Source organism: Parasteatoda tepidariorum, chromosome 11, assembly GCF_982258835.1.
Source record: "Parasteatoda tepidariorum strain Cologne lab strain chromosome 11, Ptep-v5.0, whole genome shotgun sequence".
NCBI lineage: Eukaryota > Metazoa > Arthropoda > Arachnida > Araneae > Theridiidae > Parasteatoda > Parasteatoda tepidariorum.
The window spans coordinates 42,402,042-42,468,065 of record NC_141765.1 but is presented as its reverse complement, the minus strand read 5'-3'; the positions used below and the strand labels follow the sequence as shown (position 1 = coordinate 42,468,065).

At 26.9% G+C, this 66,024-nt stretch overlaps 2 protein-coding genes across 2 annotated transcripts in view; both read right to left on the bottom strand.

Moving 5' to 3' along the window:
• Positions 1-25,127: 25,127 nt before the first annotated feature.
• Positions 25,128-52,491, bottom strand: LOC107448579 (uncharacterized). The gene is made up of 11 exons (XM_016063838.4): positions 52,102-52,491; positions 47,963-48,251; positions 46,153-46,381; positions 42,201-42,435; positions 41,315-41,494; positions 41,060-41,230; positions 38,324-39,318; positions 38,142-38,226; positions 37,127-37,261; positions 30,689-30,869; positions 25,128-26,439 (listed from the first exon to the last, which is right to left on the bottom strand). Exons 3-11 carry the CDS (start codon positions 46,353-46,355, stop codon positions 26,042-26,044), a joined length of 2,583 nt encoding a protein of 860 aa, XP_015919324.1. The 5' UTR covers positions 46,356-46,381; positions 47,963-48,251; positions 52,102-52,491; the 3' UTR covers positions 25,128-26,041.
• A 9,465-nt stretch (positions 52,492-61,956) lies between these two features.
• The window catches only part of LOC107448559 (homeobox protein EMX1), a 21,847-nt gene continuing 17,779 nt past the window's right edge, over positions 61,957-66,024 (bottom strand). The window contains exon 3 of the mRNA XM_016063806.4: positions 61,957-62,464. Within this exon, the coding sequence (XP_015919292.1) occupies positions 62,231-62,464 (234 nt within the window). The 3' untranslated portion in view covers positions 61,957-62,230. The remainder of the gene's footprint in view (positions 62,465-66,024) is intronic.

Here is a 66,024-nt window from a genome sequence, read left to right as displayed (position 1 = left end):
TTATTCTCTTGTATGTGTACTCTATACATTTTAATAGTCAGCATCAAGGTTGTATCAAAATTTAGATCTGCAGCGATCTTATTATAAGTCATCATTAAGCAAAAAAATACACTAACAGACCCCACAAGTAGCACACCGGATAATTTGAAATGAATATTTTTTTACTACCACGTATGAACTTACGTATCGTAGTAATTTAAGTAAACAACTTGAGGGCACCTGATAAGTATTAAACGTTTATTTATTCATTTTTTTAATCGAATATAGACTTGCCCAGTCGGGCATGTAAAGGCAAAAAGAAAATTTACATTCATATATATATTCATATATATATATATATATATATATATATATATATATATATATATATATATATATATATATATATATATATATATACATATATATATTCATATATATATATATATATATATATATATATATATATATATATATAAAATCACATAGCCTATTGTGCAGCTCTAGTGCGACGTAAATGAACAACAACAACAATAAAATCACAGGCTTGTAAAAATATATATTAAAAGATAGAGAAATTTAGGCCCAAAAGAAGTCTTCCTTAATACTTAATTTTATATTATAACTGGCGTTGATCAGCCGACCCATTTTTGGGGTTTGCGGCTATCAATGTTCTACTTCATTGATTTGCAAATTTGAATCCAAACCAGAAGACAAGGGCACTTCAGGGTCAAGCATGTGAGTTAATTAACCTTTTGGGGAACTTTTGATGGAACTAACCCACTTTTGCTAAACAGGGCGAGGAAATCCTCCAACGGGGAACTCGATGACAAGAGTATTCTAATTTATAATCCGTCTACCATTGGTTATATTTAAGGTGGGCACTGTGGTCGGTGCGACCTGGGATCAGAATTAAAACCGATCAAACTATCGACAAGCCAAAATCCTGACATTGTCTGGTTCTATGTGAGTTGAGATTTTGGTTAAGACGGATTTCGGTATAATCGGTCTCGTTCTAAACTCGACTCGGATAATTTAGTTTGCGTTGTGTATTTTCCAATTCCTGTCCTTCTTCCAAGCTAAACAGCTGTGATATTTGAGGGAAAATGGATAACCAAATAATCGATAAGCCAAAATTTCAGTACTGTCGGTAGGTACTTTATTTAGGTGGCACTAGAGCTGGACTATGGGCTACTGACGACGGTCTGGGAAACATCCCTGAGGATGATCCGAAAGCATGCCATCGCAATTTTGATCCTCTCCTTTGGCTCCCCTGCTTTTGGTAGCCCGACGACCTGCACGCGAAGTCGAGCACTTTACGGTAGAACCGCTTAACGAGGACCGATACCAATTCCCTTCGGTCCTGACACAGGCTGATCAAAGTGGTCACCCACCTGCTTACTGACCACAGCCAGTGATGCTTAACTTCAGCGTCGGATATTCTAAATGTGTTGAAATTTTGGTTTAGAAGGATTTCAGCATTGTTAGGATTTTGTATGAGATGGGGTTTCGTCATGTTTCACACCTGACTTGGCAAATCTTGGTGAGCGATATCATTTTTCAGATTAATACCTTTTAAGAGCTACTCAGCTGTGATAATTCAAGACAAGATGATCAGCCAAATAACCGACAAGCCAAAATGGGGATAGCCAATCTCGTATTGTGACGTAAGTGACTACGTGATGCATGAAATTTGTGTGAAAATTATCTCGATACCTTCGAACATGGCGTGTAGGGGGTTCAGGAGGTATTCCGAGAGGGTTCCAATCATTGAAAAGCGGAGACGGTTTGAAAAGAATAGGAGAAGGATTGTTCAATTGACCTAAATAATGATTGGTCATAGTTTGAAAACGTTTTCGTTATTCCTCATTTAAATATTTATTTATAAGTCATAATATGCAGAGTTTCTTTTTTACCCAATTTTTTACAACGATTCTAAATTTATAAAATTATCATGGAACATCCTGCAGTTAAACGTCAAATTCAATATTCGCAATCACAACACTCGAATACGCCATCTGAGGAGAAGATCAGTTCCATGTCGTGACCCTCCCCTTTTCAGCAGTATAGGAATGTATTACAATATTTTCCCCTTTCTTAATATTTTTCCTATTTAATTATGAAATTTTTTTTTACGATTTCCACGATGTTTTCTTTTAGAACTATTTTCAATCTAGTTTTCAGTTCCATATAGTTTCTCAACGTAAGAATATTTAATCTATTTGAAAATCAATACAGAAACTAACGTACTTTCTTCTTCTATGACTCTCCACACGCTCTACCTATGGTAAACATGCGAAGTGTTACCATAGGTAGAGAGTTCTGCTCTACGCCACCTACAGCCCATTTCAATCGCCGATAAAACAAATTGAAATTTTTGAGCAATTTTTATCAACTGCATCAATAGTTCTGATCTTTCCAACTAAGTCACATTAAAAAGAAGAAAAAGAGTTTAATATACATACAAGCAATTGGTTTAAAAATTTATAATTAAGTACAAATTGTTAGCCAAATGCCCCCCCCCCCTGCTGTTTACCGTGTTGAGCGTATTTAAACATATCAAGACAGAGTGTTTGGTTAATTTGTTTCGAACCAATCTAATCAGGAAAATCAGAAACAAAGTAGGGCCGGTGGAGGGAAAAAAAAACGTTAAGTACAAAATGATTTAATTTTTGAAAGGAAAAAAAAAAAGATAATAGTTTTAGCGCAAAAAAACGCAATCTAAACATACTACTCTCAAAACCACTCTTACTAAATATTTTATTGATTTAAGTGAGAAAAATTATTTACTATGCTTTCTCGATTGTTATTCTTTGTAAGACAATAGAGAAATATTAAAGACAGAATAAAGGTAGTATGGTTTAGCTGCATTTAACTCTTTGACGCAGAATTTTTATTAAACATATTTTTCCTCATTTTGTATTAATTAAGGTCAAAATAAATGAAAAACATTATATTTAGCATTTTTATAACTTATTTATTTGAAATACAGCACGAAACTACGAAACTCCGTTGCATTTTTCTGTGATAGAGGAAAAATCTCCCAAACACAGCTCGCTTCCAAAAATTTTTTCAAATTTGCACTTCTTTTGATCTATAAGAAACAGCTACTCATAATTGAAATTTCTTTAATTTACAAAATCAATACTGATAAATTAATTAAAATGAAAAAAGAAATGTTTTTTTTACACAACTTTTTTTGAATTTTATATTTTAGTATAAATATAATTTTGGTAATTTAAGAGATTTTTTTTAGTAACTATTAAGACTTTTTTATCATTTAAAAACACCAAAATATATTTTTGCTTGTAAGTTTACTCAGAAAAAAATATATATAAAAGGGGCATCTGTGTCTCCTCTGCGTGAAAGGGTTAAGCCTCAACACTAAATATAATTTTGTTATTGAAAAATTTTTTAAGCGTTAATTTCTCTCATTGAAAAAAAAAAAGGTGAGAGATCAAAAGGGGGCAAGACTAAATAGGAAAGAGGCATAATGGATAAACTGCCTTCATAAGTTTACTCACATCATATCATCTCGAACATTTAAACATCGAAAATAAGGAACAGATTTAAATTTTTTGCAACATAGAAAAGAATAAAAATAAAGATAAGGCAATTATAAGCAATCTGCCCCTCCACACTAAACAGGTCCCTATGCTCCTACCTCCCTGCATCTAATTATCAATACATATGTAGATGTTCAAAACGAATTATCTTCGTGTGCATTTATATTTTTACTTTAATTTGAAGAAAAAAAATAACTAAAGACAAGATAAAGAAATGAAAATCACAACAAAATGTTCACTTCATAAAACATCAATTTATTAATAAAATTTTCAAATAGCTGAACAAGATAATCACAGCAGTAACACACAGAAGGTAGCAATAAATACTTTTAGAAGTGGGTTTCATTTCCACTTAGGTTTTTTTAAATTCTTTTATAATGGATTTACGAATTTTATGAAATAATATTCAAGATACAATTATTCAAAATTGATATTTTAGGTACATTTTTTTCCAGTTTTTCAGCAGCAAATATTTGCTGAGAAATGTTATTTAAAAATTAGTGCTCTAAAATTCAAAAACACGTTTTGCATGTGAAAATCTCATTGAAAAAGGTATTATTACAAGGCCACCAATGTTAACGTCAAAAACTACATATTCAACTCTGAGCACATTCTTTATGATAATCTATCATACATTTATTTAATGTAAAAACACTATGGTCTGTCACAGAGCATTCCTGATTTTAATGCAGATAAAGTATTTAGATGTTAGAGAATCAATTTTATGGAAGAAGCTTTTTATTTCACTCAAAGATAAAAGCATCTCATAATAGAGAAAAATAATTCAGTTAACTTAAAAAAATATAAATAAGTTTATATTTCAGCAGAAAAAATAAAATAAATTAATTGAAAGGATATACTTGGGTTAGATAATTACATTTTTAACTTAATACTTAGGGTCTCAATATAAGTATATTACACTAGTTAAAACCATTGACTAGTGCATTTTTTCAGTATTGTTTGAAAATAATGTGGCATTATGTTTAAAAATAATGTGGCAACTTACTATAGTTCCCAATGCAGGTCATACAAAGGGAAAAAAGAACAATCTGAAAACTAGCACTAGCCCCAATTTCCTATCTATTTTTGCCATAACTATAAAACTTACATATAAAAAATAATAAAATATTGACTGCAGAAAACTTTGTGCGTTTAACATTATCGCATTATAAATTATTTATTTAAAAATAAGTAAACTATTACTCAAAATATCCCGATTTAAAAAAATGTATATTCTAATGAAAACAAAAGGGCAAATATCTTTCTGATGAAGACACTAGCAACTTCTGGTACTTTTTGAACATATATCAGATTTATACTTAAGTTGAAACTACCTTTTCCTCCTGCAACCTTTCACTAAACTTTTTGTCACATCAAATATGGAGTAATTATGAGCTTTTTATTTGTTGCGTTTTATTATAAATCAAAAAAGGAAAATATTCGTTTAAATACATTACTTACATTCTTTTTCCAAATTTTTTTTTATAAATATGAATGATTTTTCATAAAAAGCTAATCTAAAGAGAGATTTTTATACTAGATAGTACCATATGTTTTGTAAAATTTCAAAGCAACTTCTTTCTACAAAAATGAGATATGAGCATTTTCATCAGCTAGAAGAGCTTTAAAATGGCGAATTTGTTGAAATCAAGTGCATTATGTTTTTTTACTACTTTTTATTTTTATTTCAATGATATTATAATATTTAGAAATAATTTTACACTTTCCGTTAATAATAATAACAAATCTTAGCAACAAAATAACGCATGTGGAATAGTTTAATTATTTTATAAATTTGCAAAATTAATGTAGAAAAATCATTTTTATACATTTACTATTTTTTTTAAATATTAATAATTTTAAGTAAAATTTCATATACTAGATATAAATATTTATAAAAATAAACTTTCATTATAATACTGTTTTTTAAATCTTTACAAGTATTGTCAGTTGGATTAATTCTATTTTTTTAAAAGTTTCAAAAGCAAAAAAACATTAAGAGCCATAAATTAATAAAAATTACATTAAAAAGAAAGCAATTTTCCTAAACATATGAGATCTTAAAGAAGTATTTTCATTGATGTGAAAATGCTTCCATATAATATTAATTAATGAAAAAGAAATGTATTTCAGCATGCGTTTTTAAATAAAAACTTGGCACTATTAAATTAAAAGACATTAATTAAATTTTAAAATAAGCAAAGTACTATGAAACAGTCGTTTTGTTAAGTCTAAAACCTTAAAAAAGCTTTTCCTTTAATATTAAGGATATTAAAGGAATATTAATATTTTTTTTATCTTAATATTATTAATATTTTTTAATATTTGAATAATAATTATTTAAAATTTTTGAACTAAATTTCATTTGTTAGGAAAATTTCACAATAAAAATAAGCAGGAAGTTCACGATGAATTCTATGATAAGAAAGTTTAATAAAATTGTGCTTTTAGTTTTAAGGTAAAAATACACTTCATTCTGAGTGCAAAGCATTAAACAATAGCCTTTTCTTAAGAATACCTCAAGAAATTTTAAACACAAAAAATTATAAAAAAGAAAAAAAACTGCAATACACGAAATTTAAAAACATTATTAAATCAGGAATGCTCTAGCATACTTGAGAAAATAGACACAAAATGCTAACAGTGATTTCTTAATAAAAGTCTAAGTTCTACATATACTGAAAATAGTATTTGCATCATATCAGAAAAATTAAATATATATAGTATTGCGTTTTTAGATAGATACTTTACGCTTTACAGCCTATGATACACATAATTATTTAACTAAGCCAAAATTACTTAAGTTGGGTAGTTTGTGTTCATGATATGTTTATATGCTTCGACTAGCTCACACGCTAGTAGTTAACTCTTTATGCAACACTCCAAATAGTTACATTGACAAAAAAAAATGCGTCAAAGAAATTGAAAATACATTCACATACAGTTAGCAATCTAATGATATAAATGCACATTAGATATTTTAATAACTTCAATAAAACAGGCACATAGCATCAAAATTTATGCTAATATGATAGCAATATTATATAATATTATAAAAATTCATAAAATATAAATCAAATACAATAAAAATGAAAGAAACTTCAAAATTTAAATTTGTAAAGTATGAAATTATTAGTTGGTTGTATCAAAATAATTTTTATCTTTATCTTTTAATGCCAATAAAAATTTATATATATATTATTCTTTAATTGAGCTTAATGTTAACCTTCTCTAATTTTATAATTTTGCTTGGCTCAACTTACCAAATAAAATAAATAATATCGCTCTTTATAAACTTTAAGATTAGATTTAAAAATTAATAATTTAATCTTTAAAGAATATTACACATTATATACCATAACAGATATTTAAAAAGATAATGTTTCCATAACACAGAAAAAGTCTAGAAGAATTACTGAAAAATTTTTTTAAAATAATTTATACATGCAATTGAAATGTTTAAATAACATAAAAAGCAGATTAAAAGATCAAACAGTAATATAATACTTCTGAAACAATTTAATGTTTTTCACAATAAAAACATTGTGCTCCAAAATTTGAAAATAAATTACTTCATAGAAATTATATAAAATACTATAATTTTACATTTATTCCGTTAAAAAATTAATAAAAATTCAATGCAGTTAAACAAAAAACTATTTGAAATTCGGGCACATTTATTAAGTTAAAAAGACTAGTAATATTCATAATGTTGTTCATTTAATTGAAATATTTAATATAATAGCATACTGAATGCAATTAATTTGGCTGAGAAAATTTAAATGAAAAATATCGAACTAGAAATGAATACTTAAAGACGCAAAAGTTTCAGCACCGATAATTCAAAGTAGTATAAAATTTTCAAAAATTCTGTATTTTTATAAATATCTTCAAAAGGAATACTTTTAAAAGTTGAGTCATGTGCTTTTTTTGACCATAGGAACAAAATATTATAATGTTATTTGCCAGATCTATAATGGAGAATAGTATGTTCAACCAATTTAATTGTATTAATACAAATACAACAAAACTAGCTCATATTTTAAAGAAAATTTATTTTAAAAAGTAATTTGTATTATGTATTTTTATATGTATGACAATATTGTAGTGAAATGGCGCTCCTGTAGCTCACTAATTGGTTTAAGAAATTTCTGAACAGATTTTTCTAAACTAAACAGATTTCAATCTGCTACCAAAATAAGCTTAAAGTGCATTTTAGTTTCTCCAAAAAGAATAATAAAAAGTTTCTTCATTTTAAAAGTTTATTTTAACAGCTTGTTTGTCACATTAGAAAATGTGTTAATCAATGTTTTTTATTATAAATGTGTAATTAAACCATTAACCAGGATGGATTATTGATTTAAAAAGCAAGACAACAATACAACATTTCATGATATGGACCCTTACTAAATAAAATTTGTATTTGTCCATTTAAATATAATTATATATTTTCCTGATAATTATAAAAAATAAATAAATAGTGACAAGCATAGTGATATCGATTTCTATGACTACATAAATTAAATAAGTTTTTTTTCAAATAACATTTTTAGATAGAAATTAGATTTTTAATTCATCAATGCATATTATGTACTTGTTCTGTTGCATTTCTATAAACATATTTTAATCTAGATGAGATGTTTTCAACAATGTAATCTATATCACTAATTTTATGTTCTCTAGTTCATAAAAACATTACTGATTTTCAGTGAATTTGTGCTAATGGATTGAAATGTATTGTTATTTATTTTACATTATTAGTGAATTATTTTGCTTCAAAAATATATTAACAAGTTCATATTTTATATTAAGTTTGAATTATTAGTATTTTTCCTCTAATATGGGCCACCTAAAAAATAAAATAAAAATTCTATTGTAGTTAGTACAGTTGAATTGTAATGAAATTTTACAGTTTATTTTGACCACCATGTAAAATCCCAAGATTATTTAATACATTCTTCCCCTTCAATTTCTTCTTTTTTTTTTCTTCTTGTTATTAAACTTTTTGAATAATTGGTAGAGTAATCATCGGTAAATTTTGTTAACATAAAAATACACAATTTAAAAGTAGCATAAAAAAGTTATTTAATAAATATCTTGTTTTGAATTTGAAAGATTAAATACATCCTGATACAAATAAATTGGCTGAACGTACTTTAAACGTAAATGAGTATGCTTACTAAATTATAAAGAATTGCTAATAAAATATAAAACTACACCCACTAAGTGAAACAGCAATAAGAAGTTTTGTGTATGGACACCATTTAATTGTTTGCCCAGTTGGAACGGTTTCACAAATTTAAAGTCGTTTCCTACAGTTTGTACAATAAATATTATGAATTATTATACAAGAGAAAAACCATTGAATAAACTTTAAATTAACATGACAATAAAACAACCAGCTAAGACAATAACACTATATTATATCGAATAGAAGCTTTTGCAGTTAATATTGAGCTGCTACACCTATGAGCATGTAAGACATTGTATATGAAATATATTAAAATCTACAAAAAATATGCTTATATTAGACTGATTAAAAACTAATTAATACTTAAATGTGCTTACTTCAATGAGACACAAATTTTTTTAAAAAAATATTTAAATATACTAAAAATACAATTATTAAGATGTTAATATAATTTTAATGAAATAATAAATTTATTAATAAATAATTTTATATAAAGCTAATTTTGAGTTTAATGCAGAATGTACTTTATAAATAAATTTTTATTTTTTAAAATACTTGAAGATTCATTTCTAAGGTATCACCCTTTCTTACTTATTCAAGTCAAAAGATAAAAAAATATAAGTATTCCCATATGTACTTAATATTAAAATAAACTCAATATATGATATTTGTAGAGCCAAAATTTATGTGGCATACACAGGGTGAATCTGAATTGTTTTTACAGATAAGAGTAGTGGTTCTGATCCAGAGAAATAATATTAGCCATGAAACATAGGATTATACTTGACTCTTAGAGATAATAAATAGTAAATTAGAAATTGATAGAATATGAATTGCCTCTAATGTACTAGTCCTCTCTTATACTAGTCTACAAGCTATCTTCAACTGGCCAGTGAGAATTGTGCAACTACATGTATGATTACCACTTTGAAAACCAGCAGTGAGTTTTTCTCTAATGAATAAATCAAATTGTGAAACATATGATATCATTTACTCGCTTTCTCAGTAATGTCATAAGTTTATGCTGAAATTCTAATCTTGCTCATTTCTGTTCAACAGAGTGGAATAGGACCCTATTTTACATGACAATTATTGCTAGTCTGAATGGGTACTATCACATCTCTAATTTTGTAAAAGCAATTTAGATTCATCCTATATTTTATCAGTCAAGAAGAAATATAAAGTTAAACAGTCAATAATAGTAGAATAGGTGCAAATGTACTTCAATCCATCTTAAGTCTTAAATGGCAGGTATCTTTGCACATTAAAAACTATGATATATGTAACAAAGTGGTAATTTTAATGATTAACTCAGTAAGAAGGATGCATTTAATCCACCTATAAAAATGATGGTTTAATTTTAAAAATCCAAATATATAAATAATATGATAACTGTATAAATTTTAATTTTTAAATGTATTCTTAAAAATAATAAATATTTTCATCTAATAACAAAATTAACAGTATTTTTAACTTCACAGTTATGAGTATAATAGTGATAAAAACTTATTTATCTAAATAAATATTAAGAAAACATTTTCTTTTAACAATGCTATAAAAAGGTTGAAATTACTTTTGACCATATATAGCAAGTTAATAACTAATCTAAGCTTTATTTAAAAAAAAAAAAAGTAAAGTATTTTAAAAACCAAATTTTCCTTCTCAAAAACCAGTAAATAAAATCTAGTCATTATATTGTTTCTATAAGCATTAAGTTATACTGATTTCTAAATGAACAATAAAAACTATCCTAATCAATAAAACATTAAAAAAAACTATATTTGAAAAATTAATTTATTATTAATTTAATATTCAGTTAGATGAGAAAGCATTCTAAGAAAATGTTTGAAATGACAAAAAGCTTTAAAATTTTATACATTAGAATATCCATTTTCAGAAATAAAAATTATATCTTAAGGTGTAGTTAACTGTAAAATATTATTATTCATTATTATAATTTTTGATAAAATTTAAGAATATATAAGCAATTGAATGATAAAATTTATAAAAACTAAGAATTTTGTCTAGATTGAGAAATAGAAATAAAATCTAGACGTACTACACAAATTTAGAAAATAAACAAATTTGTTACTTTGCTTTCAGTACTATTAAAATTTATTGCCAACCTACTGTTCATTTGACAATTACAGCATCTAGCTGATAACGGGGAAATCTTAATTATCTGCAAAAACTGTAGACCATTAATCATTTGAAATAACATTTCTAAAATGCTTAAATATGAATTGATTTAAAATTTAAATGTGTTGTACAATTGTTCTTTAATGTTTTTTTTATAGAATCAGATGATTCAATTTTATCTAAAAATAATGGAAAAAATTCCCCAAAAATATTTAAATTATTAATATATTATTGCATTAAGAAATTAACAAAATTTACTTATAAGATCACATTTATATATTATCGCTTGTATTCGTTGCTAAATTTACACCAATTACTATTTGCATCCAATTAGGTTTAAATTAATATAAAACTTCAAATAACTGCAATCCTAATCTAAATGCCACAGTATATTGATATTTATTCGTGTGAACACATAAGAACTTTTACACCTATAATCATGTACACATTCAAATATTTTCTTCATACATGCATATTAACTTACAAGGAAGACTAATAGAAGTGCAATATAACCTCTAGAAAACAGTTCTTCTTTAAAAACTCCTTTTTTTAATTTAATTTTTTTTTTATTAATTTAAATTAACAATAGTACATAGCAAAGAATTTTTATATATTTTTTAGTTTACTGTTGAGATTTTAAAGATTTTGCATCGTACATAATTGTTGATTAATATAGAGTGTAGCACAAAAAAGTTTATACTTAATGTTCTAAAAGCTAGAAAATAAATCTGGTATCAACACAGAAATAAACCATGCTTTTTCTAATCAAAATTTTGACAAGTCTCATCTTCATTACTTGGCACACAAAATCCAAATAAAAATTATTATCTCATTATTTAAGAGTAATATCAGCATTTTAATGTCCTTTATTAAATTCTTCACAAAATTTTAATTTATAATTAATAGAGTTTCTCATTAATCATGAGTAAATTCTTAATTTGAGCAGATTTATAATATAATTTTAGAAGAAATATAAATGTGAAAGGACTTAAAGTAATGTAATATCCTCCCTACCAGAATCCTTTTTTCAAGATCTTTAAAAATGAAACAAAATACTAGCACCGTCATGATTACTTGAATTGAATATTTCCTAAAATTTTCAATGCTTTATTACAAAATTTCCAGGTTTTTATTATCACTTCTTATATTGGATAGATTCTTCAATTTTTTTAAAAATGACTTCAAGTATCTATCCAATATTTCTATTAAATATATATTTCACGCAATTAAAGCGCCATTATTTATCATTTAAATAATGATATAAGTTTGTGACTATTCTATTTGACTAAGCAAAAATAGTATGTATTTTACTTTGTGCGTGAATTTGCATTCAAGAAATTTTAAGATAGTTGTTATGGTTTAAGTTTTATTTCATGTAAAGGCTAATAGTGAAGAGTTTTAGCAATTTATAAGAAAGCTTACTGTATAGATTTTGCACCCATTTTTACATATAAGTTTCATTTTTGCACCCATTTACTTATTAAATCAATTGTCAGTTAATTTCATAAATTATGTTAAGATTTCAAAATTGAAAGAGTAACATTAAAAAGTTATCTTAACAGTTCATGCTGCATAGAAAAAAAGAGAAACTCGAATTTTTTATTAAAACCAGTAAAAAATTCATGAATTAAAAATTGAGATTTCACGTTTTTTGTTGTTGTTGCATCCTGTATATTTGATTCTTAAGGAATCAACCAAATATCATTTTTTAATTAACTTATATTTACTATCAATAGTGTAATAAAAAGTTGTAAGATTAAAGTAAATAAAATGTTTCAATACATTTAATGTATAAAAGTTTTTTTGATAAATGATAGCTTGAATGTTATTTAGAGAAAGCATTAAAAATAATATGTTAAGTTAAGCACTAAAATTATGTTAATTATTAAAAATATTTTACCTTATATTCACTTAAGTAAAATAATAGTATTTAAAAGCAACTGTAAACCTCTATTTTAAACTTTTCATACAAAACATGTTAGAATATATGATCTACCTATGCCAAAATTGCTTTTTTTTTACTTGTTTACAATAGGAAACACTTTTATTTTTCTAATACACTTGGCATTTATATAATGAAGTCTAATTCTATATGTTCAATTTTAAGATAATGTAAAGTATAAAATTTGCAATTCATCCATTTTAATCAGTTTTTCAATGATGATAACTTTTTACAGGTAGTCAAAAAAATTTAACTTCATTGCTTTTTATACAAAATTAAGGTAATTTTTATGCAGAATATTATAGATGGATACCAAATTTCAATAAATGCTTTTTTATGAAGTCACAAGACATAAAAAGCTTGTTTATCAAATTTTTCAAAAAATTTACTTTTTTGTTGTAATGATAAAATATGTAATAGTTTTATTTAGATTAATGTTAGGGCAAGATTAATAAAGGCATCATGAAGATAAAGCTATATGAATATAAAAATATTTAAACCTTTCTTACTTTAATGACTTTCAAATGAAATATTTCCAAATATACCAAACAAGTTTGCAATAGATTAAATAGAAAGATAAACTAAATCTGGCAACTAATTAAAACAAAATAATACAGAAATAAATTATTATTGAACCAAGTTTGCTTTGTAATTTATTTTCCTAAGAAATTTTATGAATTTTGTAAGTTAATATAAGAATGTGATAAAGTAAGAAACTGATTTAGTAGAAATGAGATTCAACATAGTACAGAATTAGCAAATTTAATTCTATTTATAGAATAAAAAAGATCAAGAATAAAAAAAATATTTATAATATTTGATCTTTTTAGAATATGCATAAATTTGTGAAGGCAAACAATAGTTAACAAATTGCAAAAGGAATGAAGTTTGTAATAAGTAGTTCGCATTTTATATAAGGCATTACGTTTGAAAACCAGCTTGTTTGATTTTCAGAAATTTTACAAGCACATATCTTACTTGGATATTTGAAATAAGGCAGATGTACCTAGGAAGAATGTAAGTAAGTATTTAGCTGTTTTAATTGCGAAAACATTTAAGTTTTTAAAGCAAATATAAATTTTTAAATAAAGCAAATATTTTAGATCAAGCTGGTTTTAACACAAAAAACAATTCATCCTTATTCCTCAATTTGTAAATGAAAAAAAAAATTTGCACGTTTAATTTCATGGTTGTGGATTCAATAAATAAAGAAATATATAATTTTTTTTAAATATAGATTTAGTTTGTTTTTAAATCTTAGCTTTAAATTTTCAAGTAATTCAGAATAAAATTAAAAATGTAAATTTAGGTAAAAAAAAAATTAAAAAGTGAGTATTTTGTCGAATTAGAATTGTAGAAGGAGTTAAGATTTTAGAATAATGACAAAAATTAATTTAGCAAAAAAAAGAAGAAAAAACAAACAAACTGAAATTAAAGGCATCATATGTTTCTAAGAATAGAAATTAGTTATTAATAATAGTTAATATTTCTCTCTGCACTGTTTCCAGAAAACTGCATGGAAAGTTTTTATTTTATTTAGAAGCAATAAGGAATATTTCGTATTGAAACATTTAGTATTCGGCTTTTTTAATAAATCATATTTCTCATGAAACTAATAATAAATCATTTCTAGTTAATTTAAGGTTTAATTTGCACCAAAAGTTCATAAAGAACTTACGTAACAAGATATACATGTTAACACCCTACATTTTCACATACACATAAAATTGAACGCAGGTTAAATTCTAGCAATGTAATTCATAGATCATCTGCTAGACAATTATTTCATTAGTTATGTACCTATAGGACATATGATGCATTTAGATATCTTGCAGCTTTAAAAATATAACGCAGATATTAAGTTGGAAATACATTTCTACTTGGCATTCTTGTCAATACAAAAATCCTTCAACTGATTAATAATCATATAATTACAATAATTTAAAAAAAAGTTTTTGTGCTATGTTTGTTATGTTTACTTACTACGCTACAATTTTTTTAATTGTTGCTCATACACGCCTTTAACAAATACATACTTACTTTGTTAAAATAATAAAATTTAATTCAGTTCTCTTAGGTAGAATAAGACAGAAAAAACACATTAATGTGATAAGTTTAACTTTCTTAATACATGAAATATTGCACAATTTAAGTCATTAGTAGCTGAAACATAAGAAAGGAAAACTACATTAGGTAGTATTAAAGTCAAATGGAATTCATATATTGTGGCTTAATGAAACTAGTGCATAAAGAGAATATAGTTTCAATTATATAGAAATTGTAAAGTATTTCTAAGTACTTCACAAGAAAGTTCCATTTTAAGAAAGCAATTTTTGAAATCGTGTGTACAACTTTTTCAATAATATTAATAAGCCAATTATTTATAATGTATAAGAAGTACTTTACATGCATAAAACAAAACCAAGTTAGATTCTGCTCATTTACAATATATAAAATAGTTTAAATGCTAAGTTGTTTGATGAAAAATTATTTATAGATATTGTTTTAGATTTTAACCTGAAAATGGTTTGTTTATGCAGGCTAGATTGAATCTTTTAAAAACTAGGCTGTTTACATGTCGTTATTTTGAAACTCAATAAGCTTATAACAAAGATTCACATATATACATAACTATAATAGAAACACCCATGTACTAATAAAAGCATGCATTAACAAACAGTATATAAATTTAAGAGCAGGCAATTTACACTTCAAAAAATATATAAACTATGGGAAAACAATTAAGATATAATAGATAAAAAATGAATTCAAGAATATAATAAATTAAATATAAAATGCATAAAACTAAAACTTAACATTTCTAAATAAGCAGTAAACAGTAAATGATATTTTAATTCAACACCCAGTTAGTTAGATGAGAACAGACTAATTAACAAAATTTTCACAAATTATGCAATATTTGGAATGACATGGAATGATTTTATACAAGTTTTATAACAGTAAACTAATTTAATAATACAAAAGTAGTTTTTATTAACCACATAAACATAATAAGAAAATAATTTTTATTTAAAACTAAACCTAGAAATAAATAAAGAGCTCTATAAATAAAAAACTTTAATCGAAGATTGTGGCTAAGATCAATTAAACCTTGTACTGCCCACAATAGCAGTTCACTATTCTCTGTTTTCTGATCTATGAGCTACACATAGTCAACAAAGAATTTAAATACAGCTGAATGGATCAAGTTGCAATCTAAAAAGTAAATTTTATTGCTATACAGACATTTTTACTAGGATTAAATATGTTATAAATGCTTTTTTAACATAGATCAAATATACTTTAACTAAGCACTAGAAACACACATGCTTACATTAAAATTGAATTCAATAATATATATTTTATAACGACTTTAAAAAGAAATTCTTAATTAAGTTGAATGATTTTGGCTAAACACATTTTTGTTTTACGTAAAATGTTATTATGATCTAAATGTGTAAGAGTTTATTATTTAAGATGTTCAATGATAGCAAAATGTTAAAAAAAAGAAATAAATAAAAAAACTGATCATAGCAAAATGATAAAATAAAAGACAAGCCATGAAATACAAAGCTTATTAAACAATTTGTGTAATTTTATGTGATTCTTGCAGGTGCAAAGATTTAGCACAATAGTGCTCAAACGTTATTAAATTGATTATGCCACAAAACAATTAGTCATCAAACAAGAAATATTTTTCACTCCTCTAAAGCTTATTATCAGTGAAAACGGTGTCTTATTTTTATAACTTGAAAAAATATTTCAACTCTAAGCTTTTATGATTTCTTTGAAAATACATTTAAAACAGAAAAAGGCAAATTTTCTATCAATAGCAAAATTTTAACTTTTAGTTACACTTTGATTATATAAATATAGAAAACCCAAATTCTTTTAGGGTGGGAAGTATAAGGTTTAATTTTATACACTAAAGCCACATTTCCAAACAACAAAGCTACCTTATACAAAATTTCATATTTTCCACGATTTATAATAAACACGAATATTTCATTACTGAAATCTATTTATCTATATAGCTTACAAATAACTACACAAAAGCTTGTATCTGAGTAAAATTTTAACTAAAATCTAGTGAAATTTCTGAACACTTTGACATCAATAACAAGAGGAAGGAATGAAAGAGAAAATATAATAAAGTATGCACCAACTATTAATTCTCTATGAATTTTACTGAACAAAAATATGAATAATACTTTTAAAAATAAAAACTAAACATATTTTGTAAATAAAGAGAATAACAAAACTTAATTAAAAATATTAAGAAAAACTTAAGCAGTTAAATATCAAAAGTAAAACTTATCATTATATCAATTTTAGATATGTAGTACATGAAAGTAATTTTAAAAAAAGTTAAAGATTCTATAATTAAAAGATTCTCATAAAGGTATCAGAAATTTATACTGATTTATTCAAGTTGATAGCATTAGGAATGGAAAAAAAATGAAAGAAAATTTAAGAGTCAAATCCTTAATAAAGAATCAACCTTAAATAGAGAAAATTTAAAAATCTAATGTTCAACAATGTTGAAATTATATAAGAACTAAAAATAAATAAATGAAAACATGATAATTTAGTAATAAAATTATATCCAGAAATAAATCAAAGAAATTATTATAACTTTAAATATTTTTATAAAGTTAAATGAGAACTCGAAGTTGCTGGAACATTCTTTCAATAATACTATACATCATTGTATTTTTCAAAAGTTCAATGAAATCTAACATCTACAAGAACTTCTTCAAGATTTGCAATAAAAAATAGGTTCACTTTGTGCAATGAGAATTCGCTCTTCTTTTACTTTGGGAAGTGAACATCCAAAGCTTTATTTTTACTTACTAAACTACTCCATTTAGAGATATGAAAATAGATTTTACCAGACTAATTTACACCATAAAGGGAACTTGGCAGGCGTGAGGAAAATGGAACTGTGCTACAGACACATGTATAACATGGATGGCATTCACCTACCATTTATACTAAAGATACCATAGAAATAGTAGTAATTTACTACTTTTCATAATTGAAGTCAGCAATATTCATAAAATATTCACCATAGCAAAAGCTTCAATTCATTCACCTGAGAACAGCTAGAATGGAAAAATGTCTATGGAATTAAAAGCTTGGTCTTAATCACACATTATTCTAGAGACAATAAACATTTCATCATAGGTAAAATGTGCAATGTACAATGGGAAAAGTACCCAAAAATTCTTTGATATAAAATCTGAATGAAAAAGGGAACATTTTACATTTACTCTAAGGTAGGACATTCTTAAAGCTAACAGCTTTTTTTTCCATCTATGAAAAATTTGATTACAAAATGTGTAATTAACAGATTTAAATTTTCTTGACTTTAACACTTCTAAAAGTTATAAATTTAAATTACAAACTTTAGGATTCCTGTTTATTCAAAGTAATCCGACAAAAGTTACGGAATGTATGACTAGAAGACAGTGACCTAAAGCATTAATCTAAATCATGCTAATATCGATTTCCATAAAATTATTTTTCTAAAAGCACAGCAACATACATGCTCTCAGCAAATGTTGTAAAATGCAATTTTTAAATTTTAAGAAGAAAATTAAATATTAATGTGACAAATGCATAAACAAATATAAGTTCAAAAATAGTAAAATCGCATGCTTAAAAGAAAAATAATGTACATAGATATAACTAAAAATAAGTTTAATAGCTTTAATATTGAAGTGATAATCAAATGACTAGTGACAAGATTTAAGTCTAATTTAAATAATTCAATAGGGTTGAAAGAAAAATTTGCATAAACAATGGCTAATATGTAACATAACAATAAAAGTAACATTTTAAGAAAAATATAAAATTTGTACATGCTTGTATAATAAAAAATATAAAAATTTCAATAAATACTATGAAATAATATTACGTTCTAAAACAGTAAATAAGTAAAAAAATAATCTACAACTCAATAGTAAAAGTTATTTAAAATGAAAATTTAACAATCAAAATAACGAAAAAGTGTTGTAAGTATTTACTTATAGATAAGCATTAGTGTATTGACCAACTTCTTGTGATAAATTTTCAATTGGTATGCATATAAAGATAAACAACACCCTAATATCACTAATTATTACACAACAGCTCCAATGTCATGGAGTAATACACATTAGGAATCATAAGCTCACGTATACAATATCGAATACAACAAACACTTGAGTTAAAGGGCACCTGCTAATGTTTTGTACTATCTAACCATCACTATGAAATGGACAGACTAGTGTTAGTATTCAGCAAGAACACTATGGATGCAATATGATGTGTACAAGTAAAAGTTGGGGAAATAATTTTAAATAGAATCTTACTAGACAAAACAACAGTGTTACAGTGCTGTAAGATAAAAAGCTAAATCTATCTATACATTTAATTCTAAATACCTTTTCTTTCAACAAATTAAGTCCCCAATATTTCCAAGTACACTAGTATACATGTAAAAATACATTTCACAATAAGCACAAATTTGTTCTATCTTTTTTTTTTGTGCGAGTGACATAAATTAGAAAATAACTTTTAATGGAGAAGAACAGCAAATGTATGTACCACATGGTGTTTTTACTTCATTGCAAAGATAAAATGTGAAAGCTCTATTAAATATTCATCCTTATATAAAACATGTCCTGTTCTACTAACATCATAAGAAATGAGCTTGATCATCATTCATTTGCGAATTAGCACTAAAAACTAGTAATCACATTCAATAATTGCATTTAGATTGTTCACATTGAGAAAAATAAGATGTATATATATTTATATATATTTTAGTAACATTTTAAACATTGGAAAAAGAGTTTGAAATAGAAGAAAGTTTCAAGGGGGCTATTCACTTGTAGAGTGACTGATAATATAAACAGGAACACATGCAGACATTACTGCTATCAACTCTCTAAGATAATGAATACTTATTTCTATTTACTTCACAATATAAGGAATAAAAATACCTATTTAAAGTACAAAAATAATAAGTATAACACATTTTAAGCAAAGTGGGTAACAAGGAGAAAATTGTTTAAGGAAAAAAAATATCGACAAAACATTAGTTAGAAGATTTTAAGCATGACGTTATATTTGTCTTTCTAATTAATGAGCAGCATTGAGCAATGAACACAGAACTTAGTAAACAAATACATAAAAACTAATTCATATCTCTACTAACCATATAAAATATACGCTACTATATAATATAGAAGAATAAAAATATACATATGTGAAACACTGAGGTAGGCACTATAATAGACTATCAAAATTAAGATAGTAAAACTGTAAATCTTCAAATTCATGTATTTTATCAGTGTTAAACATACGGGAACAATTATAGCATCTCTATACAAATAAAGAAAAATTACAATACATAAGCAACAACATAAAATATAAATTTGTTTTAAAAAACAATAATTACAATAATAAAACACACAAAAAAAAATGTAATTTCAGTAAATAAGAAAAATTAGTAAAAAGTACTAGAATTTCAAGAATGATTCAATTAAGTATCAAAACACAATAAGACAGATCATATTTAAAAAGCAATAAATTTCATTAATCATGTCCAATTACATATTTATTTTCACAGCAAATGCAAAAGATGAGAAAACATCAAGATATATGAGATAATGTCTTCATGTGCGTGCAGGAAAACTTTATTTACTTTAAAAATGTTAAAAGATAAGTTAAAACTAGGAATTAGATGAAATATATGCTGTGAACTATGCACCCTATATTTACAGTTTTATCACAATGTGAAAACAGAGAGAATTAAGCAGTACAATTAAGATTATTTATTCATAAAGCATTCACATTAACACATTAGTTTGATAAAAAGCATAAATGCTGTACCTAAAATGTTAATAAAAATTATTTAATTCAACAGAAAAATATTAAAAAATATTCCTAATTGCATTGTCTGTAACAGTAAGTATCAGGAAAAGTTCAAATTAATTATACAAAAAAGTTTAAAATCATATAGAATGTTTAATACATAATTATAATAAAACTGTCACTCCACATTCAGTGATTTTAAATTCATCTGACTAGAATTGAAGAACTTTGATGATACTTTGAGCCTGTCTCCAAATGCAAATTTTATGCATGATGATAAAATAGCAAAAAACCACTTAGAAATACAAAAAGAGTGGAAATATTTTGAATCTTAAATCAAGCAATTATACCTAACAGTTTTTATTTCCATTGAAAACTAATCCCTCAAACAAAATGTGAGCAAAATTAGTGATACACAAAAAATTAAAGTTTAAGATAATAAGATAGTAAAGAAAAAAATATTTTTTATATTTTAACCCATTAACCATTGGTGATCTGTTTATACCACTATCAATATACTATATGATTCTGAAAACTTTACTATGAAACTAATTTTAAAGAGATTGCAGTTTTCGAACTATGAATATCATGAGAAATGTTTAGATAAAAAAATATGTGCATTCGATATCTGTTTTTTGCCAATGCTAGTTTAATATTAAAATTCTTATTTTAAGTTTACAAATGTATTATTTTAAGCCAAGGCTATTTTTTTTTTATCAAAACATAAAACTGATAAATATCTTATAAAAAAAATAAAAGGAAAGGAAAAGAAAACGGGTTTTGTGTTTGTGCACTGTCAGCATAAGGTGCAAATTTCATTTCTTATTGATTGGGGTGGTTTTTCTTATTTTGTACACATAAAAATGCATATAAATCAGATTTCAATGGCTAGAAGATTTTCCAGAACATGAACTCACAATTTTGAGAGATATAAACTCGAAAAAAGACAGAATAGAGTTGGGAAGAATTTAGTGCCAATTAAGTTGCAATTCCTAGAATTAATTTTTCCAGAAAAAGTTGTAATGGCAACTATTATAAACCAAAATGTAATGACTATAACAATTTCTGAAATGCTTGAAGAATCATAAAACTTTGGGCATAAAAATCCTCCGGAGAATTTTAAGTGGGAAATTCTGGTACATCTTTTGCAAATCTATTTTGAGAGTAACAAAGCAGAGAGATATTAACTAGCCATAGGAAGGCTAAATAAAACTAGCCTTCAGTTCCAAAAGGTCATTAGAATTCAGAATTTCTAAATTTTATTATTAATTTTAAAAACAATAGAAGACTTTACAATTATCACTGTGATAGCTGGTACAGTTATCAATATATTGTATTTGATTTTATTACTTTACAACATCAATGCAGATACTCATTTTATGTTCAAATAGTTTCATGTGTTTAAATCTGACAAATTCTAATTTTTTGAAGAGTAATATACACCTTTCTGAACATGAGCAAAGTTGAAAAGCTATTTAAGAAATTGAATATCAAAGAATCCAGAACATAACTTTGGATCAAGTTTATCAGTATCACCTTTCTGCTGATGTTGCTCAAACACAACACCACACATTTTTTTAATTCTTTTTATAACATATTATTATGGTATAAGATCAAAATAATAATTAATACCATTTTTATTCAACGTTTATAATATAGCTATTTATAATGAAGTTTCTGAGTTTTGGGAGTTAATGGGTTAAGTAAATTTAGAAATTTAAAGATATTCAAATTAGTTTGTTAAATTTTAAAAATATACAACTTGCTAATCAAATAATATATTTAAATTTTGAGAAGTAATAAAAATCTAAAAAAAAGGCAGTTTTATTGCCAAATAAAATAAATAAAAATATTAATAAACATAATGTAAACTATAAGTTTTTAATCCATTTTTCCAACAAATATTGCACAGGCATAAAAGAAAATAGTAAGATAACATAACTACAACAAGAAAAATACTGTACTTGCCTTTCAATAAATAAATCCTTTTCCAAATTTGTTCATTAATTTAAATATGAAAAAAAAATCTACAAGAAATTATTATTATTGAAAAAAATCTTTAAACTTAATAAAATGCTAATAAATATTACTGATAATTTTTTTAAAAATTTGTTACATCATAACTTTTCAGAAATTCTCCTTTTATACAGGAGGTTTAAATAAATTTCAAGTGATACATTTTTAACACAATATTTTTCTGCTTCTAATTCTAAATTTTTCAATAGCTCTTGTTTCTGTAATTACAGTTATGGACAAAAAGACCAAATTTCTTATTTTGAAACTTTCTGTTAACTAATAAAAAAACATATTTTCCTTTTCAAAAGTATGTTTTCATTTTCCCTTGTTGCCAACATAATGAAACGATTAAAACATCTATAACACATGCTTCTTAAAAAACATTTAATAGAGTTCCGTATGTTTCTCACATAAATAATTTAAACTTTTTTTGTCGCATAAAACCTTCATAGAATTATAAATTTTAAAAAGAGGAATTCATTAGACTACTTTAAAAAAGAAAGAAAACACAGCTTATTTGTTGGAATAATGAAATTTATCAAGGTTTAATAAATATCAACAATAGCTTCTGAATAATGTATTCTAAGATATCTATGAACTTTTACTAAATTAAAATGCATATTTAAGATAATCTAAAGATAAAACTTTTTCTAAATACTTGATTGAATGATAGCTTTTGCACACCTGATGTGTTCAGTATTTATTGCTCAAAATCTCACATTACTTTTGATGGCGCTTGAAACTTTTATGTTCCATAATGTAGTTGATGTTTAATTAAAACTTGCTCAGAATTTTATGAGAAATTGCATATATTTTTGGTATCTGAATTTTCTTAGGCACATAAGACATTTTTGAAATATATAATTACAATTACATTTTAAGGAAAGTTTTGAGAAATTATTACAGACAACTAATCTAATATTTGTGGCAAAAACCATAAAGAAAATAAGTAATAAAAGCTCTTTCAGTTGAAGTATAAAACTATGAATGAAAATATGGAAGAAATGTATACATCAAAAAACAAACTCACATATGATAATACAAAGAGCTACATTGTAAAATGTGTGCCTCATAAATGATAAAATCATTAGATTTGAAAAACTATTAAACAAAATAGATTTTTTGAGTTAATAGTTTCTTAAAACTTAAAAAAATGTATGATGAAAAAATAAGGCAAAATATCAAGTGAAACTGTTAATCTCAAGAGTCTATATCTTCTTTAAATCTTTTCAATTTTATTTTCTTGTCTTGAGAAGTTTTCAAGGCAAGATTTTTGGCAAAACAGTAAAAAAAAAAAAAAAAACATATTTTAAGCATATATAGTGATTAATAACAAGTTCAAGTTTTAGCTTATTCTGTTTTCTTAATAACATTTTGCAATCACAATATGCTCGTAAAACTTTTTTATGTTATGCAGGTAAATAAAAAATATTTGAATCCATATTTTTTTGAAAAAAAATATATGTGTTTAATAAATTAAATTAATTAAAATTTTAAACTATACATTGTTGACATGAAGCCAAAATAAATCATAATCATTAGTTGTGTCAATGAAAACTTTACCCATTCCAAGATACAGTCATTTTAAAGTCTAATTAATAAATCCTTAAATTAACATCTAGTTAATTAATCAGACCTAACTTTTGGGTAAATTTTTCTTAGTATTAATCAACCAAATAATGCTAAGGAAATTTGTTAAAACAAAAATGAAAACAATTTATATATTTTATGAGATAGATCAATAGGTATTAGCACCAGTGTTAGTAATCATATTTATTTAGTAGGTAACAACAAATAACTTGAATAAGTTTCCGAATAAATCATTATTAACAATTGCAAATAAAAAATCTATTAATCTCAAAAATTATTTAGTGTACATTCACTATTGCTTGTATGAAAAAAAATTATTTTTAACTGTTCAATTTTCAAAAAGCAGCATTTTAAATTTAAATGAGAAATAGCTAGGATGGTCTTTCTTTTCAACAACTATCCAGTAAATATTGTTTAAAATGAAATAAGTATATCAGAGCAGTCCATTAAATAAAGAAATTTTGGTAAAGAAATTATAAACAATGCCAAAACATTTTGTTAGACTATAAAATTCTGTACTACAATTCCACTAAAAAAAAGTTCTAACAAAAGTTCTGGATTCCCAAAATCTAACCATATTTAAACAAATATTTAAATTGTATATTAAAATATATGCCAAGTAATTTCTTATTACCAGTTAGAAAGAAAAATTTAAGATCTTTTATGAGAGTATAACTAATGCTCAAAATAATTATATTATTTTTTCATCTAATCTATAATTAAATAGTTATTTTAAGAAAAGTTATATAGATATATATCTTTTGATAAGTGTGTAGTGGAGGGGGTATGCACAGAAATATAGAAAACCCTACTGTTTTTTTTTTCGAAATCTTTTTGTCAATTTTGCAGTTTTGTTTATTTGAAATTTTTTTCCTTCTGTTAAAATTTGTCTATATGTGGAGAAGTATATTAAGTTAAGCACAAGTGATACTATGGTTAAAATCTAAAAATAAACGTTCGGTTACAACTTTGGCTTCAGATTTTGTTTACTTCTAAACTTAAAATACTTTTTCCTGTATTGTTATAGTATCTGTATTGTTCACAAAATGACTTGTGCTATTTATCATGCAATTTTGGAATTTTTAGCATTCTCCCATTGAAAAATTTGCCACTACAACACTGCTTTTGATATCTTAAAGTGGAAAGTATGTAGGAAGCTAAGAACATTTTACACAAGTCATGAATGTAAGTAAGAAAACAAATTAAAAAGAAGCACAACATTTTACGTAACTAATTTGAAAATATTGTTTAAAAAGAAACAAAGAATAAAAATTGTTTTTTTAAATTTTAAACATATCTTCAAAACTTGTGGATAAAAAAAAAGTTAGGATGAGAAAAATTACATCACAAAGGGTGTCATATATATTTAGAAGGCAAAGCTGCACATTGTATGTGGTAAGCAACATGGATATTTAAAATTCATTCAACTACACACATTTACAATTTGATAATCACATTTTACAAATAGTCAGAGGATTGACAACTTCACATAGCTGCCACTATCTTCACACATTAAGCATTCACACAAAACACTTGTACTATGAGTTTAATGATTTGTTTTTAAAACATGGAAGGGGTACTCAGTGGGACAAGGCAATATGAAATATATTGCATAATATTTCTCACTCTATTACGAAATTTTTGCAAAGCAAGTGTAAATTACATCAAAACTCTAGAGTATTCAAAGAGCTAAAAACAACAAATTATTTTCCTGTAACAGGAATTTCTTAATACAAGTGGCAAATACTGCAGAATTTAAGCAGCAGAATTATCTGCTACTTCATTAGAGGGTTTTGGCGCATCTTCAAATTCTTCGGAAGGCTGACATATATTATTTATAGCTGCACTGTTACACGGTTCTTCTTTTGCTGCCATACCTTTAGATAAGCTTTCTGATTCGTTTTTGACACTAGAAATTTCTTTGCTGGAGGAGCAATGGTCATTTAATTCAACAGTATCTTTATTTAAGAGAGCTTCTTCAGCAGTACTAACAGCACCATATTCCTGAAAATCTGAAGGCAATGACTGAGCAGTAGCAATATCTGGATCAACATCTAAAAGAACTGTAGTAATTAATGCACACCACATAGAAGTTCGAGCTTGTCGAGATGCTTTGGTTAACTCCATTATGCTTGAAGCTAAGGCCACAACATCTAAGAAATTAAAAATAATCATTAGAAACTAAATAAATAGTATTTTAAAAATTATAACGATGAATAAATTTAAATAAATGAGAAAGTGAATAAAAAATTGAATGTAAGCAATCAACAATTAAATTAAGTAAAATATAAATTAGCTAACATTAAAAACCACTAAATTTAATTTGTAAATTTAAATTGTTTTGGTGTTTGCAGTCTAGCTTCCTTGGTTGCGTTTCATTAGATTTCGATACTATGCTTTTTCCTTGTTTTAATATTAATTTGTTACCCCTAGTGTGTTTACTTTTTTTTTAAACAAGATTCTAAACATATATTTAACAATTATTATGGAATACCATGTGTATTTAATAGTGTGAAATTTTTTAAATTTATCTTACAATCATAGAATATAATTTTTTTCCAGAATTCTCTCCTGTTTTTCTGTATCGGTAGAACAAAGTATGCATATAATGAGTTAATTTTATTTTCTCTTTCATTCCCCTACTCAGCCAGTCATTGAGAACTGCTTTGTGGGGAAAAACTTTTTAGCACTAGAACACTGGTAATGGCACCGTATTCATCTTTCTGCTATCAAAGAGAAATTTAAAAATTTATCAGGTTAATCTAACATCACTGGTCGCAAACATTTTTAATGAGAACACATGAAAGGACGTTTAGAGATAAGAGAAATTCTTAATGGCTCATGGTAATTATGTTTGTAGATTCCCCTTTTATATGTTTATAAATCTGATTTTTAGAAAAAGAAATGCAATAATTTCTAATACTCTTCAATAGACTACGTCTTGATAATTAACTTGATAATTAAAATGATAGATTCTTTATTAAAAATCAATAAACTAAACTTAGCGGCGCGACACCCCTTGAGGGCCAAGGCCTACTGTGCCCATCTCAGTTTTCCTGACCCTGGGCTCTGGGGTGCAGGAGCAGATGTTCAGGTCAGGTGGTCAGCCGAACGTGGAACCCCCAGTGTTTAGTTCCCAAGCATGCTTGGTACTCATTTATCCACCCACTGAAGGGATGAAAGGCTGAGTCAACCTTGCCTGGCCCGAGGATCGAACCAGGGACCTGTGGCACGACAGCGCGATGCGCTACCACTCAGCCACCAGGCGTCATTAAAAATCTCTGAGTATGATAATTTATTTCAATACTGTATATCATAATGCATTAGTTTAAAATTGCTTTGTGTTGAAAAAACAAACAAGAGAGTGTTCTTATAGAGTTGGAAATTGTTAGCTCAGAAAGTGAAATATTTAAATAATAATAAATTTTTTTAAATGATTTTTACAAGAAGATTTTTTATTCCAGAAATTCTTAATTATTGAGAAATTTTAAAAGCATTTTGACAAGCTGCTTATTAAATCAAAAGTCAGTAGCATGCACATTAAACTCATAAACAAAGTGTGGAAATAAGTAATTTCCAGTCATAAACTTTATTGTTTTAGTCTTTTGCTGATTCGTCTCCAGGATGGAAGTGAAGGGAAGTCAAGTAATAATCAATGTGACGTAAGACATCGTGTTCTATAAAAGAACAAACAATTCTTTTCATGATGGATGAACAGCCTGCCCTTCTTTTCAGTCTTAGGCCGATGGCCTGATATCCGTCATAGGATTAAGATTGTTGCTGATGATTCTTTATATATTTGTTCAACATTACGATTTTTAGATCTAAGTTAAACATTTAAAGTATTAATAAATGTATTCTCCAGTTTACTTGTGTAATAATTTTTTTTAAGTGTACTCTGCTTTGTGAGTGAAACCCACAAAAAGTATGGTGCGCAAAATAAAAAGCCGACCACCTGAAGAATTTTATTCTTATGATGGGATTTTCATGTACTAACATGCATTCTTAACAGTTTGAAAAAATGACCTGAAATACACCAGTAATTAATTTGTGCAAACAACATTTCAAGATACAAAACCAGACATAAAAATGTACTTTCTCTGAATAAATACATTTTTTCTAGGAAATTCGATTCTTGACAACAAAACATGAGAAGAATAGTTACAATATGGAAAATATGGTCTTAACAGTTTAGTTGGGAGAAGAAGTAATCATAAGTTAAGACCTCGTAATGTTAATTTTCTATTTTGAATATTTCTGGAAATATTTAAATGAATCAGAATCACTTTTTACACAGAATAATAAAATTTGGTAATACAAAGATAATTCCATGCAAAAAAGTTATTTTTATATTCACTTATTATTAAATTTAATGGCAAAAATTTTTAATTGTAAATTTTACAACTTTTTAAACTATTTTGAACAACGTAATTTAAAATGAGAATATCCAAATTTTGAGGGGAATCAGTCAGATAATTGAAAAGAAATGATATGATTTCTTTAAAATTTTATTACTTAAAAGCAATGTGGTTGATTTCATTCATATTTTGGATTTTGTCATTCAAAATTACATAATTTAGAATGAGGTAAAATATTGTATGCCTCACAATTCAAATATTTTTTAACCATCACAAAATTAAGCAATAATAAAATAATAATCACAATTTTTCTTCACCTGGATTTATCTTTGGATGAAGGAGTTTTAAAATTTTACGTAAAAAATTTGTTATTTGTATAAAAAGTTCAAACGATATGGCAAAATACACAAAATTTGAGAAGAACACATGCTTTGCTAACTTTCGTCTGCTCTCTTGACCAAATTACTGGGTTACTTTTTTTTAAAATGTGGCTACTTCACATTTTTTGAAGGTCAAGAATCCAAATTCATGGAAAAAAGATGAGTTTTGCAAAGAAAGTACATTTTGTATCTGATTTTGTAACTCAGAATGCTGATTGTATAAATTAAACAGCCTATTCAAAGCATGGACCATGAACCATTAAGATTGCATCTTAGAGCACGAAAATTAGATGAGCTGGTTAAAAATGATTTAGGTTCCATTTTTTATTTTGTGTACTACTGTACAACAAAAAGTAATAAACCATATATGGGCAACCTCTGATTCACAGACCATTTTAAGATTACAGTGAAGAAAATAAGTAATCTCAGTTTTTGTCAAAAAGGGAGCGAAAAAAGCATTCTTCTGGCTAGATTTTAAAATAAATTGACAAAATTTATATTTTTATCCAAAATTACTATCTGATAAGATGGATGTCTCAGAAAAATTGTCACTAGGTTACAAATCTTCGAGAGAGGTAAAAACAAAAGAAAAAACAATGAGGAATTTTGAGTTTGTGGGAGAGAAATAGTGTAACAAGGCTTTGCTTTTGTCTATCTGATTTCACCAGCAATAAAATGGATTTTACCATGTTGCGTCAGCTTTTTTTTTATCAGTAAATCAAAATGTTTGCAGAAAGAGTTTTATTCGTAGGAACTATTTATCTCTACACGACTCACTTATAGTGAAGAATATAGCAAACTTATAATTTTGATTACTAGTTATGTGTCACTAAAACCCATGATCATAACACTTCTGCATTTCACTACAGATGTTTGTGGAATGTCCTATTGCACCCTCAATCACATGTCTCGTCCCTTTTAGGTGCACTTAATTTAATATGAAGCATAGCCATAATTTTTGCTTCTTATTAAGTTTTCTTACTTTTAAAAATGTATGAAAGAATATCTGGCGTAAAAAAGTAAATAGTAGGTATAAAATGACACTAATTTCAAGAAAGACGGATAAATAGGTTTTTATCATATTCAATTGCATATAAAATAAACTGCATGAGTATTTTTTCACAGCTACCTAATACCTACAGCCTGCAACTTTCTGAAGGTTACTCACATCTGTTATAAACAGACAAAATAATCAATACTTAATAAACAAAGCCTATTCAAAATATTGAAATTGGGTAAATGACTTGTTCCAATATATAGGGATGCCAATTCCTACGCTTTTTGGAAAATATTTTATAGAGGGGTAGGTATTGAAAACTAAAGCTTTTGGAATGTTTGTTTGCAATGCAAAGTGATGTTTTACATAAATTTTTGAATCATTTGAACCTAGTGGTGTAGAAAATAATTTGAAATCAAATTTACAAAACAAAGAATAATACATTAAAACAATCTTAGTTATCACTAGAAAACAAATTTCCCAAAAAGCAATGAAAGTTGGCAGCCCTGCTTGTAGCCAAATAAAGTATTTTTTGCAAGATCTTTCAATGACTTCACTAAAATATATGTGTTTAATAAAAGTAAAGAATGCCCATAAAATAATACATAAATTCAAAATGCTTTTGTGACTGTTTAAAAAAGTATACACTAAATATTTTAAAACTTGCCTTTATCTTCCTGGATTCGGCTAGCTGAGCTGCGTTGACGATTAGCAACATTGATTATTTCGTCTCTTCTACGAGCTTGAACATTACGAATTGCATCCAACCACTTCTCCATTGTCAAATGGATATTCGAATGAACAGCAGCTTTACGTAGTTGCTCCATCTTTGCAATTAATGTAATAACCTGCAATAATTTTTTTAATAGCATTTTTATTACAAAACATGCTTAAATAAAATTTTTACAGGATTTGCAGTTTTACTGAATATAGTGGTCAAGACTTCCTTTATGCTTGACTTATCTTTTGCACCATCCTAACTGCCAACATTAACAGTAATGAGGAAGCATTTTCTTGATTGTAATAACATTTACGTTTAAAAAGATTTGCTTTACTTACCATGACAAATCAATAATTTCAACATATATATGTAAAATATAATATAATTCTTCCTAACATCAGTATTATATTAGTACATATCTTAGCTAACAATCATATAAGCTGACAGCTAGGTAATTTTAATTTTATCTCTGGGCTTAAACTCATGAATCAAAACAGTTTAAAATAATTTATAATTCTTAATAGCTTATTATTCTAATAAATATAATCAATACATCTTTGAATTGTAAATAAAAATTACATGATTACACATGGGGAAAATAATATTAAAGAGAATATAATTTTAAACACAATGCTGCAATTTTAACTTATAATATTTTTGCTTCTGCACTTTATTCATGGATCTAAATTCATGAATCAAAACATTTTTGAGCTAGCAATAATAAAACTTATTTACTTAAAGAAAATTTCCATTACATTATAACTTTTGAAATTTATTTAGTTTATTAAAGAATGATCAATACATTTTTGAGTGACTACACATGAGGAATAAATTTTTTAAAAAGGTCAAAACAAATAGAGTTCAGTAATTTTAAATTGTTACTAATTTATAACAAATATATCAATTCATTAAAAAAAATTTTAATGTAAGAATATGTTAAATAAACTTTATATAAAATTTTATAATCGTATGATTCAAAGCTGTTCTCATCATTGTTAAAGTAAAAAAGTAGTTATCCGCATCATAAAAAATTGAGTTGTTTAAATCATATCTAAATCTGGTATATTAAACTTTTAGTTGCGGCTAGTCAGGTGAAAAAATTCTCCTCTCGTTACGGCGCCTTTTTGCAGAAATTCTTCCCCCACTCAGTCAGTGGGTGGTAACTATTTTAACAAGCTATGAATAGGAAACGTTTTGTTGTAATTTGTGAGTTACTTTTCGAGGATGCAAAAGTAGTAGGGTTGTTATGTATATCGTTATCGTAGACGTTTTGGCATAGTTATGCAAACTTTGGCATTTTTTTATATGTGACGTTTATCACATTATGAGAATAAATTGAAATACAGCTTTAAATTAATTTTACTTAATAAAGTGATGTTTTTTCTAATGCAAAGAAAGCATTCATTTAAAAATGATTTAAATATGTTGCTAATTTAATATAAAATAAGAATTTTTTTTGCATCTGAAAGATTGTTAATAAACTATTATAAACAAATCTCTTTAAATTTTTTAAAAGAGAATAAAAAAAAAATATTTTAATAAAATGTGCATTTTAAAATGTGCATGTGCTCTTATAAAACGTGCGTTTTATTGCATCTGAAAGATTGTTAATAATCTGTTATAAGCAAATCTCTTTTAATTTTTTCGAATATATAAACCATTATTTGAAGTTCTATTCTTATCCTAAAATCTTGAACACACTAATTAGCTTTTATAATTTTGTAAAGCAAACTATTAGAATTTGAAACGATGAACATTGTATCTCTTATACATTTCCGAAAGTACTTTTATCTGGGAAAAAGAATAGCAAATGTAGATTTTGTTTTGTTAAACATTTTTTACTCATTTAACTTGTTAGTTTTCCCCTTAGAGTAGCGTCTATAACATTCAAACAAAATTAAAATATAAATATTCTTTGATTAAAAATTTTCCGAGAACGTTTCGCCTTCATTTCTGTTTTGAAAACAGAAATGTTACACGCGTATATTAAATAGAAATTCATTAAGATTTTGCAAGTATATTTTATAGAGACCTTATTAGAAATATAAAAGATAATTATAAAGACACTGAAAATAAAGAATATGTTTGAAGTAAGTTCAAAGAATAAAAAAACTCCATTGTAAAATCTTTTTTACAGCAAAAATATTGAGCAATAAAAAATTTGCCACGTTTCCATTTACCTTACATTTGACCCCCATATTGAAAGAATAAAGATATTATTCAATTTTGAAATTTTGCAATTATAGATTGATTGGTTTTCTTTATACTTTCCTTTTTCCCTTCTTTTTCTAATACAAAAAGGAATATTCCTCTTAATTTCTTATTTATTTTAATCTTTAGTAGGAAAGGTTTTGTTCAAAAAAAGTATCCCCTGAGTTATTTCACTTCGTCATTACTCTGAGAAGTATTTCACGATTTCCATGTCCATATGAAATTTTTAAGTCATCAATTGTTATAAGACACATCTATACAAGTTCTATTGACACAATGATGGTAAGACATGCATTTCCTTTAGTCATGGTGTGGTCTTTCTGCAGGTGTTTGAAATAACTATTGTTAAGAATTTTAAAAATGACAGTAACCAAAATAAATAATAAGAGCCCTCCCAAAACGCATTCTGACCGATAACGCAACAATAAGCAGGAAATGCCACCTCGCCTGTGGAAGAGGCAGGAATGATTTCGTTTTCCTTTATCTTTTAGAGAAGGAGTAACAATTTATTTTGTGCCCAGCAAGTTAAATTATGACAAACTGCAAAACTCTCAATAGAAAAACTTCATCGGAACTTGAAAGAAAAATTTGTCCTTGAGAACTTCAGCAAGAGGCGAGAAAGATACCTTTTTAAAATAGTTCAGTAGTTTATCACATATAAATGTTTGAAAAGTAGAGATAGTTTCATTGTGACTAAACTTCCTGTTCAAGGTCACGCATTGAAAACCTTTCCACAAATATTTAATTTTTTTTCTTTTCGGTTTTTAACAGTATTTTTTCACAATAAATTAATAGTATATATGCGTTTTTTTTCTTCCTTTGTTTTAAAAAAGAAAGAAATCTGAAACATTTTCTAAGCGGTTTCAAAAGTTAGATTCCATAAAATTACCAATGAAAAAATTTACACATGCATTCATTTTTTTGTGCAAGTTAGATTCAGAGTTTCAAACGGTTGATTAGATTTTCCCTTTAACCCTATAAAACAGCATATTACTCATGTAAAAAATATACAATACTTTGTTTTCATAATAATCTTGTGCTATAGACTGGAATACAAAAAATAATTGAACTTCATTTACTCAATCATACTAGGCAAAATTTAATATTTCTTTTAATAATTAATTATCTTTCTTTTATCTTTTTAATAATTATTACTTTCATCTTTTTGTGCACGTTAGATTTAGAGTTTCAAACGGTTGATTAGATTTTCCCTTTAACTCTATGAAACAGCATATTACTCATGTAAAAAATATACAATACTTTGTTTTCATAATAATCTTGTGCTATAGTCTGGAATACAAAAAAATAATTGAACTTTATTTACTCAATCATACTAGGCAAAATTTAATATTTCTTTTAATAATTAATTATCTTTCTTTTATCTTTTTAATAATTACTACTTTCATCTTTTTGTGCACGTTAGATTCAGAGTTTCAAACGGTTGAATAGATTTTCCCTTTAACCCTATGAAACAGCATATTACTCATGTAAAAAATATACAATACTTTGTTTTCATAATAATTTTGTGCTATAGACTGGAATACAATAAATAATTGAACTTCATTTACTCAATCATACTAGGCAAAATTTAATATTTCTTTTAATAATTAATTATCTTTCTTTTATCTTTTTAATAATTATTACTTTCTTCTTTTTGTGCACGTTAGATTCAGAGTTTCAAACGGTTGATTAGATTTTCCCTTTAACCCTATGAAACAGCATATTACTCATGTAAAAAAATATACAATACTTTGTTTTCATAATAATTTTGTGCCATTTTAGTAGAAACATAATTTAAATGCTTAGAAGATAATTATTTTAGACAGGGTAGCATGAACTATTTTTGGTTTTAAAATTTTTAAAGAATAAAATTGAAATTGTGTATTTATATGTTTTTAATAATGTTACTACATTTTTAAAATAAACGTATAAGATATTAAGAAATATTGTGATATACATAAAGAATAAAATTGAAATTGTGTATTTATATGTTTTTAATAATGTTACTACATTTTTAAAATAAACGTATAAGATATTAAAAAATTTTGTGATACATCAAAATATGGAATTTTTCCTATCCTATAAAGTACTTTTTAGCTTACAATACCAAATATTCAACATTACATCCAAAGCCAGGAATTTATATCCTTTTCAAGATAGGATTTTTAAATATTTTTTTGTTAATGTTAAGTTCATGCACTACATAATATATTTATAATAGATGACACAATAATGATCAGATAACGTTCAAATTCTTGAACTTGGTCCCTAATTTTTTTCTCGGTAGAATACAATAATAAACACAGTCCGAGTTAAAACTAAATTTCTTCATTAAATGATTAAGACTAACAAAATCAAAATCTTTAAAAAATCAAAACCAGGTGATCTTCTCAAACGATAATATGAATAATATTTTTTGATACATACTAATACAAAATGCTGATTAGATAATTTAAAATAAAACTTTTCTAAGGGTGGGATAAAACAAGTATCACCGAAGATTAAATAGTATATAATGTTACATGCATGTAAAAATCTTTTAAAAAAGAGCATATAATATTAGCTAGCCATAGCATACCTTTAGATTAACAACAAACAATGTGAAATGATAATGCTCCAATAAAAAATATTTTGGAAGAATAAATTATTTTCAATAAGTTTAATTATGATTTAATTCTAAAGAAAAATATTATTAACATGCTAATACTAGCAACATATTTAGATTAAAAATTTTACAGTAGCATTTGTTAGACCTGCTGAATTTTGAGTGATCTCATTTTATTAAATCAATAAGAGAGAAATAAGATTTACTTCATTTTTTTTTGCTTTTATTGACTTGATTAATTTGACTTTCTATAATGACATTCTATACTATTGGGAGTACAAATTAGTTCAGTCCATTTTCAAAAGATGGCTCTGGCTGTTATGAATGTTTCATAGCGACAGCTGGTTTCGGTGGTCTCAGAGAGGTTAAACATCTGTCAATAATATTCAGATTATATCGCTTTGAGTTTCATACAAAAACCCTGTTTTTTACTTTGTTGAATAGGTCAAATTTTGTGGTAACTATGCAGCATTTATGGGAGGTTTTATGCTTCTGCTTTAATTGGAAGAAAAGTGCAGCTGAGCACATCGAATGCTTGTAGAAGTTTATGGTGACAATGCTCCAACTAAACAAATAACCAAATTTCTAGCAAGTTGGGTATATTTTTCAACTGCTGAAAAAACTAAATATGGAAATTTCCATTTTATTGCAAAACCTTTCAAAAAGTGTGGAATTTTGAATTCTGTAGATAGGGGTGAAGAAAATTTTTTGTGGAACTCATGCATATTGTATGATGATACAGCTAACATTATTGAATCTGACACAGATAATGTTCTAGCATTTTTAAATTTTCAGCTTTATGTTTTCATTGAGATATATTTTTTGAAATACTCTTGAATAAATTATCTTAACTTTTCTTATTCTTAATTTTTCTTCCGAGCGTAATTTAACGAATTGATTCTAAAAATACTTTATATGTAAAGAAGATGTGATGAGGAAAAATGCAAAATTAATTGTATATAACACATTAACACATCTAAAAGGGTTTTTGAAAGGAATAAATAGATACAGAGTTATTCTTACCTATCCCTTCGTTTATAGTGCATCAATATTTCACTATCAACGAATGTCTACTTGATTTTCATAAAATTTCAGAGCTTTGAAAATTCCACTTATATATTGGGACATACATTGCACATACATACTTATATATTGCACATACACATAGTTTTATATTATATTCAAGAATAAAAAAACTGGGTACTTTTATTAACATTTTTCTCAAAATTATGCAATTACAGAGTTAACTAAGACTGATCAAACACCAGCATCAAGAAAAAACAGTACTGTAATTTGATGCACAGAATTATTTTCATTTTCTTCTCAGGTTATAAATATAGATTTTTATTATGCCTGAATCAGTCTTGATCAAGCTTTTACAATGATTTTATGAGATACATAGAACAAGCTCAGTATATCCCTAACATCTATGTTAATTTAATATATTAATGTAACACAATTTTTTTTAACACAATAATGTAACACAATTTTTAAAGGAAAAAGAAACTGTTACATTTCTTCCTCATTTAAACACTTATTGTATTGTGACAAAAAACATCTAACTATACCTTAGCATGCTCCCGCAGTTCATCAATAATCAAACGATCAACTCGCGATGGATTAGCTGCCAAGCGTGGGATGGGGATAGTGTTTGTGCTGGAAACTTTTTTACCAGGGTTTTGGCGAGCTAGTTCTGCTTCAGTCTAAATAAATTAATATTGATATAAATATATTTGTTTCAATACGTGCAATTTAAGCACTAAATTTACAAAAAGAAAAAAAAGTCATTTGAATGAATAGTTAAGAGTGAAAATCCTATAAGTATTATAATATTTTACAGAATCAACAACACAGTATCGAAAATTATTTAATAAATCATCATAATCCACAGTTTTATATAAGTAAGATTTCTCTTAATGTGGGCAACTTTTATAAAGTGTTAATAAGAACAAATCAAAGTTAATTTACATTTCTTATTTCACATTCCTTAGCATTTGATAATACAATACAACTGGTTAAAGTGAATGAATATCGCAGGGTTAAATAACACTGATTTAAATCTAATTTGAACTTTATACAGGATTAATGAAATAATTGCGCCATGGTAATAAATATGCGACGTATAATGTGGACTTTTTAAAACACTTCTACGTGTTGTTTATCAGATGCATCCTAAAACATAGTGTGCTAAGTTCAATGTCTATTCATTAGTTGTTTGTTTGTTACTAAATATATTTCTCAAATAAATTGGTCGAAATGTAAAGGCTAGTTTATTTTTATTTTCCCCTATCGACAATGTTGCTTATTTTGAAAATAAGTCCAATAAACAAAGTTTTGAATTGATAAAGGGTCTTCTGTTTGGATAATAGGGCTATGCTCTGACTTTTGACAAAGACAGTATATAAAAATTCTTATTAGACATTTAACCTTCAATATGAATTTAAAGAAACTTATTAAAAGCTGAATACAAACTTAGATATTGTGAAATAACAATTTCCTTTGCTATCAAATTAAACTTTTATGCAGAAAAATATTAAATGAAATAAATATAATTAAACATATGCTAAAACAAAAAATTAATACCTTTTTTCGTTCTTTCTCAAGATGTCTAAACTGCTCATAACATTCTTCTAGTCGAAGATGCAATTCGTTTGAGGGACCGCTACGCCTAAAAAGAAAATGTAAAAAAAAATACTCAGTAAAGGAGATTATAACCTTGGTAACAAATAGTGAAATATAATTATAATTTGCTGATATTTAATTACCGAAGAGGGCGCATTCCAATGAAAGTAGGTGGCACAGAGAAAAAAGCTGAAGATGTAGGGTCAAAAAACATGTCATTAGTTCCATAGACAGATGATGGTCCTCTACGATGAATAAAATCATACGGATGATAAACTTCAAAAAGAGATTCAGATATTGGAGAAGAACCAAAAACATGTGATGGATATTTCATCCCTGAAGGTAGAGTGAGTGGTCCTCCATCACAGTTACTTAAGTCAGCATGCAACATATCATGATATAAGCCAAAAGCATATAATCCTGCCAAAGTACGAGCAGATAAATGCTGAAGAATTTCAGGAGATATGGGTAATCTATTGGAATTAATGGCTCCTAATAAAGGTTTATCTATATCAGATGAAGATAAGTTTTTGTCTAAGCATGAAATATCATTTCCGCGTACATAATGCTTCAGAAACTCTGGCTGTTTCAAACAACAAAAACCAGAATTGCTGGCTTGATGTGACCTCTGACACTGTATTTTATTTAAGTTATGTCCACTTCGAACTGATGAAATATTGTCGAAATTGCAAGTAGTATTGGCACTATTATCAAACATTGGACAGAGACAATCATTTTCAGTAGATATTTGTGAAGATGAGATAGCTTTTTGAGCAGTCTGGTAACGAGAACTTAAATTACGAGGGAAATTCTGATAAGCTGGAGAGATTTGGTTTAAAGTTCCATTTCTATTTATTGAGGAAACTGAGCCCTTTAATGATGGTGATGAATTTATCCCATGAATACCATGGCAAGATGCAGCAGAAAATGAATCATGTGCTTCCGATATATTGGCCATATTCAAAATATTTTGACTTAGAGTAGATGTCATAATATCAGTTTGGGAATCAGAACTTGAGCTAGATGCAGATGAAATTGGCTTATAAGTTCTATTGTTTGGATGTCCATTGTCTTTATTAAAATGATTCTCATTTAAAAGCATCATTTGAACTTCACCATTAACAAGTTTTTCTCGGTCCTGAAAAAAAGATACTATAATACATAAAATATAGTAGTACAAGAGTTTACATAAAGGCTTATTAGAAAAGTTTATAAAACTTACATATTCAACTTAAATTATAAAAATACTAACAAATTGCATTCACCGTGCAGTTAAATTCAATGCAATAAGATGAAATTAAAAATGACTACGACTATTTAATACTTATTTAGAAAATTAAACTGAATATGAGGTTTATAATACAAGGCCCAATCATATTTTAAAAAAAGCTTATTAATCTATTATTGGCTAGGGTAATAAAATTTTGTAATTCTTACTAAAGTTTTCATTAATTGCATTTGAAACAGAATAAATAGGGCTAATCAAGTATAAAAAATAAAAAGAACATCTGAGTGTGTGTAGACATTTTATAATGGGAAATTATAATAAGATGATCTAACAATCAATATTTTAGCTGTCATTCTGAGGATATAAGAAAACAATAAAAAATTACATCATATCACTAAGAAAAGGAAGAAATTAGAACACTTCCACTGGTTATATGAATTTAACTAAAATTGAAAAAAAAAATCTGATCAACAAAAATTTATAAATTTAAATGTTATTTGATAAAGAAAGCAGTTGCAATAATTTATTTCTAACTAAATGCATACTACCCAATGCTGTAGAGGTAAAAACGTTTTTATTGGAAAGCATGTTTTACAAGAGAGGGGCTAACATAATGATTTAAAATTATAAAAGATAATTTTAGATTAATTACGAAATTATATATTATGAAATTTTTACACATTTAAGTTACCTCATTTTTATTTTCCTACACCTAGATTTGTCTTCATTAGTAACTCTTTCCTCTAGCCTTTTTTCAATTTTAATCTCCTTTTATGATTCTACAAACCTCTTTCCTCTAGCCTTTTTTCAATTTTAATCTCCTTTTATGATTCTACAAATTAGGTTTTCATAAATTTTAAAAGGACCTTTTGGTTTGTCATTCAGAATAGAATTGTGTAACCATCTTTATATTAATGTTCCAACCAATTTGAATGCTAAGTCTGTATAGCGATAATATGTTCAACAATGTTGTAATGCTAGTAATTTTTCAATGAGTTTTGTAAATAAAAGCCAAGGAGGGGCTTCACCCTGCTGCTCGACCAGCACTCGTGCTGATTAGAACCTGCCTCTCCTTTCCTGAGGGGGACTGTCATTGCGAGTTCATCATGACTATCCCGTATACCCTTATAATTAGGGGGAGGGTCAGGCTTACCATAAACCCTTTTCATTAGCTAAAAATATAACATGAAATACATTTCCTTACCAATAATCAAATCATCTTTTCCAAAAAATTAACTTATATTGTATAGAATCATACAAGTCTATGTGTCATTTATTAATAAAATGAAATTGAAAACAAATATATTAAACTGATTTAATGATTCGAAAAATTTCCATACAGGTAAGGGAACAGATGAGAGAGTATAAATGGGTTTAAACAAACCAAACGTTTTCCAAAGGTTAAATTTTTATATCAAATTCTACCTTAGTATTGTCTCCATTGGGTACCTTATAAATTTTGTTTACAATGAAAATGAGATTAAACATAATATTGCCTTAAGCCCTTCAAATATAATCAAATGTTAATATTGTATAACTTAATGTCCTCATTGTCTCATTATAAATTAATATATGAGTAACACAAAAAAAAAACATTTAATAAAAAAAGCATAAAACTGATCAATAGCTATCAGATTTAAATAAAAAGTACCTGTTTTCTAGACAACTCATTCATCTGAGCATGAGATGAAACAGCTGATGAATTAATCTGACTGGAGGTATGATGAGAGAATGAAGTTGTTGCAAGTGGGGACCACGAAGTAGCATTGTTAGCCATGTTTAGAGCTTCTGATACTTGTTTACCAAAATCCTGAGTCCAGAACTAAATTAATTGAATCAAAATATAAGTCAATGAAATTTTGGCTTGAATTTTAAAATTTTGAATTATATATTAAACTTTATGTACCTGTTGATCGATAGAATCACAAAGTGTATTGTTATCCAAATCTGAAAATGGAAAATCTGGCTCACAGAATAAATCATTCTGGTTATCTGCTTTTTGTAAAGCATCAAATGTTCCCCAATCATCATAATTTATAGAATTTCCATCATCTTGAGGAAACATGTTTCGGGCATGTCTTGGCACCTAGATGTTAAAAATGTCTATTATACAAAGAAAACTGGACCAAAATAGATAAATAAAGTACATTCACATATTTTTTGATGTTAAGAAAACAATCGTTTGATTTAAGCTGAAAGATTGAAGTAAAATAGAAATTTAAAAAAGGGAAATTTCTTCCATTCTGTTCAAAAAAATTTCATAGCCTTATGTGGTAATACAGTTGATCCTCAATATAATAACTCCAGTAGTTCAAACAAAAATGGAGATTATAAGGTAAGATCGTTACATCACGAGTACACAAGACTATTGCAAATACAAGTGATGACTCAAAAAATGGTTTTTACATAGAATCTGAGAATACTTTTTGTTATGTTCCATACACTTGAACTATTAGTACTTTTGTCACATTTCCTACACAACAGCATGTTAAATTGACTTAATTAATAGAGGCCATAAGATTTTGATAAAGTCGTGAAACATTTTATTGATATTTTCACCCCGAATGTTAATGTTAAACTATATGTTTCCTGAACTTAACATTCTTAGGTAGAACATAAGAAATAACAATGAATAAAGGAAACAGCAGCATACCATTTCTCCACTATAGTTGAAAAGAAAATCAAAGCAGTCTCATTATTTAATTGCTATAAAAGCATCTACTTGTACAGATTTCTTTACATTTAAAACACAAAAGTTAAATATTAAAGGAAATTAATTTAAAAATTTATACCTGATACATTTTATTTTGAAAATTCAAGGATGATACATCACAGTTTTCATGATCAAATGAAGAACTGAAGGAAGTATTTGGACCCAAGTTTTGAGCTTGTGCTGATTTTTCTAAGAAGCCAATATTGTCACATTCAGTGTTGTTATAATGTGCTAAGAATTCTTGAGAATGACCTCCCTTTTTCAGATTATTACACCGCACATCAGATATGGCTTTTGAAGGTAAATCAATATTTCTGAAACATTAATTTTTATAAATTAACTAGCAATCAGTTTTGTAATTCTTAAGATGTTCTAATTTTTGCTAGTAATTTAATTTAATGGAAGGACATTCAAAACAGCAAGCTATGAAAAATATGGAGAGTTATGAAAATGCTATTAGATAAGAGCTAGAGTCGCCTCTACTACAGAACAACAAGATGAAGAAGTTATTTTCGAACCTATAATAGCTTACAATATCTTCATTTGATAGAAAAAAATAATAAATTACAAAACCAATAATTTTCATTCTATAAAGATAAGAAGGAACAACAGTGTGATAGATTTAAAAGAATTTTTTTTTTCTAAAAACTTCTAAAAAACTTTACAGCACTACATCAGAAATTTTTTTTTTAAAGGAATATGTTCAGAGACATGCTGGACATAAGGTAAAAAAAAAAAACTACAACAATGAAATTGCAATATTATTGAGACGATTTGCATTAAAAATACAGATATGGTCCAAATTGAATGTGCCAGTCTCCTATTGCATATACTGAAACCTGTGCAAATGATAATTGGCATATTAGTTGCGTACATTAAGTGTTCGCCCTTAAAAAATTAAAGCACAATACCCAGACAATTCTGAGAAAAACGCACTTGAAACTTTAAACACACTTTATATGCTTGTTAAATTTTTACTTCATCAACAGTGTATTTGCCTAATGGTAGAGTACTTGCCTGATTACAAGAAACTTGGAGCTTGATTCATGCAGTGATTATTTTATTTCCTTTTCCTTTGCTTTTTTTCAATGAAGATTTTTCTGTTTACAAATACTAGAATTAATTTAAATATTTTATTTTATTTATCTTAATTCTTGATATTTAATTTACAGTAATTTAACCTTTCAATAAAAAAATTATGGTTGAAATAATAATAATATTAATAAAAAGTGCTAATATTAGTAAATAATATTTGAATTTTTATCAATAAGCTTTATTATATATGCTTTATTATACGAACAATAATCTTGATGAAGATGACAATTATTATGAAAAAAATTTAAAACAAAAAGTTTTGTTATCTATCATAGTTAAAGAAATAATGATTGCTTACATGAATAACGCTTTTGTAACTGATCTTCGGAAATACACATTTCATTAATATTTCTAAAAAAATCTCTATCTCTTGAAAAGTTAGAGGCATACCAATCACAAACTATAATTTTTTTTAAAAATTGGCAAGGAAAATTTATGAACTATTGTTTGCATTTAAATATACAGTCTTCACAAGAATTTATTTTCTTGATTTTGTCAATTAAACATGATTCTTAAAATGTCTTACTTGATTATTACTGTAATTTAAATGAGTAATACCTAACTGAAAAAATACAATATATATAAGAAATAAAGAGGTTTACTGTGTGAATGAAACCTTAAGTGACTTGCAGTCAGGCAGATACCCTATCGTTTAGGCCTTTGCACAACTAATGAAGTGATAATTTAACTAGTATATAAAGTGAGCTTAAATTTTCAAATGCGAATTTTTCAGAATTGGCTGGCTATTGTGTTTCATCATTACAAAGAGTGGACATTCTTAAGGTATCCTAACGATATACTAAGTTACATCCGTAAGTAAATTTCCACAGTTGTGCTCATTACTTGTGAGTAAAAAGATATTTCTTTTCACTGAAGTTTGATTCCAAGTAATTTTAAAATTATTACACAAAAGTTTTCAGCGACCCAATTTTTAATTAGTTAATGAAAGTTCAGTTATGTCAGTTAGAGTAGTTAAAATTGAATAGGTAAACTGTAGATTTTGTCACTTGTTTTGCTTTGTTTTAAGCTGTTAATGTCTTACATGCAAAAACATTACATTAATTGTATATTCTTTTGATTTCTCAAAAATAAAAGTAAAAAATTCTTGAAGTTAGAAGATTTCAATATTGATCTATAATGAAATATAAACAAAGAGTAATGGTTTTCTAAAATTACTTGGGAGCGTTTCTATATAAAGTCTTAGGGATTTTCACATTCCTTTCTTTATGATTTTTAATGGGTTTCAACATATCCTTATCAAGAGTTTAGCCCTTTCTACTCATATAGCCCTAAAGTTTAAAAGGGATGATAATTATGCTAGATCACTTAGGTGCAGAGGGAATAATAACAGGATGTTAAAGACGTGTGTTATTTTAAATTTCTTAAAGGTAAATGAAAGAATTAACCAGTTTTTTAAGCAAATCAAAATTATGTATGGCAAATGTCTTCCACAGTGGAATAAAACTGTGGAAAAACTATAGCACAAGAAATAGGTTTCTTCGTATCCAAGTGGAAGAAACTCTTTTTAATAAAGAAGTATCAAGTATTAATTTAATATTTTAAACAATTTATCATTGCAATCTAGTTTAAATAATAGCATTATTTCCAGTCAGTTAACAGATCCTTAAATAAGAGAAAATAAAAAAGCAAAAATTGGAAAGAAAAGAAATTTAATGCACTCTTAAGGAATGAAAACAATTGTGATTTTTTTTCAATGTTTTACATAAAGGAGTATAGTCGAACTTTATTTTAGAAATATAAACAACATTTATTTATACTACAAATGACACATTGCAATCATAATAACAAACAGCAAACTAATTTTTTCAAAACTAAATTCTGTTAGATATGAATACTAAAAAAAATTAAAAGATGGTATAATAAAGGTATTTATCAATAAATATTTTTAATACAAATTGTATTCCTATATATCTAATCTCAAAATTATAAGTTAATTATTATTTATAAAATAAACTTTATACTAAAGAGTATTAAACAGTGTACATTATTATTCACAAATTACTGAATTTTCATTTTCAAATCACTGATTTATTTTTGAAAAATTATGTGGTAAACTTTTTAAAGCTTTTTTAATACTTGAGTAAAAATTCTGCGTTAAAAGTTGTAAGCATTAATTTTTTAAAAATAAAACTTGTAAGTTTTCTAATATAAATGTTATAGCTAAGGTTTTTTTTCCTTTCATATTTTGTTAGCTTTACAGTATATTGCTTGCGATTTACTAATATTACTAATGTTATAAATTTTGAGAGCCCAAACTAGTTTTTATTTTATTGTGAAATAAATCAAAAAAAGAAAATGAATTAAATAAAAAAGAAAACAATTCAAAAAACAAAATTAATATCAAAACTTACTAAAAACTACATTGGCCTTAAAAAAAACTTGCAATAAAAATCAATTGAAAAAAATTTGAATGAAGTAATAATTTTGAAAAAATTTTTTTTACCAAGTAATATATTTTTTTCAGATAATTAAAACTTTAAAAAATATTCAGTAAATTGAAAATAATATAATGTGACATCATCTAGATATAAGTATACAGATGTATTTAGGAAAATAAAGATAACAAAAATAAAAATATGGGCTTTCAAATTCTACATGAAATTAGAATATGTAATAATAAAATAGGTGTTTTTGTAAAATAATTTTTTACTCTTTTTATTTATATTAAATTTAAACTATTTATTTATCAGTTATCGTTAAACAATTGTATTAGTCAATTTTAGTTCACTCCATTTCGTTCAGATTCTTCCATTTCTTCGTTTTCCCATTTTCTTTCAGTGTCATGGAAGAAATCAATTTCTTAAAGTCAAAATCCCAACACTGTTCCAAACTAATTCTGGGTCAACATTAAAATATAGTATTTTATTCAATAACAAACAAAAATTATATATCATGTCCATTTATAAAAACTTTACCTATTAGACGTAGCAAACATCCCATTGTTTAAAGTTAAACCTAAAAACTCTGCATGTTCTTGCAAAAGAGCAGTATTTAAATGCTCATCATCAACAATTCGTGAAACAAGATCATCAAGACCACATCTATCATTTCCAGCTCGAGTTATAGAAAATCCTTCAGTTACACCACAAGAAGCAGAAGCTTGGAGAGCCATTGTCATTAAAATGATACCTTTTTTAAAAGTAGCTGGAAAAAAAAAATTTAATATTTAAAGAAATTTCTTTAACAGTATATTTGATAACTAAGTATAATTAAAAAAAGTATTACAACATACAGAAGTCAGAAACTCTATTTCATAAATATGAAATTGAGATTATCAAATGAATATATGCCACAATATAAAATTAAACTATCATGCATAAGTCTCATTTATTTAGTTTTTTTTAAAAAAAAAAAAGATTAATAATTAACATCACAAAGTGTCTAATTTACTCGAAATTATCTATTTAAATTAAAAAACTAACTCTTTGATATTGAACTGATTGGGGCAAATCTCACGGAGCATCCTCCCCGCATGCAGTTGCCGCTGCTCCAATTGCCGTCAAGGAAAAAAAAAAAAAGAAAACAGTCGTCAAGAGAAAATTTCATGCAAAAATTTATTTCATCAATCAGGTTCTCATAGTTTCTTGATGCTGATTAAAGGTGTGTGCACCGTATGCAGTGAGAATGGCCCTTTATATAGGTCAGTCAATCTACATGATGAGAATGCCTCTGTGGCTGAGCGTTACTACGAATTATGTCTGATGCTTGAGAGCAGTTTTTTTTTCATAAAGGACTCATTTTAGTGATATCAAGAAATATGAAAATCATTTTTTGTGTGTATGTGTAACTTTGCTTGTTTAAAAAAAGTTATCAGCTTCAAAGTGACTTGCTTGTAATTTGAATTGCCTTACCTTCAAATGCAAAAATACCAGGGTATGCAAGTTTTTAAAGATTGTCGGTTTTATACAGTTTAAACCATGGTTTTATCAGTCATGTCAAAAACCCAAAATTCTAGTGTATGGATTATTATTAGCCATTATAAAGAAGAAGCATTTATAAATAAACATACATATAAAATTACAAGTGATCAAATTACATAAGGAAGATAGGGTACAGGTGGATTCCCCATGCTTTTCTGTGATTGTTTCAAAGGCACATAATAACACCTAAAATCAAATAATAAAGTATCCAGCACAAGAGAATGGCTTAAATTAAAAAAAAAAAACTTATTTATTAAAGTCATTAAATTGCTTAACAAAAATTATAGTTTTTGATGTTTTACTTGTTTAAAGAAGTAAATCAGCCCCACTATTCTTATATAAGTTTATTTAGTCTGAAACTTACCCAAAATAAATAATTTATTTAGCCTCATATTTCTTTCATACATAATCTTTTAAAAACATGTTGGGTCAGGGAGTTTTGTTTTAAAAAAAAAAACGAAATTTTTTTTTGGGGGGGGGGGCAATGCTTTTTTCTATAATTTGAAAAGCATTTTTTACTATTTAAATTGTTCTTCACACTTTAAAAACCATTAAAAAAATCTAAAACTTAATAAAGAGTATAAAGGAGCCCTCTTGGGTGACATTAATAATAATAGGATGCAAGAACACATTTTTGTCTACTGGCTTCATTGTTATAACAAACAATATTAGCATTCTTAAAAGAATAATAATAGTCTCAATTTACTAAAACAAATTATGTACTATTTAAAAAAAAATTAAATCAACAGTAAAAAAAAAATTACTTAAAAAAATATTTTTATTTAGAAAAATATCAAATACTCACTCTTTAGGGCAACGCCGAGTCTTTAAGTAAAAACTCAGAAGCAGTATAATTCAAATTAATACCCATCAAAGCCGACATGCTCACAATATTTTTCAAACTTATTCAGATTATAATTTAAAACACATAAAGTTAGGAAATAGAAAAACTAAGAAATTAGTCCAAGCAGAACAAGCATGCCAATAGTTGGAACTGATACTTCTTTTCCATAATTTTTCATGCCTCCACAAAAGTAGCAAACATTTATACGAAAACAATTAGTTCAAGGAGAACTCCTCTGAAGTATACGAATCTGAAAATAAAAGTATCCATTTGAAAAATTCAATTTACAAAAATAACTTATCACATGAGAAGCTTTACTGTTAGTCAGAGCATTAGTCATTACTTAAATTTGCTGTCTCTTTCGTAAAATGCGCTAACTTGTGAGAAAGTTTCTTCCGTAATTTGTTACTTTTTTATAGTAAAGATCTATAAAGAGTATTATGTATTCACCACTCTTAAAAGTACTAATAATTCAGTAAAGGAAAATATTCATTATCAAAATCTGATAAATCATTATACAACAAGGTGGAATTAAAGACATCAAGACCCCTTTCATTACTCGAGGAAACTATAAGATTTAACGCCTTTCACCTTTTTTAAAATTTTTATTATCTATTTCTTTATTTTTCTACCTTTTCATTTTTATTTACCATATTCCTGGCAGTGGTTTTCTCTGCTGTCAAAAGATGGCAGTAGAATAAGAGGCATTTATAACTTTCTCTGGATGATATGAATGCATTGATTTACACTAATTTGAGCTAAGAAATTTATATTTTTATTTAATGTTTCAAAAAAATTCTTATAAATGATATAAGTTTTAGAGAACATGCTATGAAGACTAAAAAAATCTTTAAAAAATGTGGATAAAGAGGAGATTGATGGAAACACATTCCTCTTGATCTTTATGAAAGGAAACATAGTATTTTAAAATGAACTTCAGTAAAAATTAAATCTTTATATGAGTTCAATTTAAAGACTAATTTCATGTATTATTATTATAAATACATAATAATAAAACTTAGATCTTTTGATTAAAGTACAAGTCAGTTTGAAAAACAAGATTGAACACATTTTTCACTATTCCAAAAAAAAGTGATACAAACTTAATTATGACAAAACTATAATCATTCAATATTTATTCCTATAGATATTCAATAAAAATTTATTCATAAAACTGAAAAAAATAACTAAAAAAAAATTTGTAAAATTACAAATTTGCAGCTTACGTAACGTAAATCACAGTTCTATGTCCAAGCGATATCTTTTCTTTTTCTTAAAGCCACATACAAACTAAATTGTTTTCTCATCAAATAAAAAATGAAGTGAAGAACTGTTTAAAAATATTCTATATTGTTTTTATTCCATTGTTTCAACTGTGTTATGATCTAAATCTTAAGGAAATAAACAAGCTCTGGACGTAAAAAAAAGAAATAGTCATGGCATGCTAAGACATCATGGAAGAGCACAAAACTTTGGTAGGGTTTGTTTTCACTTTTAGGATAGAAGGTGAATACTTTTATAATTATTTTTAGTGAATGAACTAATAGTGGTACTTATTTTGAAGGCTGTAAAAAATTGCCCAACTATTTTTGACGTTATTAGATATTGCTGGTATTATTTATCTAGATATAACTGTACACATGTATTTAGGAAAATAGGGAGGATCATAAATCTAAATTGGTGTTTAGTTTTCCTATGTATAATTTCTCGCAGGAAGTTAATTTTAGTTTTAGGATTGAATTTTGCATGACATTAGTTTTGTGTAGACTGATTGTTTTAGTAGGGGTTTCGGTTTTGTGAAATGATTTATAGTTGTATTTGTGTGAGTTTGAATGTTGGAATTTTTAAGATGTACCTTTATATTAAATAAAGGTCATGATGTCATCAAATAAAAGATTTTAAATATTTGTGGATACCTCTTATTATGTGTTTAACTTGAAGATTTCTGGAAATCGATTACCCTCTAACATCAAGGAGAGTTTTTTTATATTTATATTTTGGGAGATTTTATAATGAAATTTTGTGCTAATTTTATGAAGATCGTTTACAAATTTTTTGCTTTGGGATAATGATTCATTATAGATCTGTAGTAATTTTTTAATTTATTTAAATGTTAAAATTGATGTTTTTTTTAAGGTTATGCCCTGATGTTTTTAAATTAAGTGTCAATGTTAATGGTTAAGTGCTAATGCTTTTATAAGGTAAAATGCCACTCTTCGCAGTGTACCATACACTGATATTTTAAAAAAATTAAAGTGCCAATGCGTGGTATACCCTGAGGATTTTTTAAGGTTAAATACCATTGGACGGCATATTTTTTTAAGGTTAAGTACCATTGGGCGGCATACCCTCCCCTATTGATGAGAAAATTCGATGTCAATATTCTGTATTATAATATGGTCCTATATATCCCCTTATTATAGACCTGTAATATTCAAATTGGACCACATATTATATTACCGAGTAATAGTGTACCCCACCAAAGGAGATAATTATAGGATTATTAGGGGTAGACAATGTGGTCCCTTAGGTTACAATGTATGTATATATAAAAATGAAAATTGATGGTAATACAAGTGAACTTCAAATTTCACAGGCTGAAATATTTCATTCCGTTTTCGACATAAAGTGCATACAAAACAGTTCCCCGGGGGTTGTCACAGATTTGCAGTTATTTATCAAATGCATGTTTTGTGTTAAAAAATGACCATAAGACAAGTGAAATTTGAATTCAAAAGGCTTGAAATATTTGATTCTGTGTTCGCCATGCAATGAAAGCAACAACAAAAAGAATGTGCCATATAATCTGTGTATATCATATTTGTATTTATTACCGTATTTGCATCCCCATATTTGTTAGCGGGGGAAAAAAATCCCCGAACATCAGGTGCAGATGCTACATAAATCTGTTCTATAAAATATTTAGAGGTTTCATCGAAGATGGCTATGGGTTATACCTTTAAAATTTAGTTCTGCAAATCAGTGATAGATATTTTTTTTAGTTTCTCTGGGGCCGCTGGCAGGAAGTTGCTAAGGCCTGATAACTATTTTACGAAGATCATTCTGTTGGCACTAACAGTTACCAATGCGGAAATATGCCACAACTAAAATGAAATAAACACAATAGTATTTAGGCATGTAATGAAATGAAATAAGCCCAAACTGTGAACCTCCTTTTCAGAAAAAACACTATTACAAACCATTTTGGTCTGAAATGGAACTTATACTAATTAAAATTTACTAAATAATCATGAAAGAATTTGAATTAATAATCTTCAGTGTCTTCAAACAATTTCTATGATATTAGTCTATAGTTTCAAACAGATACTTTTTTTGTGGTTCAAATCAATGAAACATACATTTTGGTATGCAAAGTTACAATTAAAACAAAAGCTAAAATCACCCTGAATGTGCAATCTAACAAAATCATTTTTGACTATTTATTTCACTTGAATCAGATTAGGTTGAAACAAATTTATTATATCACAAACAAGTAACAAAATTATATAGGACAGCAATTAATTATCACAACATATTAAAATAAATTAATATAATGTGAAGCTCTGTTACAATCAGCCACTGAAATGATAATTTAGAACCTAACTTAAAAATATGCAATTATAAATATATAAAAAAAAGATAATAATTTTAATTAAAAATAAATTTTTACTAATTAGAAACATACTTTGGATAAATGAGAATTCTATTAATTATTTTGTAAAGCAATCCTGTAAGGCATTATGAAAAATAGACAAATATTTTTCAATTCTGTGAGAAAAAAACCCAGTTAAAATATCATTAATCGAAGAAATATTTCATCAGGAGGTATTAACTACCATTAGACATCAATAAGTCAATAGACTTTCCAAGCCTGAACAACAGAATTTATCAGGAAAAATAAGCAAAATAATATAATGACGATTCATAATAGCATATATGTCAACAGTAATTAAACAATAACGTTAAAAAAGTCAATTAACATTCAATACTGATTTAATATAAGTTGAATGTTAAATTTTAAAATAAATTAAAAGACAAACAAACTAATAATAATGCCAAAATTAATGCCATATGTACTCGAGAGCAGTTACTTGACATACCAACAACTCATCATGTAAGAGTTTGAAGACTAAATTTCAAACATCAAAACATTCTTTAGAGCTGATATAATACGCTCCATTAGCATTTGATAGCTAAAAAAAGTATTTCACCATTGTGCAGAATAAGATTTGACGGGAGCAATGCAAGTTAACTGAGAATGAAGCAGAAAATATCTCCCATCACATATTTCTTTTTCAGTTTCGTTTTCTTCTATTCAAACTCGCATGCGCAAAGTATTGTTGTATTCCTGAACTAAACTAGATCTTCATTTTTAATGGAAAGCCTCGGCAGCCGCTTTCAAAAATTTTATGAGCTTTAACTTCTTAATTAATATGGTTGTTGTTGTTGTTGTTAATTTACGTCGCACTAGAGCTGCACAATGGGCTATTGGCGACGGTCTGGGAAACATCCCGGAGGATGATCCGAAGACATGCCATCACAATTTTGATCCTCTGCGGAGGGGATGGCTCCCCCGCTTCGGTAGCCCGACGACCTAATTAATATGGGATTGGAAAGATGTGATCCTTTTGCGGTTATGATATGCCAGTAAAAATAAGAGAATTTACTTTTTGGTTGGATATGACGTCTGGTTGGCTTTAATCGACTGATGAGAGAGTAGAGAAGAATGAAAGGCAATTGTCGCTGGGTGCAATTTTTGTTTTTCTGCATGCGAGAACGTGAACGGATTGAGAACTTGATTGGTAAAAGACATTTATCCACGGAAAACTCTCAAATTAGATTCTTTTTCGCATGCTGTAAAAATGGCTCAGATTGCTTGCTTAGGCAAGAATCGATTTTACATGCAATCGCATATGCGAATTTCAAGCGATGAAATTGCAGCAGGAAAGGTACCGAGCATCTCACTAAAGAATTGCTATTCTCACTGTAACCGAAAAATTAAACTGTTGCGTATTCAGAGATATGAACGAGAACTTGATTGATGAAATGAATTGACCCACGAAAAACTAGCCAATCAAGTTCTCGCTCACTTCGCAGATGCGCTCTCTTCGCACGCAGTGCAAATGCTCCTTAAAGCTGTAATAAGGGGTTCATATCAACACATCCGACAGCCCAGTAAACGCTTGCGACTGTTTCGAAACTACGAAAGAATAATTGATTGCACATGCGTAAATTGCACACGCAAGAAATTCCTGTTTTCTCTTAACATGATAACGTGCGTAAAAAGGTTCAGAAGAATGCATCCAAAGGGCTCCCCCCCCCAAAGCTTCGTAGTTTTGAGACTAACCTAGAAGACAAGAGAATTTCTTGAACAAGCACTGGGATAACTAGAATTCATGCAGTAATTTTTGATGGAACTAACCTGCACCTGCGTTACATATAGGGGAAAATCACGAAAAACTTACACGGTTATCGGCAAGGGGATTTAAGCCTATGATCTGGCTATCCGAGGATATTTTCCGTCAATACTGTGTCAGTGCGAGCCGGAAGCAGAAGTCTTATCAACCAGCCACAGTTTGAATACGAACCTCGGTAACCTTAATGGGAGACGTGCGCTTTATCCCCTGAGTCACTACGTAAACTCATAATTAGGTCGGCTGCTCAACGCTGATAGTAAAATAGAATGACTATTCTCAAAAGAGTCATAAAAAGTGTAATGAAAATATAATTTTGAATGGTATTTTCAATAAAGAAGACTGGCTGATTTCAATAATGTCTCTATTTGCAAAAAAAGTTCTTAATTTTACGAATATTTCGCATATTTAAGGTACTCAACTACTTTATAATAGCTAGACTAAGGACAATAGCTAAACTAAGGTTAAAATTTTGACTAAGTTTAAGTTATCAAACTTTAGATATAAAAATAATAATTCAAATTTATCTAATTATCTCTCCAAAGACGTTGAATTTCGCTTTGTATTTCATTTAGAGCAGAAATCATGCTGATTTCTTTTATGTATGAAAAAAAAAGCACCATGGTGAATGAAAAAAAAAAAAACATTTATTAATGGATGGAGAATCGTATAAAACTGAGCACAGGTGGTGCTAGCAGTTAAAATTCGTAATAAGACATTCGGGTAACTACGTCCGATTTATTTTTACTCCTAATCTTTAAAAAAAAATGTGCCCCTTTATTAAAGTGTTATTGTGTATTGTAGTATTTATAATATGACTTGTGCTATTTACCATTCACGTGCACAATCCATACACACCTTAAAAAAAATTCTAAACTGAAAGCTTCACAAATTGGAAACGAACTCTTAAATATGTACTACTAATTATTGCCTTCATTTTCTAAAAATACTAAATAAGATTTTATTTTATTTAAAGAAAACTAAAGTTAATTAAATTCTGACCTCAAGGGTAAAGATTTGGTCCTATTGGTGTCACAGGAGCTTTTATTTTGAATTTTTCATAAAATATACTACTTATAATTTATGTATGAAATTTATATTTTGAGTCTATTTATTTATGTTTTTAATATTTCAAAATAATTTCATAAGTTATTTCAAATTTTGATTTTTATTATTAAACAATTCTAACAACTTTTAATTTTTAATGTCTTATAAAATTTAAGCTTTTTATTTATCTAATTCTCTTTAGTTTTCATCGATAACTTCTTTTTTTCTCCTTTTTATCAAATGAAAAAAAAAAATAGAATTGTATTTTTCTAATGCTTGAAAATAATAATAAAAAAAATTTAAAATTCTAATGCTGCTGTAAAGTTTAAAATTTGAAACACAGGATGAACAACTCTGATTCTTCCCATGCGTGATGGAAAACTGGAGAATAATAATTTTTTAATAAGCTAAAAGTAGAAATTTAAGTAAGCGGTTTTTAAATTTATGTGCTTATTGTATATATTGAAGTATTATTATTATTTTAATAAAAAGAAAAAAAATCAATTCTGAGCAAAATTTTTTACTACAGAGAATTTTAGTTAATTAGCTGACAATAGTGACTTTTTAAAAGTCAAAAGTAACAATCAATGTTTTAAAAGCATGATTAATTTTATTTAGTTTTTTTTCTGTATCTATACATTATTACACAATACAGGGTGACAATTATTAAGCTACACGAATTTTTTTTTTATAACCTTTGGACCATTGGCGAGAATCAGCTAAAATTTGGCCGTTGAATGCTGGGTGTGTTGGGATTGGGATTTTTATTTATTTAATAATTTAGTTTTTTGAGCATTTTTTTCCCCATTTTTGTTATTGAACGTTTTCGAAGAAAATTTCCAAAATACAGCGTTTCAAAATACATGGATAATTTTCAGAAGAAAATATGACATTTAAGCAAAAACGAAGAAGAAAAAACAGGAAAAAAAATCTTTAGAACAGTTTGATATTTTTCAGAAATATTCTTTCAGTAACCCGTATTAATACCGTATAGAGAGCAGTGCGGTTTACAAACATTTAAGCAAGAAAATAATTAAAATAGAAATTTGCTATATTTTTAATGCTAAGAAAATGACCAAGAGGCTTCGAATCAGAATTATTATCAGATGGAACATAGCATATCGAACGTACATTGCCACAGATATTTAGGAATAAGATCTACCTCTGTATTTGAGACACATTATAGTTTTTTACTTAAAATAAATCCTTCTCTCATCAGTAGGCCTCATTATGCTTAAAATGAAGATATTCTGTACAACTCCTGGTATAAGGTATTTCCCCCTCATAATTTACTGCTATCCTCTCTCCTTTTGTAAAACTTCTTGTAGATTCTAAAATAAAAGGCGGAAAATTAAAATTGTGAATTATTTCGTACGTATTTAATAATAATTTGCACTTCGTAATAGTAATTTTTCAACTAATAATAAAGTTGTCTTATTGATAATTTCTAAAATGTTAATAAGATAGAACAAATTCCAAGTAAGAGTATTCAAGTGAACCAATGCCGGGTTTAAAACTGTTCTCAGCTTAATTCACCTTGTTTTATTGCTTTCTTTCTATTTTTTATAAAATAAAATTTGTGGAAAGTTTAGAAGCAAGAAAAAAAATTATTTCTAATTTTTTTTGCATTCAAATGCCAGGAAAATGACAGCTAGGATATTGAGATTTTAGTATGCTATAATTTTTTGCAACCATGTTCTTCAATTTTTAGACCTACTAATTTTGCTTCGTATTATTAACAACAATGCTTTTTAAGACTGTTTTTTTTTCGAAGGCTCCATATGTATATATATATATATATATATGGGTCATTCTCACAAAAACAGTCATTTTCATGTCCCCAGTATATTTTATGTTTGTTTTACAGCTTACGAAAAAAAAAAAAATTCGGGGAAAGTGTCCTTCAGAATGCAAGCTAACAAAAGAATAAAAATAAAATTACCAATTTTTATTTTTTATTTATTTTAGGTAATTAAAATATACCAATATGTCATTCCCTCACTTGTCCCCACTGCTGATTTAAAAAAAGAAAAAAATTGTTTCTGAAATAAAATTTTTTTTTTTACAAATTCGTGTTTTTTATTTCAGAATACTGAAATATAGAATTCAGAAAATCAATTTTAAATTTAATTTCTGATAAAAATATTTACACAGCACTATTTTAAACTTTGTCCCCAGTGTTTCGCGTCATTCCCTCACAACGATGTTCTTATCACCTGCAATCTTCTTAGAATAAAAATATTTTAATAAAAACTTCAGAAGTTAACAACTGGCATCATGGAACAAAATTACAGTATGTTTCCATCTTCAACTTAAGGAAGCTTTGCTGTGGAATAAATTTGAATGAATCAAACCAGGTAAAATTTTTTACATTTGTCATTCCCTCATGTCATTTTTAAGAGTAAAATAAAATACAACTTCATCGAGAAAGTCGATAGTTATATGTTGCTTTCTTGTATGAATATAATTGTATGTGATTGACTTCAGAAATTAATTAGGCCTAACTATTATTTTTAAATTTTATTGAATTCGTCATTCCCTCACTAGTGTATAAAGTGAGGGAATGACGCTGAAGTGAGGGAATGATTCAAGATGAGAATATTATTAAATTTTTTTTTTGTTCAATCGTGCCAGCCAATTTTATTTCCCAAACCTGTAAAAACTATTAAATATATAAGACTAAATTATAATAAATATTAGATATACTTAGTATGTTATCATTTTCAAACTTTAGGTAGATGTAACTTAGATAAAAACATGTATTAAAATAAAATATCAAGCCCTCACTATTAGTGTCATTCCCTCACTTTTTAAATAGTGAAAAAAAGTAATTAATTTATTAATTAATTTGAAAAATAAATTAATTAATTAAATTAATTAATTTATTTATTAAATTAATTAATTAATTATTATAAATTAATTAATTATAAATTAATTATTTAAAAAATTGATTAATTTAAATATTAATTATAATTTATAGGATATATACTTTCCTTAAATGCCATTACATATTTCTATCAATATAAAAATTTTCAGAGCTTTTTATGTACTTTACTTTTTTGGGATTTTATGAACTGAAAAATGACAGTTTTCGTGAGAATGACCCATATATATATATATATATATATATATATATATATATATATATATATATATATATATATATATATATATATATATATATATATATATATATATATATATATATATATATATATTATACAAACATCTCGATAAACAAATAAATTTTTCCATTTTTTCAGAAAATACTACAAATGTAGTTGTAGTGTGATTTGCTATATGATTACTTGCCCAATGAAATCTTTAGTTCGCAATGAATTTCCACGTAGAAGTAAATAGATTAAACGTTCTCAGATCTTTAGGACAATCCTCGATTTTCATTAATTGTCCTCAGAAATTTTAAAACTCCTTGAAGACAGATAATCTTTAGTATCCTTTTAAACCTTAATATGTGTTTTCAATTGTCTTCGAATTCAGAATTTGATCTTTGTGTTTTTATTTGCAGTAAAACATCAAAGAGGAAAAAAAAAAAGTGCATGCTTTTTTTGTTTTGTTTTCTTGAACAAGATAATTTTGTCTTACAATGAAGTAACTGACGAAAACTTCATAGTCGTCAGAAAATTATTTCAGCAAAAAATAAACAAATTTTAAAAATCATGTACTTATTCATCAACCTATGTAAAACATCATATTTTTTTAAAATTTTTATACTGTTTAGAAATGAAATCTAGTTTGATGAAGATGATTCCACAACTTATATTAGCAATAATCATTAAAAAAAAAAAAAAAAAAAAAAATCATTGTTGCGCGCAAAAATTAATATTTTCCATTGCATTTTTCGACTAATTTGTCCTCAAATCATGGTGATAAATATTTTTAATAAATATTTGCGTTGATAAATATTTTTATAGAAGTCAAAATTAAAAAAACAAATAAAAGAACAAATGTAACATTGGCCTGGAATTGATCATCTTTAAACGCTTCTCTATCCACATCAAACCAGCTTGAGTCCCTCCTGCAATATTCAATTCAAGTCTCACATGTTTATATTTTAGTAATATGTTTGTACTTATTTAAAAAGACCCTTTCACGTACACAAAAGATTTTACACTGCATTTTATTCTACACTATAGAGAAGCAACTCTATTACTTCCCATTATGTGCAGTATAAAGTTGCTTTTTTATTATTATTTTTTAAAGGTGCGTTTAACGTTATTATTATTTTTTTTTCATAATATCTGCAGTGCGAGGAAACATAATATAGTTGGGAGAAGGTGAGACAGCTCAATAAATTCTATCTATATGGATAGAGATGATATTATCGCTCTCATTTTATACGTTAATACGTTCAGATCGCTTATCATTGATATATTGCCTCGTCATGGGGCGTTTTACTTATATAGTTTTTCATACATTTCTTTCGAAAATGCCACTTCAGAAATATTTAGTTGCTATACAAAAGACACTTTCCCCTTATTGTTGGATGTGACACTGTCAACAATCGTTATTATATACGATTCTCTACGTGAACAGCCCTCCTATGAAGTATATTATAAGTATTTTACAAGTAAATGATGCGATATACATCATTTCTTTTTATTCTTTATTACGAACATTTTAAAATAACTGAGAGGTATTCTTGGGAAGTGAATCAAATACATTAATTTTCCTTTTTGTAACTATTAATGATAGACTATTACTTCAAATCTAAGGGTACACTAAAAATGTTTATTAAAAATTTGATTTAAATTAATTATCTTACAGAAAATGCTTAAGGTAATTATATATTTCACATTTGACTTTATTAATTGGATATAGAAGTTTTCGGATTAAAGAAATCTAATGGATTTCATCTTATTTTTATTCATTGTAACATGTTATCATAACAGAAAAAAAAAATACGCTCGTGTAAAAGCATTTCCAAACTGCAGATTTTTGTTTTTCTGGAAACGTTAGTTTGTAAGGTTGGTTCCAGTAATATATTGTAAGGTTAAAAAAAGCTAAATAGAAACGAAGGCTTCATTAAAATCTGATGAATAGATGAAGAGAAGAACGGGACATAAAATTTGTTTAGACATTTTAAAACCTTTTTTTCTCCATATTTTATACTCTAAAATATCAAAAACATAAATAAACAGAAAACAAAGTTAAGGAAAATAAATATTAAATTTTACTCTGTCAATTAATAAGAATTTTCATTAAAATAAATTTCCTCATTGCTCAAATTTTAAATTCCATTTCCTTTGTTTATTGAATAGGAATTTAATTAATTATAAATTTACTCGTTACAATTTAAATTTTTTAACCTCTTTAGCGAAAAATTTCCTTAATCACTCTGTTTTAAATATAAATTGCTAATTTTAATGATTTTTAATACAAAATTACTTTGAACAGAAAAATTATCTCTTTATTTTGTCTAACTTCAATAAATATTTTTATTTACAGTCAGATTTAGAGTGATAATACAATTCTATTACACACCATCCAACCATGGCTAAGCCCCTTGCTTCGTTTTTCAGGGTTATATCTTTTAACGGTTATGGAAGGAATGCCAAGTAACCTTGACCCTGGATAGCGCCTAAGCTTGTACACCTCTCTCCAAACTTCTACACCATAACCAAAGATAGGACTTTCAAACACGCAGATTTAACGTACGCCTTGCTACGTTACAATACAAGCATAGTATGCAAGCTAGCTTGATTTTTCGGCGAGCAGGATCGAACTCATGACCCCCAGCTCTCTCCTAGCGTTGTGAGCGACTCCTTAAAACAGTTTTTCGGGGGCTCCATCGTCATATGAAAAGACGCGTTTTTGCGAATAATATGCTATTTTCTCAACTGATGTGAGTTTGCAACAGTAACTTTTACTTACGACTGTTAGGTCAAGTTTAGTCAGCGCCTTCTATGTTTATTTTGAAATGGCGTAAAACGTCAATATGGAGAAAAGCCATAGTTTTGAGAAAATAAAAAGCGTTTGTGGTCTAATTTTTCAATATTTAAAAACTTACTCTAGTAGTGCATAATTTGGACTCATAAAAATTTGCAAAAAATGGGAATAAGTCGTTGATTTCGATAATTTTTATGTGAAAAAATGTCACTAAATCAGAGATTTTTAAAAAAAGTCAATAAATTTTGAAATATTTTAGTTATTTGTCCCTTCTAAACCCCAGATAATGCAAGATGCTGACCAGGTGGCCGAGTGGTTAGCGGTGCCTGACTGCGGAACCGATGGTTGCGGGTTCGAATCCCGCTCAGGGCATGGATGTTTCTTTCTTTCTTTCTCTCTGTGTTTTATGTCCTTTCTTCTGTGTGATTGTGTGAATGTAACCCGCCCTATAAACGGGTTTGTTGCTGTATGACGTGGGCGACGCTACTCCACCGCCGTGGCTTAGCCATAGGTGCTCACTGGGTAATGATAAGAGAGTAGCAATTCTGGCATTTCTGAGGCCAATGGGAAATAGACCCAAGTGCCAGCCATTAAAAAAAAGACACTGCAAGATAAGCCCAGATACAGCTTTACATCAAGATGGCATTTACAAAATAAAATTATAGCTTTGCTTCAAGTCTAATGCACTTAAACAATGGCTTTTTCTTTTCTTTGGAGAAAGAATATGTTAATCATTTCTGCCACTGGAGCACTAGCGAGTATAAATCAGTTGTTTGAGCTTTATGTCAATAGAGAGATTTTGAAAAGCGTTACTATTTCCCATTACTCTATTTGAGCTCCACGACGCATGCGCGAAAATATTACTACGATTCACAGTATCGCTAGGGGTTAGAAAAATAGGGTTAGTGGTTAGCACTACGATCAATATAAGACAAACGTAATGCAAAATGTCTCTTATGACAGTGCTTTTACAGGATGTAAAATCGAGATGCTTTTACGCGGGACAAAACCAAATTCCTTAAACCAAGACAATGAAATCAAAATACCTTTTTTTAAAAAAAATCTGTCATAGCCCAATGCTAAAGAGTATTTCGACACAAAATATTAATTTGATTGGCGAAAGGCATTCTGAATACCTCTCTTGTTAGCTACCATTGAAATAGGTTAATTGATTTTTTTAAAAATAAATCTTTGAATAATTTTCAAAATATAATATATTAAAGGCAAAATAGAAATTCTACAAATAAATGCAAATTAATTGAAAAATATCTACGTGTGTTTGGTTAAAAGTTTAGACGTTTTGTAGTCAATAAAAGGCATGCATTTTAATTTCATGACAGTTTTAAGAGTCAAGAAGTCAGATTTGATAAAATTAAGTTGCTGATTTTTTAAAAAAAGGCTTATTTTTTATTTATTTATTTATTTATTTTTTACTCGTTAAACCTAGACATACTTAAAACTTATTTAACTTAAACTTGCTTAATAAGGCTAAAAATCTTCTTAAGTAAAAGAAATTAAAATATTTAGCTTGGATTTTTCAACTTGCTGTTTGCATCCTTAATTAAAAGAAAATGACAAAAATACAAATTTTTCGAATGTCTTATTCAATAATTTATTAAAATAGTCAATAATTTAATAAATTTAAATGCAAAATGAAATAGGATAAAGCTATTCGTTAAGTACATATATATTAAAAACGTATATGCAAACCATTGGCAATAATCTATCGATCATAAAACAAAAAAGTGATTGTTTGATGCACACATGAAAAAGTACACACTACGTGAAAAAAATCTTCTCATAATATAATTTTTCTGTTTTCTTTACTCTCTTTTTAATCTTTTTTGAAGAAAAATGTGAACTATGGCACTTTTTCTTCGCACTTTTCATCACTGGTGAAAGATGAATTACTTTCTTCATCTTCATAAAAATTGAGGTTTTCAGTTCTGCAGGAAAGAGATATATGATTGATTTCATTAGTTTCGTGTTCACTTCCTTTATTAACAGACAAACGTTGGGTCTTTTCGCTTCTTTCTTTATCTTCCAAAACCTGTCGTTTTTGCTTTGTTCGACGATTTTGGAACCACACTTTAACCTGAAATACAAAACATTATATAGTTTCAATTGTACAATTTACTAAAGCAACAAATTAAAAAAAAATTTAAATAAAGCTCATATTCCAAATTGAAATCTTCTTTGTTTTTGTCTCTAGTGGTTATTTATTTTTGGAAACATTTGCTGTACAGAGTGAAAAAAAAAACTGACTATTCTGAATAATTTTTGATCTAAATTATCGGATTTTCGCGTTTTGTGAAAGAAAACGTATTTTCAAAATTCGATTTCTCAAGAGTTATTCAACCGATTTCGCTTAAATTTTGTATTTTGCCATGTAAAATTACATTCTTTAAAAAAATGTAAAAAAATGTATACTTTACAATTCAACGCAAAAAGTAAACTTAACATTAAGGTTTCCAAATTTTAAACTGCTCTCCTGACCAAACTATTGGGGCCATATTTCCCAGATTGTGGCTACCCCCTATTTTTGGGGGGTCAGAAATTTGAATATGTTGAAAAAAGTGCATGTTTATTTAGAGAAAGTACGTTTTTGTGTCTGATTTCTTAATTTAAAATAACGGCTGCACTAATTAATTAGCTTATATGAAGTGATCTCCTCGAACCATTAAGATCGAGCCCTAAAACGTGCTGATCTGATTGATCATTAGGGCAAAAAGTTATTCAGGATAATCCGTTTATTTATTTAATTTTTTAAACACTGTTTAGATCAGTGGTTTGCAACCTTTTTCGGCCTATCACCTCCCTCTAGATGTTGATTGACATTTATCACCCTTCTCTCTCTCTCTCTCTCTTTTCCTTATAAAACAATGAATTGTAATTAATAAGCATCGATAATACTGAATTTTTCTTTATTTTTTCCACAAGAACAGATATTTGAAGAAAAATAATTAAAACAGGAGTACATATTTATTTTTTTAAATTGGAATCCATGAAAATTGAAAACGTTGATAGTTAAAATTTGAAAACTCTATTGTTCATCTTTACATTGACTGTCTTGTTCCTTCAGTAAAAGCATTAATGTTCGTCATAGGTCCGTTTTCAAGCAAATATTCAACCTATTTCCTAGTTCTGAGAAGATCTGGACGACAGATCTCCGTTCAGCCTGAAGTATGACGAGAAAGTTCATAAACTTTAATTTTTTTGATTTACTTATCTTTTATTTTAACTCGTGATTCTTTGTTTGAACTATGAACGATTGGTTTTGCATACGTTTTCAATTTCAATATTCGTTAGCCAGACTTAGATAAAATGATGAGCTTTCTACGAACACAAAATTTCAACTGAAAATCTTTCTGCATGTAACTTTCGTAACATGTTTCAGCCATTTCATCGCCATCTCTATTTAGCGAAATTTGTGAATTACAGATTTTTTTTGAAAGTGATTTAATTTTTACAAAATTCAATATTGATTCCTACCGCAGGGATAAGTTTGATAAAAAACAAAAAAAAACCTTAAAATAGAAATCGAAAAATGCTATGTACAAAAATACTTTTTAAATAATTAAGAAAATGCCTGAAATTTAAGCAAGAAAAAAATGTATGTAGGAAGAATTCATCGGCAGAATAATTATCAACGGTTTTCTAAAAATATCAACGCTTGATTTTATTTATTTATTTATAATTTGTGATTATGAACATCAATCTGTGATTTTTTAATCACGTGAATACGAATCTCTATTTTTAGTCTTAAAATTACATGAATACGAATCTCGATGTTTGATTTTGAAATTGCATGAATACGAATTCCGTTGTATAATTTTTAAGTTACTTGAACACGAATCATACATAATATTGGCTTTTTTTACGCGAAGTAGGATATAATATCGTGAAAATACGAAAGACGATGTGTGGTTTAAATCATGTGAATGTCATTAAGTCATGTTTGCATAGGTAAGATAAAGCATGAATACGAATCAGAAACTTGAGAACGATGATTAAGAAAATTGATGATGTCTTCGAAAAGGCGGGGAAAAAAATTGGATTGAAAAAGAAAAGCAGACAACGCTCAAGCAGCATGCCTGAAAGTCAAATGCAGAAAAGTAGCGGGAAAAGTGCGGTTGTGCTAAGCAGAGAAAAAAAATTTCATATCTGTCAGAGAGACTTGAGTGTTAGAATAATGTAATTTTGATAGTTTCTTCTTTTTTTGTAAAACTAAAAAAATTACCGTGATCGGGAAAATTTTTTCGCGAACGGTGTTCATATATTATGCGTAACTGTCGCTAACTTTTTTCTTTGCTGTTTTTATTTTTTCTATTTTCTTTAGAATATTCATCGCCCCCTGATCGCCCCATAGAGGGAGAAATCACCCACTTTGGGGTAATAGCCCCCAGGTTGGGAACTACTGGTTCAGATGATTATTAAAAATAAGAGAAACAAATCAGTGTTCTTTAAAAGTCAACAAACTATTAACAAATGAATTGAAAAACCAGCAGGGAATGGAAGTGCACAAGATATAAAAATTATTGTTCTGTTAATTTTCATTTTTACACGAATTTTTTTATTACGCTAAGAGAATTCATTTACTGTTATTTCAAACGAATTATCGAATATAATAAATGAGCATAATTTTAATGTAATATTTTGCGAAATAAAAAAATTATTAAGTAGTGAAGAAAGAGCATGTCGACCCAAATACCGAAAAAAGTATTAGAAGATAAAAAAAAAAATGTTCTCTACAATCAACCTTGGGGGTTTCCAATTAATTTTACAAATAAAGAAACATGTATTTTATGGTATAAATAAATGATAATATATTGCAGTTTCTACATTAGCTCTGATGTAAGAAATATAATATGTATGTAAATATGTGTAAAAAACATGGAAAAAGCAACTTTTTGGGGATAAAAAAATTATTATTTTCTTGAATGGGAGCAATAGCTAATCCCATATATAATGTAGATTTTTGCGTGCATCTGAGTATAATAATAAAAATAAGAATCTTAGATCCTTGTGAAAGCACAATCCTAAGCACAATCGCTTGCGTTTTTGACAAATTTATTGGTTTTTGTATCAGAAAAAGTTATTAGGTGCCGTAATCCACTATAACAACCGTTGGCAGAGAATTACTTAGAACCAATTATGTAGGAATCACAACTTAGTTGATCAAACCTAATCCGGTTATAAATGCGCAGATTAGTATTATGCATTTTCCATTTTTAAAACAAATTCTCATTCTAAGGAATAACACCAAATTGAAACTATGTTTGAATTAGTTCAATTCTGTATTGTTTTTAAATATGTAGAATTGACAAATAAAATTAAAATATTTTTTTTAAAATTATTTGAAAAAGACTTGTGACATATAGATTGAACATTAAATTGTTTTATTTAAATAAAATAGTTAAACTTGAATGAGACGTACGAAGTTTTCTCCTAAATTTAAATATCAAAAACTATGTCTGTTTATATGCATTCTAAATTTCTGTTTTAATTTCTGCTTGTGAAAAACAGCATAAATTTCGAGTTTGTATTTGGATAACTAATAATAAATAAATTGAACTTTACGGGATAGGAAAACAATAAAAGAACTAAGAACATGTAATATATACTGAAAACACTGACATAAATTTTAGTTAACAG

Bases quoted from the DNA above. Each gene is read 5' to 3' on its own strand.
- LOC107448579 (XM_016063838.4), bottom strand. From the start codon at position 46,355: ATGACAATGGCTCTCCAAGCTTCTGCTTCTTGTGGTGTAACTGAAGGA. The intron at 41,231-41,314 runs GTACATAAAGTT...CAATTAATTTAG, and splicing joins GTGATTCTATCGATCAACAG to TTCTGGACTCAGGATTTTGG. The intron at 38,227-38,323 runs GTAATTAAATAT...TTTTCTTTTTAG, and splicing joins ATTGGAATGCGCCCTCTTCG to GCGTAGCGGTCCCTCAAACG.